The sequence below is a fragment of the Haemorhous mexicanus genome, chromosome 3, assembly GCF_027477595.1.
Source record: "Haemorhous mexicanus isolate bHaeMex1 chromosome 3, bHaeMex1.pri, whole genome shotgun sequence".
Taxonomy (NCBI): Eukaryota; Metazoa; Chordata; class Aves; order Passeriformes; family Fringillidae; genus Haemorhous; species Haemorhous mexicanus.
In genome coordinates this window covers 98,690,396-98,762,484 of record NC_082343.1, presented here as the reverse complement: position 1 = coordinate 98,762,484, position 72,089 = coordinate 98,690,396, and the positions used below count along the sequence as shown (strand labels likewise).

Genomic DNA, 72,089 nt, shown 5'->3' with positions numbered 1-72,089 from the left:
GTAAATATAAATCTTGCTGGTATCTACAGGTCACAAAGTGCCACAGAGTTGCATTCCATTAGCCTCCACTTGGTGGGTTTGCCTTTATTTATTTTATTGCCTTTAATATTGCCTTTAGGGTTAGAACATTATTTCTTCCAAGCAGAAGTGCCCAAATCTCTCTCAGTTGTTCATCAAATGATTTGAAAGTAAGATAAAGGATTATAAACTTCTGGAGATTACCTTATTCTATTTCTACTATAATTTCTAAACAAGTGTTTGGATACAATTTTGTTATGTACACAGAATTGAATTATGACCTTTTTTTATGCCTCCTGATATTCATGCAATATTTACTCTGTACCATGGAAAAAATAGAGAATAAAGTCAAAATATGAACTTATCTTTAATGCCCAAAACTGTGCCTAAGGAAATGAACGGAATGTTCATTTTAATAGCACACAATCTCTTTTTCTCAGTGTTGTATTGCACTAAATAGTTATTTAGTTGTTTGCACTGGGTGTTTTGGTAATTTGCACTGTTCACATGATTTGTATGTTATATCACATGGTTTGTTCTTCCAAACAGCCTGCCGAGACACGGTCTTACATCCAAGTACCTCTGAAAAAAATTCTGCATCTTGTACAGAAGTTAAAGACATAGAGAAATACCTTCACCTCAAAGCTGGAAAGAAAGAAAGAACTATCCAATTTTTTAGTTCTCCTGTAAAGGCCATAAAAATGGGACACACAGACAACATGACATTCTCCAGACAAAAAATTTTTAACTGAAGGAGGTCTTGTGACTCATGGCAAAAAAAGTTTTGTACTACTTCAGCATAAACTTGATAGGTCCAAATGGAGTTGAAAGGTGATGTTCCATTGAAGGTTGATATTCTATTGCAGCACTTAGTCATGTTAGGAGAGAAATATCCAACCCACAGAATGTGTAACAAGTCTGTAGGGACAGACATGTACTTATCTAGACAATTATCTCTCAGAACAAACCCACAATTAAGAGTGATATATAAAGACATGTCAGAGCTATAGAATTGGTTGCTTACAGTATTTCATGGCTAATTCTTTGCAGAGCATTCCATTAACATGTGAAGAACTTCATCTGTGCATAAACAGAAAGTGGTTCTCATTCCACACCTGAAATCAGAAGATTATATTAAAAATAAAACCTTATATATTTCTTTTTCTCTCAAACCAGCACTCAGTGATCAAAATCAGTGCCCAAGGACAAGAGTAAATTAGAAGCTACCTTGCTCACTACCTTGAGAATTTATGTCATAGCTGCTAGTCAAAAATTCCTTTCAAAAGTTTTGGGAATACAGTGATCATACTGCATCTCCATGGAACAGACTTTCAGTCTCAGTTCCTAATTTCCCCTTTCCTTCTTGAGCAAAAATGAGTGAGAATTATGAAAGGATTTTGTTGAACCATTTAAACCTATTGCTTCTTGAAAAAATTGATGACACTGACATAGTGTAAAAAAACCCCAAACACATTAGCAGAGGCTTTGATGGAGGATTGCTTACTTTTCTATTGCAAACTGTACTTTGTGAACTACAAAATTTTTTGTCCATCCATTTACAAGCAATGTTATCTTAGCTATGCCCAGGTGCACTTGCAATGACATAGATTTTTGCCAAGAGTTCCACCAGTTTGCTGGTCAAAGGTTACTACAATAAGGTTGAACTGTGTAAATCATGGACAGCCTTGATCATGGTCTTAGCCTCTCTTTTCCCTTTAATTGGTTAGTAAGGCAAAATACATCTCTTTCACCTTCAGACTGTGACATTGCACTACCATTCTCAAGCAATGACCTAAAACTTGCTTCTTTGACTTACTAAGCAGCACCTAATAGCCAAGAAGTACAGATAATTTAAATACAAAACAAAGCCTTAAGCCACTGGAACAACTGGAATGTCCATAATGCCCTCTGAATGACTGCCTGCTTTGTTCTGCACATTGACTGTGAAACAAAGGGAAAGAGATTTTAAAGAGAATAAGAATCTGAAGAAATATTCTGATGCATATTTCATACAACTAGGGAATCCAGGCTACCACACAAAATACCTACCAGCTTCAGAAATACAAGGAAAAGATATAGTGCTAGTGTGGGTACATCAACACTACTGTAGGTTAATTCTTTTAATTCAATATGCGTGGGTTAGGTATGAAGAGTCACATCATCTGTTGTGCTTAATTTGGACAACTTTTCAGTAATAGAGTGGGATTTGCCTGCTGGATTTGGTGTTTAAAACTAAAAGATCATTACTTGTAGTCTTGGAAATCTGGTAGTTTTATTGTTGAATTTTCTGTTTGCTGTTATTTAAACTCCATGTCATACTGATAAAATACGGGTTTAGACTGACCTTTGTCTCGTTTTGAATTTTGGAGGTAAATTTGCACCATGTTTCAATCAACTGGAACAAAACAACCACAGTAAAATGAAAATCTCACTTGACCAAAGTTCCTCTATAATCATGTTGTTTTTTCCCTGTTCCTACTCCCCCAGCTCTCAGCAGTGAGTTCTTCTGGAGCACCCAGACTCAATATTCCAAACACCATCAGCTTCCCCATTCTCTTCCATGTAAGCTATTTAGCTTCACATTCCACTACAATTTTTATCATGTATAAAAGGGAAAAATTGCTGACAAATGTATAGTTTGGGTTAGGGTGCTCTAAATAAAGACAGAACAGAATTATTCATAAATTTCTGAGACTGCAGTAATTTTTGGCAAACAAACCCTTTAATATCAGCGTACTAAAAGGGAGAAAATCAACTTCTCCATGAGTGTGGGACTTCCAGTGGCATAAAAATCACCAAAAATAACTACTTTGCCATCTCTCCAATCAGGACAGAAAAGTTGCCAGAAAGCCTGGCATGCCAGCTCTGTCTACACCATCTCCTGAGACAATTACAAGTGTTCAGGGAAGAGAGAGGGAAATACTATGTTATAAATCTAAATCTATTTCTTTTTTAAGAAATAGAAATACTGTGTGAGCTGTTTACTTTCATATGGAAGTTAAAGGATATTCCTGTTTAGTAAGAAAAAATGACGTAAAACCAGGCATAGACCTAGAAACTCAAATAGCCTTTTAGATATAAATTGATTGCTAGTATTATTAAGTGAAGAAAACACTCCTGTCATGAAAATGTTTTTTTGTTACTTCAGGAGAATTTACATGGAGCTGTTCACCTCGCATATATGGCTGGTTTTAAACCTGAATCATAGCTGACAGCGTTGGGAAGTGAGGTGGGGAAAGTGAGAGTATCTCAGCTATGCTTAAGCCTGGATTTTATTTCATCAGCCATTTACAGTGTCATAACTTGTATTGCTTGCACCACTGATGCCTGTGAAAATACTCAGAATCTACCCCAGAGTAAAAAGCCACAGAGGAGCTACAGATCATGTGGGAACATTAGCATATTTCAGGAGTCCACAAATTTAGTTTTCTCTTATGATTCCTATGAAAAACTGCCAAATGAGCTCCTATGACAGCTCCTAATTGCTGTGCAGCGCTGTAACTCTGGCAGTGGTATTGCCACAGCTAGTAACAGGATATAATATTTGTATGGAGTTTTCAAAGCCTCAGAACTGAGGTTGGTCGAGTCTGATTTGGGTGAACTTTGGTTTACACAGTTTAGCTGTGACTGGAATTTCCTTAGCTGGCCAGTTGTCTGTATGTAATGTGGTTTACTTTTGCTTATCTGCACGGAGTACAAACGTAGTTCTGAATGCACAGAAGCAACAAAGATTTATCCCATGTAGAAATAGATATTTATGACTAATATAACAGAATTACAGAAACACTTGGATTGGAAGTGATCATAATTTTCCAACCTTCCTGCCATGGTCAAGGACACATTGCAATGGATCAAGTTGCTCAAAGCCTCATCCAGCCTGGTCTTAAACACCTCCAGAGACAGGGCATCCCCAACTCCTCAGGGCAAGCTGTTGCCGTATCTCACCCTCTTCCATGGTCTCTTCTCCCTTGCAATGAAAAAATTTTTCTTTGTATCTATTCTAAACATATCCCTGTAAAAAAGTCTGTCTCATCTTTCTAATAAGCATCCTTCATATAGTGAAAGACCACAGTAAGGTCTCCCCAGAGCCTTCTCTTCTCCAGCTCTCTCAGCTTTTCCTCACATGAGAGATGTCACAGCCCTCTGACTATTTCTGGTACCCTCTTCTGGAACTGCTCTAATGGGCCCAAGTTTTTCTTGGGCTGGATGCAGCAGTCCAGGTGGGATCTCATGAGAACAGAATAGAGAATCACCCTGCTCAACCTGGTGGCCATGTTTCTTTTGAGAGTATGACAGTAAGGCAAGAACTAAAAGCCTGAAGTGACTGCACAGGCTTTTAGAAGTGAAGGCACCAGATATGGTACAGGGGAGTATGAGCATGGGGCAATAAAAGGTGGGGCACAGACCTGGCACTGGAGGGTCCACAGTCATGAACGACTCAACCATGGTCAGTTAAAGAAATGCAAACCTGAAGCCAGACAAAAATAGTTTTGTAGTAACAAAAAGAACAAAGTGTCTGATGTGTAAAATAGTCATACATAGTGAGTTCAGATGTAATGTGGAGCTGCAGATCAAGAAAGAAAGAAGGACATGCTAACTAACAACAAAATTACCCTGAATCTGATTTTTGGTGTAATGATTTAGCGTGACTTTGTAGTCATGAAAATGTGTAGAAATGTCTTAAATCCATATATAAAATCTATAGTTGTTGAGACTGAATTTAGCACAGGCACTGCACCCATGGAGAGATCATGGATGAGACTGTAGGACCTAGCATGTCACATTGCACAGGTCAGGTCAGAATCCTACTTTGGATCCAGATCTCCTCTCACACAGTCTGCAGGAAAAAAATAGGAAAATCCCTACATCTGCACAGCCATAGTCACTTCTTCCTCCCTCTAGTTGTACATAATATTTTTTTTAATCATTTCTATTTTATGCCTATCACTACCATGTAGCATTGTAGATCTATGCATTCATCTCTCCTTTCTTTGCTAGCCAACATTACACTGATTAGTAGAGAAATAGAGATGCTTACAGAAGAACAGAATTCTGTTGTTCAATTATTTTTTTTTAAGATTATAGAGCTGAACATTTTTTCAGCACAGCAAAGAAACCAACACCCTTCTAACACCATTCCAGAACTGATTAAACCACTGGGCATCAGTGACAGCAGGATGTGGTGGCAGGAGGAGGTTTTAACTAGACTATTTCAGCAATACCTTGTTATTCATCTCCTTTGCATCTCTCACTTAAGAGAGTCTTCACAGATCATTTAGTACCCTAATCTGCTAACCACTATCATTACTGTTTTTCTGACCTTCATCCTTCCTTTTCTTTACATCAGAATAATTGCAGCAACACAGATATGGGAGTCTAAAGTAAAGGTTTCAATTCATATTTCAGTAAAGATTTAGACTTGTTAGACAGCATGCATTTGGCTAGGAACTGAAGAAGTATAGTGGTATTTATTCGATGACAGGCAGCAAATGGAAAGTGTGCTAAGGCATTTTCTCATTCAGCTCTGGGAATAAGGAACTGCTCTGGGCACCCACGAATACAGAAGCTTCAGCCCCCGAGTGCTAATCCCTCCTTTTCCCAAATGAACACAGGATGTAAAGGAGTGTCTATCACAAAGATCCTGAGCATAAAAACAGTCATTTTGCATTATTCACATCATTAACATAATTAAAAGAGAGGTCTCTCTTCTGGATTAGAGTGTAGGACATGATGAACATAATCAAATAGCAGCTGGTCTAGAAAATGCAAACCCGAGTCAAGGTTAAGTAGGACAGGTGATGTATAATTTCCAGCCTCCCCAACCTTTTCAAGGCCTCATGAATCACTATGCAATGGAAAACAGAGTTTAGGGAAGTAGAAAATGTGAGACACAACAGAAGGCTTAATCACAACAGAGCAAAATATAGGGGGGATAATTTCCAAGTTCATAAACAGCAAATAAATGGAACTATCTCCAGTTGCATCCTTTTGTTACTAAAGAAACATAATTTGCATCTAGAAATTTCATGTACTTGTACCCCTAAAAGTTCCCAATTCTCCATCCATCCATTTCCTTGGAAGATATCCTCAAAATAAGGCATTGGTCAATAATGTTTGTTACTTCTTTCAAGATATTTTGTAAGGAAGGCATGGAAATAACCAAGGTAAAAGAACAAGCTGCTGGTTTGGTTAAAAGTAAAGAGGACATTACATTATTATCTTTAAAATTTTGCAGCAAGAAAAGCACATCATCAGTTAAGAAAAGGCAAACTAGAATTTTGCACAACCTCACTTCAAAAAATCAAAGGCAATCTTGGTGAATACAGGGACCTAAATCAAAGCAGAACTGTGATTCTACCTTTTAATAAATTGTGTTCCTTGCAGTCCCTAAGTGACTATTTTCTTCTTAAATTTTACATCAATTAGCTCACATTCTGCTTATAGCATCAAAGTACTTTCATGCTTTGATAAATCACAGCTGTCAGTGGGCACTGCTACTTGAATGAACCACACAGATGCAAAAAAGGTAATTTTACAGTGGATTAGAAATCAGGAAAAACATTACCTCAAAAAAGCTACTGAAAAAGAAGGCAGGATACACATCAATCATGTCTGCTTCAGGTATATCCCATTATTCTTTTCTGTGGTTCTATCAAGAGCCCAGGTCCATTCTCCATTTCTCTCAGAGCTCCCTATTGCTGCCAGCTACAAATGATATTTTGGGGTTCATTCATTTTAGGGCTTCTCTTTGTCCTTAGATAGAAAAAAATCAATTCTAGAAGAACAAAACAAAATCACAGAATCATAGTAGCATAGAATTGTTTAGGTTGGAAAAGACCTTTAAGTTCATTGAGTAAAACCATGCTCCTAAATGCCACATCTACACATCTTTTAAATACTACCAGAGATGGTGACTGCACCACTTCCCAGGGCAGCCTGGCAAGCCAGGGCTTGACAACTTTTTTGGTGAAGAATTTTCCCCTAATATCCAATATATTCCCCTCCTTGCACAACTTCAGAAGGTTTCTTCTTATTCTGTTCCTTGTAACTTGTTTCAGGTAGTTACAGGGAGCAATAAAGTTTTCCCTGAGCCTCTTTTTCTCCAGACTGAACAATCCCATCTCCATCAGCTGCTCCTCAGAGGACCTGTGCTCCAGACCCTGCACCAGCTCCATTGCCCTTGTCTGGACATTCTGCAGCCCCTCAATTTCTTCTAGTGTTAAGCCCAGAACTGAACACAGCACTTGAGGTACAGGCTCACCAGTGCTGAGTACAGGGGGACAATCCCTGCCCAGGTCCTGCTGGCCACACTATTGCTGATAAAAGCCAGGATTCCATTGGCCTTCTTGGCCACCTGGACACACATGTCCAGGCTTCAGCTGATGTTGACCAGCACCCTCAGGCCCTTTTTCACGGGGCAGCTTTCCAGACACTCTGCTCCCAGCCTGCAGCACTGCAGGGGCTCACTGCGATCCAAGGGCAGGACCTGCCACTTGGTATTGTTGAACCTCATACAACTGGCCTTGGCTCTTCAACTCAGCCAGATCCCTCCGCAGAGTGTGTCCAGATCCCTCTGCAGAGTCTTCCTACCCTCCAGGTGATCAACACTCCCACCCAGCTTGGTGTCATCTGAAAACTGACTGAGGCTGCACCCAGTCCTCTCACGCAGATGATTGATAAGGATGTGAAACAGGCCTGGCCCAAATCCTGAGAGCAGAGCACTTCTTGTGACCATCTGCCAGCTGAATGTAACTCCATTCACCAGCACTCTCTGGGCCCAGCCATCCAGCCAGCTTTTACCCACTGACACTTCACTTCTCCAAGCCATGAGCAGCCAGTTTCTCCAGGAGAATGCTGTGGGAGACAGTGCCAAAGGCTTTACTAAGGCTCAGGCAGACATCCACAGCCCTTCCCTCACCCGCTAAGTGGGTCCCCTCATCTTAGAAGGAGATGAGGCTGATCAAGCAGGATGGTTTGTAAACCCTTGCCAGCTGGGCCTAATGCCCTGGATGTCCCAGATGTGCTGCATGATGCCACTTAAGATGATCTCCTCCATGAAGAGCTCAGACTGACAGGCCTGTTGTTCCCTGGATCCCCATTCCAGCCTGCACTACAGAAGAATGGGTTGGGCTATTACTGTTTTATGTCAGCAGAAGGTTTCTGCACTGTGTTTTCTCCGAACAGGTGAGGAAGGGAAGTTGGGCAGGTAGATGCAAATGGCAGATTAAATGCAGGTAGATTAAATGTCTACTTGCCCAGCACCCTTTTTGTGGATGATGGATGCTTGTATAGTCTTTGTCTAATCAAAAGACTTTGCAACCTGAAAGCAACCAATGCTTCCTTCAGCATTTGTTTTTTTTTAATAATAGGCTTCTAACATCAAGACACGCTGCTTCCACTTTTTTCTCTGGGCTCTGTTAGAGCTCACATTAACATTTTTGTCAACCTGCTAATCTCTTAGTACCAACACAACAGGCCACATTAAACAAACAACAGATGGAAATGTGAGAGACATAATGGCTACATATGTGAAATACCTTGCAATCAGCGATGATTTGCATTGATTTTTAGTAACATTCCTCCAGAGTCATTCAAGTTTCCTCAAAGAGACACATTAAGTTCTCGAGAATGAATTTATATCCAGCTCAGTATTTTCAACAGTGAGATGTGGGGGTTTGATATACAACACAGTACATTTTACTTTCAGCAGTTTCTTCTACTGTAGACTAACTGATGAAATAATTCCCTTTGGTTCAGTCTTTGTTTACTGGTTTATCTGAAGGGCATTATTTATATTAGTTTCGCCTCTTCCAAAAAATCCACCTTTCTTTTAATTTAGTACCACTCCAATGAAGCTCAGAAGCCACCAAACAAAACTTGCTTTTGTACTTATTTGAATACTTGGGTGTTCTGAGAGAAACTGCAACTAGCAAAAAGGAAATGGACAGCTTGGATTGTTTGGTTTTCTGGAGTTTTTTTGTATCTGCCTACCCAAGCATTGTAAATTTTTAATATTACCTAATATATCTGGGAGATTTTGGATCAATGGTTTGCAGTGTCCCTGGCACAGCAACTGGGGAGACCAGCTGTACTGTGTGTACCAGGTGTCTTGCTTCAACCCAGTGGTGAAATGTTCTCTGTAGATGCTTCTTATTCACCCTGTCCTAAGACCACAGCCAGTCACCCACTGGTTACCAACACATCCTGTGAGAATATTCCTGCAAAGGAAAGCAAAGAAGAGAATGGCAGAGATTCAGCTGCAGACAGAGAAATAGCCAGGTGGAGCTCAGGGAAAATGTAATCTTCTGTTTGCATATTCTGGAAAACTCCTCAGCAGACAATTATTTGGCATTTGGAGCCATCAGCAGCCCTTGTTCAGCTGGGTAAAGTAGTACCTGAAATCCAGGTGTTATATTAGGATTATACTTTACCCAGACAAGGTGCACCCAATCAGTCACAGTTTTGGAAACTCCTGCAGTAAACATATAAGAGTTGGTTGTTAATTGTCATTTCAGCCACTGTCCATTTGCCACAGATCCACTGCTTAAGCACACACCAGTGCAAAAATGACAGTATTAGTTCATCAGTCTAGGTTTCTTCTTCATCTCAAAATTTTCTCTAAAGGCCTTGAAGAGAAGGTGGCAAGTGGCTAAAAGAAACTTATAATTTATAACACTAAATTAGAATTCAGCTAAATTCCAGGTGCTGGTCTATGTGCACAGGAATCCTCTAAAAACTGCCCCATGGATAGCAAAATAGCAGCCTTCTAAGAACTCCTAAGATTCTGAGATTCTTCTAGATGAATTAAAGGGGAAAAAATATATAAATCTGATGATTAAGCATTGATATCAAAAGCCTGCACGTAAAGCAAAATGACCTTCAAACTGAAAAATGTATCCAAGGTAGGGAACACCGCACAAGCATTGCATAGGCTTTGCTGGGATGGCAACAGTGATTGGCATACCTCCCAGTTATTCTGGACATGCCAGGACATTAAAACTGGGATCTAAGACCCACTGAAATTACTACCATGGCCACAGAAACATATCTGGAGTGTTTTCTGTCATGCCATGGTGAACCATGGAAATCACAAGTTTAATCACATGTCCACACAAATACAGTTAGCTCAAGATGTAGAGCCAGAAATCTCAGATTCAATTCTCTCTTCCTGTGACTGTGTCCCTTCCTATGAAAGTTCATTACACAGATTCTAGTGACATTTTTATTGATTCAGAGACAAAGGATTAGTGACAGGCTGCTACAAATTCTTCTGTCCCTGACATGTAATTATTCCTGAAACAAACTAATAGCTTTCATTTATCTAGAATAAAACTTGCAAGAAAAATAACTCAACCACTAAAAAAGTGACTGTTAGTCCACTTTCTTTTTTTCTGTTATAATTAAGAGATAATGTCAGTGGAGGAGACTTGTTGTGGGACCAACTACAAGATAAATAGGATAGTATTGATCACAAACTTCAAAGCAAAGTAGTTATTTTCAACATGAGTAGACAGTTTTGTACAACAGTTGGCTGTTAAATCTTTAACTGTCCTCCTGCCTTCTTTATTTCTTGTTCTCCTTGTTCTTCTAAAACAGACTCAAATCTAAAAAAGCTTGATAATGTAATACAATTAAATTAAAAATTAAAAAATAAATCTCAAAAAAAAAAAACCCTCAGACTCCTTTCTTTTCCTAGTAAAGGCTCCCCTCTCTTTTATAAGTTTGGGGATTTTTCACATTGAAAACTTGAGCAAAGAGATTACTCATAACACATATTTTTAGTAGAGTTTCACTGGAGTAGTAAACTAATTTGGAGTGCTTAATGAAACCAATTACACAAAACCAGATGCTTAAGTGACCATTATTTCATAAGCTCTCATTTTAGTTTCCCACAGAATGTATGTATCTAATATAGCTTTCAGACAGGAAAGACTATCTTTAATCTAGTACATAGAAAAAAATGCAAGTATGTAGCAGCTTTCTTCTGAAAACAAGTGATCAACAGGGAATAATATGGGTAGAATAGGCTATCCAATTATCCAGATTTTAGATGAGGTGGCTTTATTTAAAAAAAAAACAAACAAGGTAAAAAGCTTTTTTTTTTTCCATTTTCATATTATTTTTGCCCTAACACCTTGTATTTTTCAAACTGTTGTATGTTTTGATACTTGAATCTGCTTCTAGTAGAATCCTGTGAAGGGACATTCCATGTTATAACAGCACTATATGCACTCAACTAAACAAGCCAGCATGGTAATAAGAACAATACCAAGAAGTAGGCTAAATAATTGCAGAACACAAGAGAAGGAAGCTTTGTAACTTCTTCAGATATAAGTGCAGTGTTTGTCATCCAGGATGATAGAAAAAATCCTAAAAAATCTTTTCGTATGTGACATTCATAGAAATTGACCCTGAATATGAGGGCCAAAATAGTGATGGTGTCTATTTTCTAAACATATTAGCTGAACGTAGAATGCTATGTATTGCAACATATTTTTTACTATAACTGTAAAACATACACAAAATAAAATTTGTTAAAGGAAGTAGAGAAGGTTTCTGCAATGTGCACTCACAGAGCAAAGTAAAATTGCTTCTGTGGTAAAGTAGTCATCAGACTGAGCAAATACAAAGGAATCTAGTAACTTACATGCATACCACGTGGTGAGTTAATTTTCTGTTGTTTCCCTCATTACTATGTACAGACATAGGGAAAACATACATTTCCCACACACATAAATTGTAAAAATAGAAATATTTCTTGGTTGCTATATTTGTGTCAGATCTTGCTAAAATTCATTCTGGAAGGATTAGGCAAAAAAGGAACAAAAAAAAGAAAGCCATTGCATTTGTGAACAGACTCCAACCTAAAAGAAAAAAAAAACACAGCACAAATATGAACTCTGATAGAAAATATAAACTAAAACACTTCTACATTATCATAGAAAAGATGACTTTTCAAATACACTGTTTTCATGTCTATGAGTTTGATTTATATAAAGAGCTAAGCCATATTAGGAAAACACTGTACAAAGGATACATATACTTTTGAAATGTACAGCTTAAAAACATTAAAATAATTTAATGTAGAGATAGTCTTAAAATAACTTTTTCTGTACCAAAAGATGTTCCTCTAGTTTAGCTATTTGCTCTATATACCAGCTTCAAAATAGGAGAAATGCAATCCGGAAAAAAAACAAAAAAAAAAACCCAAAAAACAAAACAAAATCCCAAAAAAACAAACAAAAAACCCAAACAAACAATGGCCCCCACATTAACAAGCATCTTTGTATGTTTAGATTAGAAGAAACTTGATGAAACTGGTTACAACCTTGAATTTAATTTGGGTTTTGCTGAATAATGAATTCTTCTTTTGCTTCTCTAGTTGTCATTTTTTACACTAGAGCTTGTTACAGACTATAATATATTTGCCTTCCCAAAAGCATAGCAGATTTTGAACAAGTGATCACACATACTTGATTTTTCTGATTTTTTATAGCCTCAAAGGATACAGGTACTAGCTAGTCATATCACCTGGCAATACAGTACAATCAAGAGTGCTTGTTATGCAGCTGAATGCAATTGCAGTCCTTGAAAGGACTAAGACATTTTAATCATGGTAACCTTGCACTGGAATACAGTGACCATGAAATGCCACAGGGAATATATGCCTTGGACAATTTTCCCTGGGAGCAAATTAGTGCACCACATGGCATCTTCTGGTATAAGAGGTAGCTCATATCATTGCACTGTCACACTCATCTCTTAGCATGATAAATGAAGAGCACAGGAAGATTATGAAAGGTGACACCCTTCCCACTGACAATATGATCATGAAAGAGCTGCAACTTTCTTTTCATCAACAAGCTGCTGCCATTCAACAGTCAGTAGATGACAGATGTAATACTGAAACAGCTGACATTATATGATTTACTATCTCAGATAATGCCAACAGGAGGTAAAAACAGCAGCACCAACAAAACAACAAATGCTCTGGATTTATTCATGGCAGATGTTAACCTTCTTTGCTGGAGTAACAAATACAAAGCATCTTCCCACCTGTATCAGACATCAGACTGTGATTTTCAGGAAGCTGTGCCAAGTAAAGGAGACTGCAGATGTAACAGAAAGGCGCTCTCTGACTCCTTGTCAGCTGTACCTCAGATTGCACTTTGAGGAATGCTGAGGAACATGTTTGCAACATTGTGTTAGAGGACATTGCTTCTTGAATGTTCAGCCTGTCAACTAGAGCTGATTCAAGTGCACAATTTACCAGAAGACACAGTAAATATTTTTTCTGATTTCTTTACCCACGCAAGAGCAAACTTTATCTTTCCAGCTGCAAAAGAGGGAATTGCCTTAAACATATCTTTTTGTAGCCATCAGCCAATTATGCAGGCTTGGACGATTATAACTTCCTACATGTATTAAGACATGCAGGTCTTGCTTCACAATAAGATCATCAATACCTTTCCAAAGTAAGGTAAGGTTGATTCTCTTCAAAGGTTTATTGTGCACCCCTTACATTTACTCATAAAAATTTATAATGCATGCTAAGTCAGAGATAAAAACAAGACCCAAATGTAATACATTGCTCTGGAAGTCAGTGGCGGCTGAGAACTCCTTATTGAAATTACTTGGTTTTTCCAGATGAGTCTTTTGTCTTATTCTCTCTTCTCAACTGTGCATGATAAGCATGAGAGTGGGCAGCAGCATCCTATCATCTCATTTAAAGCAAAAATAGCAACACATATAAAAAAATGAGGTTATCGTGAAAAGCAACTTGGCCAGAGAAGCATTAGAAAATCATTTCTGAATTCATAAGTGTGACAAGGAACATGATTTCAACACAAGGGCTCATACCACTGCATCTATCATGCCATGCTGACTGACCACAATTAATGAGCTTAATGAGGAGCAGCAAGTCGTTCAGAAAAAAGGTTAAAAAATAATGTCTATATCATAGTAAAAGGCAACTGCTGGCACAATATCAATTTTCAGAAAATTTTCTAAGTGGCAACTCCCCAGTCGTTTTGCTACTGTAAGATACTGTATACATGTACAATGTTTAACAGCCTTCTGCTAGTATGCTGCCCTCTCTGTGTCATGGTAGCAATGGCTGGGAAAGAGGAACAGCAGAGCTAGACAAAAACCTCCAGTCCTGCAACCACTAAGCAGAAGGAATCTGAGTAGCTATTTAAAAATGAAACCTCTTTTGAGGTCTTGGCAATACAAAATACTACACTAATCTTTGTATGTTACAGGCACAAAAAGGTATATTCATTATGATTTCTTTTTGAAACTGCCATCAATATATGATGCATTCCATTCCTGGGGACTGTGTGCATCTATACTGCAGTCTCTAAGAACTCCCTAATGTCAATGTCATAGTCTGGACAATTACAACCCAGTGCCCATGGCTTACACTGCTGTTTATTAATAGAGACAGAATTCCTTCATTTAAGGTTATACATCTTTTTCATATCATTTCCTTAACTCCTGCCTGACCTACTTTTCTGTCAGAGGGTCTCTGGAACTCCAGGCGCTGCCCAAGTTCTTGAATTGTTCCGAATGCACTGAGATTGCACACATTTACTTCAGGAGTGCTAAATCAGCCTACTGGGATCAGGTTTCTAGTAATCCATTAATTAATATGGTGTGAAATTAAATATTTTACAAAAATATATTAAGAGTCTGATTTCTTTCATATCTAAGCTTCTTAGTTTCAAGCTGACAGATTCTCAACTTCACACAGTGTTTAGCATTACCTTCATTAAGTACTTTTAACATTGTGCATCACTTAGGACCTCATTTACCCCTGATCAATACAAGGGGCCAGAATCTCGGGTCCTCTTGTTCAATCTTTTAAAAAATATTGGCATTCCACTATTCTTAGATCTCTTGGATTTCCCAGCAGCTTCCAGATTTATTGGAAGAACCATTCAGTCTCCTGTATTAAAACTCCTGTAAGTAAAATACCTTGACCATATGGTTGTAAAATATTTCATTTTAGCATAGGTTCTTTCACATATTTCTCAGTTATTATTGGAGTAGGATGTGTTATCATTATAATCTAAATAAATCAGGCCACTATTTTTTCAACTATGAACTAGATATATCATTGAGCATTTTCACTTTCTCATCCATAAAACTGGCAATTCGTCAACCTGCATTTAGTAACAGTTAACACTAATTGGAGTGATATAATAGATATCAATATTATTAAAATAGATCATAAATAACAGAATATATGTCACTAGATGGATTCCTTGCTTGAATGTTTACCTCACATTTAAACTAAGCAGTCATCTTTATCTTGCTTGATTGATTATTTTTAAACACTCTCCTCACCCGTAACTCCAGACCAGAGTCATGTGACATCTTCCTGACACCCCTACCCAGTCTGTCCTTGCCACTTCATCTGCACAAATCCTTATGTCTCCTCATCTCTAACCTCAGTAATACTCAGAAGTAATAATATGAAGCATTTTGCTGGATACAGTTTGAAGGTATTTTAACCTGCGTCATGTTACACTACACCATGTGCCGTTTGCACCACAGAAACACCCTTTCCAGGTGAAACCAGTAATTTATTGGTATATAAATATAATAACATTCTAACCAAATAGTTACTATTATTCCAGATATAACCATTACAGAAAATGCAAGGAAGAACACAAAAGAAAATTCCATTGGTAAATTCTCAAAATTCTACAGTTAAAATTGCTAGACACATATATGCATACACACTTCTATTCCTGCTGTTACACTAACCAATTACTGCTCCAATCCTTCTCATGAAGAAGAGGAGGAGAACGAGAAGAGGAGAATACTGATATTTATGGTAGGGTTTCTTTTCTCCTCACTTCAGTGCGTGGTGAGTATTTGACTGTTAATTTTTTATGTTAACTTGTGCTACACTTTGCTATTTTTTCAGGGTCCATAATTCAAAATCTTTCCTAAAGATACTACATATATTGCATTTTATACTTGTTGAGTATTTGGGTTTCATTCTGTTCTCCTTAATGGTTTTACTGAGCTCCTAAGACTGCATTATTTTAACGAGCTATAACTGACCATTGGTGATTTGTTTATAGCCTCTGGTACTTTCCTGTTCTTGTACCATCAAGGCCTCTGCTACCATCCTTTGCTTAGTGTATTCCAGTTCACTACATTATTATTCCAGGGTCATAGACAGTTCACTGTACACAGAAGAACTGCTTCGTATTGCTATCTGTAATTTGCAGAAGGACATCAAAATTACTACACAAGTGTATAACACCAGCTAATGCTAAGCAGGTTACATAATAGTTACCTGCTTGTTAAACTATTGCTGGTTTAGCCAAACAAGATAAAATAAAACTTAATATAGGGTAGAAGAGTCTGGACAAATTAAACTTGGCAAGCCATAGTCCAGAAGCTTTCCGAAGTAAAGAAAAAGGCTGCAGTCTGTTACTAGCAATGGCAGCACTTTAATAGGCTATTCAACCGCACCCCATCTCCATTTACTGAATCACATGTTGTGAATGAGTGCTTTAGATGGCTCAATCATCAGCAAATGTATTGGCAAAAGCAGGTTTGTTATTTAAGTGAAAGCATGAAAAGGTTCCTTGGCAAGGTTTGCTCTACCACTTACAAGTTGGTTAAAGCACACAGAAAAATTCCACTAAAATCTAAAATCAATCAATCTAAACCTATAATCACCCAAAAAATATCTATGGATATCTGAGGATGGAAAAGGGTAAGGACAGGAAAAGGTAAGGATAAAAAGGATAAGGGAGACCTTCTCACCATGTGACAAGGTCCAGAATGGAGCCCCTTGCCAAACCGAGCCCTAGATTTCCCAGTTTAGGCCTAAAGGTTTTAACGCTTCAATTTAACAGCACTTAATTAATAGCCTAATTTAAACAGCTTAACAAAAGATTCAATAGAATTTACTATAGGCACAACAGTAACTTACCTGTAGGCAAAATCCATCTATCAATCTAAAGTACTTCACAATCAAGAAGAGCAACATTCACAGGACATTTGCTATAGGATATTCACACTTGCATGCACACAGACCCAAACGAGTGTGTACAAGGTATACTTATGAAAAATTCCTCTTTCAGTCAATGAACTACTCACACCAGATGCCTTCGCATCCTCCCCATCGAGGAATGGGGCATCAGCCCAGGCTCTGCTAGCAGTCTTTGGTGGCAGCCCTCCAAGTATAGCAAACTTGAAATTTCACTGGCTCTGAGAGGCCCCACTATGAGGGAGCTTTCTGGTCACAGCCCATTGCAGACTAGGAGAGATCAAAGGGTCTCACGTAGGATTGCTCTTTATAGGGTGACAAGAGAGATGACTTTAGTCACAGTAATTTTCCATCCTGGCTGCAATTCAGGTTGGTAACTTTCAAAGAAAGTTCAGTAACAAAACTACTGTTCAACTTGGTTTGTTATCCAGGCAAAAAATTAGTTTCTAAGGCTGTTTGTTAAAAAACCAAGAGCTCGTTAGACAGTATAGGTTCGGGGAAGCAGATAGCATTTCTGATCAGAAATGATCAGCTGAGTCCAGGTTCTGGTCTACATCTGAGCCCAGGTCCTGTTCATCAATGCTAACAAGCATTTCTGAGCAGCCTGAAGAGGTGGGGGGGGGGAATGTACCACCACATCACAGAATCACAGAATGGGTCAGGTTGGAAGGGACCACAGTGGGTCATCTGGTCCAACTTAGAGCATCCCAGAGAACACAGCACAGGATTGTGTCCAGATGGTTCTTGAATATATCCAGTGAGGGAGACTCCACAACCTCTCTGGGCAATCTGTTCCAGTTCTCAGTCACCCAGTGAGTAAAGTCCTTCCTTCAAGTGGAGCTTCCTCATCACCTCTTTTTGCCTACTGCCTCTTGTCCCATTACTTGGCACCACCAAGAAGAGCCAGGTTCCATCTTCTTGGCACCCTCCCTTCAAAGACTTGTAGACATTGATGAGGTCCCCTCTCTGTTGTTTCTTCTCAAGGCTGAATAGGCCCAGCTTGCTCAGCCTTTCCTCGTAAAAGGGATGCTCCAGTCCCCTCATCATCTTCGTCACCCTCTGCTGGAGTCTCTTCTCCTACATTATCCTGCAGTCTCTATTACTTTTGCATCTTCTCAATGCTATCTCAATTTTTAGCACCCTCAAGCACCTAATTAGAAATATTTCACAGACCAGTTATAGGATTTTTACAAAACCAAGCCTAGGAAAAAACAACCCATTTGACTTTTAAAGGTCTTACTCTAGTATGCTGCCAGGCAAGTAGAGGCATCTCAACTCCATTATCAAGATGCCAAGTGACCTCTGTCACCCACACAATGGAAAATGTACTGCTCCTCAGTTCTGGTGAGAGAGCAGACCAATGGAATGCACAATCAGTGATGAAATAACAGTGGCTGCTGTAGGTGGTAAGGAAAAAAACGATGTAAAAGGCAGTTCAGTATGGCTGAGCCTGTTGTGTATCTGGTCAATTCAGAGTATACAATTATGTCCTATATTGTAAGTTGATTGCTCCAGCCCTCTGCCACAAAGGTCAAACTATATTTGAGTGCAGAAGAAACAGCTTTCCACTGTACAGAACTGCAAATGGAACACACACTACACAGAGAAGCGGCAGGGAAGGTTATTGATAGCAATCAGTGAGCAGCGCAGGCAGTGAGCCCTTTCAAAGACCCTTCACAACACTCATCCAGCATCCCCTATCTCTGCACTGCACAGACACAGGAAAGTAGCAGGGCATAAGGAGAAAATACACTCTCAGAAGACTCTATCTGCCTGCAAGAACACCTTTGAAACCTACCCAACTATGAGTCAGCTTGAGGTCTATTGACTCATTTATCTCAAGCCAACTCTGAAACCCCAGAATTTTAATCACAGCCAGAGATGTCTTGCTATCTCAGGGAAAGATGCCTGGCAGTGATAACTACTGTCTTTTTTACTGTATTGAAGAAGTTTACTTGCTTCCCAGATGCACACAGGTGCAGGAGCATTAGGGGGAGATTTCTATACTGATATCTCCATTTACAGAGCACACAATGCCCAGCACAAGCATCACCTTCCTTGCCCCCCTCAGACTCCCACAAGCACACAACTGCACCCCCACCAAGGACTCTGCACTTGGCCATGGAGCAACACAGCCCACCCTGCTACAAATGCACAGAAAGCCTATTGTGGGCCAACTTGCCTTCACAGATCAGATAGGGAAACCTCTGCCAACATCCCACCACTCCAAAGAGTCACAGAGGATCACTCCATAGGCAAGAGACTTTCACTAGCAATCCAAAACTGGGAGCAAAGGAGTCACAGCCAGCTCCTGTACTCTCTCCAGCCTTCCAAAGGGGAAAAACAGCATGGGAACTTAAGGTGATTATTGGACAGACTGCACTTTACACCTGCTTTTAGAGCCTGTACAAGCATGGCACCATTTAGCCACTCTGTGTTCAAGTCTCACTATCAAGAGTCACAGAAGAGAGTGATACATTGGCATAGCAGCCTTATAAAGACGAGCTAACACTATTTCTAGAGGCATTGTAAATGGAAGAAGGAAAGAGGTGTTTCAAAGTGATTTTTTTTTCATTTTCTGCATTAAGTTCAGAGAGACAAATCAAGATATCTAACCTATAGGTGACTAGGCATTATCTTCAGTATCCCAGCAATATTTTTTACTTACTATGTGCACATTGCAGCAGAAATTACAAAAAGGGAAGGATGTTTGGGTCAAGAATAGGCTGAGGCCACTGTGATAAAAACTGTAAAAACAGACATTATTCATGGACAAGTGCAGATGTTGGTGCGAGTATGCAGGCTCAGATCACACACAGGATTCTTGGTTTTCCCTGCATAAGGATTTCTTTTCAGATATTCCACCATGGGGCACCAACAGAACCGGTTACAAGTGTCCCAGTGCAAAGGAGAGCTTGATATATTCCCTCCTTGCCAAATATCAGAATAGAATTCTATGTCTGATGGGAAAATGGCAGTGGGCCCTGGCAGCCAGAAGGACCAATCAAATCCTTAAGCACATCAGGCCCAGCATCACCAGCCAGGCAAGGGAGGGGATTGCTCTGCTCTGGTCTGCACTGGGGTGGCCTCATCTTGAATACTGTGTGCAGGTTTGGGCACTGCAATAGAAAAAAGACCCTAAGCTATTAGAATGTCAACAGGAGGCCATGAGGATGGTGAAGGGCCTTGAGGGGAAGCCGTACAAGGAGCAGCTGATGGCACTTGGTCTGTTCAGCCTGGAGGAGACGGAGGGGAGTCCTCGCTGCAGTTACAATTCCCTCACAAGTGCAAGCAGAAGGACAGACACAAATCTCTTCACTCTCATGACTACTGACAGGACCCAAGAGAATGGCCTCCGCTGTGTCAGGGGAAATTTAGGTTGGATATTAGAAAAAAGGCTCTTCACCCAGAGAGTGTTTGGACACTGGAACAGGCTCCTCAGGGGAACTGTCACAGCACCAAGCTTGACAGAGCTCAAGAAGCATTTGGACAACACTCTCAGGCACATGGTGTGTCATTGAGGTATCCTGCACAGAGCCAAGAGTTGGACTCAATGATCTTTATGGATCCCTATAAGTGCAGCATGTTCTTAGATTCTATGACCTCTCAAGAGTCTGGTGGGACTCTTGTATGGCCACATCATGTACTACGCAAGGTATATGCTAAATACAAAGAATAACAATGATGCGTACTGAAGCAGCAGCACACAGATATCTACAACCAAATTATCTAAGTATAAATTGTCTGAGACAGTACAAGACTAGTTGACATAAACAGCAAATTAAAATATTAATTCTAACTTAAACGAAAAGTATGATTATTAATAAAAGCAATCCAAAAGGAGAGCACTGTGTAGGAAGGGAAAAGACAGCATAGAGAAATCAGCACTTGTAAAAACACATTCATTGCAATCCCCGAAAAGATACAGAACTCAAATCCTTCTGTCCATGGAACATGTTTCTAAATGTCTCAATGGAACTGAAATGAAAACATAAATTTCTAATAAAAACACTGGATGTCACTGATCAGAAACTTTGACTTACAGCAGAGCAGCCACCTTGTGTTTAGGTTTCTGTGAGATTTACTATAACAGCAGCTACTCCTTTAGACTATGCACTAATGGCTGGTATCCTGCTGATTCACAATGCTGCCGAGGTGATAATGAAGCATTTACCAGCCAGAAAGTTACAAAAGCATCAACAATTAATAGAAATGAGAGTTATTACATATACATGGTATGTTAGAGGGGGGAAAAAAGAAGAAAGAACAAAATTCTGGGAGACTGCTGGGCAAAGTGGTATAACTTCTGGAATGGGGGAAATTTATTCCCAGCCACACTGCTTTCCCACCACCCCTGACAACCTGCTTGTCAGCATCTGCTTTTAAGCATGACAGCTTAATGAAACCACATTACCATAGAATGTGACTCGCCCCCCCTTAATTCAAATTTGATAATTGATACCGATAGATTTTATCTTTTCTAGAGAAAACAATTATGGTTCAGGTATAAGATTGTTCAGAACTCCCTAATAAGTTGAAATGTGTGATTTTTTCAGTGATTTGCATCTTGATTGAAGTAAAAAATCCCCTTTTTATTACTTGAAAAAAAAAAAAATCTTCCAACACGCAGCACTGAAACACCAAATCTGTTGGAAATAAAGCTTCTTAAGTTTCAGTTAGATCTGATGAATAAGGCAATAGCCTCAGGTGTGTTTCAAGACACAAAGTGAAAAATAGATGCTGGGAATTAAGGAATTCCACTTGGCAGATCTACACCTGTCACCAAACAAGCTATAGTTCTTTAAGAAGTCTATGCAGCACTGAGTGAAGATGCTGGAAAATTCTTTCAACTTTAGCACAATAGTGTATGATCCCTGTACTCATATTTAGTTTTGTTCCATACAGAGATTAGTACAAATACCAGAGGTTAATGTGGCCTTGTGTTAACTCCCTGCATCTCTGACTAATAAGACTAATAAGTCTTGTGCTAGCTAACGCTTCCTTATCTTTTTATATTAGTGATTAATATGTATCAGCAGATACCTTAGTTTGGAGAACAAGGATTGTATGTCAGAACACAGAATAGTAAGAGAAGTACATTATACTCTGATCACATACTTGACATACTCTTGAGGAGGTAAGGTTCATCAAAAGATCCAGAACCATATCCAAAATAATTAGCATATATGCACATGGTTCAGGAAATGTGATGAATATGTATTGCTTTGAGGAATATCACCTGGTCTGTTAGGTTAGTGGGCACACATGCTTTGAGCAGTATTCCCCATGCATCCAGCACTGGTAATAAAGTAATGGTGACTTTCTAACCTAGTAAATTGTTTGAAGAGTTTATTTCCTGTTTTTCAGTGACACACCTAGATACTGGCTCAAATGCACAAGTAAAGGACAATAAAGAAACTTGGCCAAATATTGAAACACTTTTTTTTTGCCTTTATTATCTCCTTCATTTAGGAAGATTCGTCTAACCAACAAGTGCCTGTGCCCTACATTCACATTAACTCCTCTTGTGTAATACCTCCTTGCCACCAGCAAGGAACTTCCATTCTTAGCAGTTTTTCAGTCTGCTATGCAAAGGAGAATGTCATACCAGGTTTACAGCTTTTCTTTATACCCTCAGTTTACCCAAACTACTTTGGTACAACTGAAGGGGCCTTACACCTGATAGAAACTGACAATAGTGTTACCAGACTGATTTTAGCAGGGATTGTGTGCTTCTTTGAGTTAAGAAAGGGTTTAGGAAGCCTGAGTCCAGCTTCCAATCTGTCAGGTGTTGTAGCAAATTGAAATAGCCAACAGGTGAGTCCTGAACACCATTAACTCAGAATTAATCTAAGATACTACCCTGCCACATCAGTATTCTTTCTTCCTGTCCTTCTAAGGAATTTCTTGCCCTCTATAAAAATTATTCTTTGCAAGAGACTAACATACCACTCCTGACTCTGGAAATGGACATTCTGAAAGAGCAATTTCCTGTGGAAAAAAAAAAAAATTAAAAAGAGGATGGGGGAGAACTGTTAAAGCACTAAACAAATCAAATTACCTCTCTTATAAGCCACAAAGTTCAGTGACCAAATCACTCAGTAGTTTGTGCCACTAATTGGAATTCTTTGTATCTTGTCACATCATTCTCCATTTCCTTACTCTTTTTCCTGAGAATTAAAGCAACTCCCAAAGGCTCTGAAACTGGAAAAGCCAGCAACACAGGAAATCCACACAGAAGATAAGGGATGGTACATATTGTTCCAGGTACCACAACGACTGAGTCTTCTCCAGTACTCTGAGTTATGCAGGTTCACAATCTGAAAGGATGTAAAATCCTTCATTTTCATAAACAATACTTCATGTTCATAAACATCATCAGATGATGTTCCTTCATCTGTGTGCTTTCATAACCTTCTCATATGTGGTCTCAGGGAGTACCCTGTAATTCACATCTGATCCAGACTGCAGAACTGGCAACTTTCTCCTGTGCAGGAGGCAGCAAGTGCTCATGTAAATATGAACATAAACCACAGGAAGCATCAAGAATATTCATCCTTTTAAGTGATAAGTCTCCCTGATCCAGCCTGATAAGAGCAATTTCTTGTTCCTGCTCTTATAGGCTTGCAAAGTGACAGATTTCTCTATAGGTGTTCCAAACCCTCAGGGTAATAGAAAGTTACAAATGTCTGACTGCTTTTGTACTTATATAGAAAACAAGATCTTGCCCTTGAAAAGTTGGGGTATTTTTTTACCAATTAGGGTTTTCAGGCTACTGGCTCGGATTACTGAATCTATCTAAAATTGTTATCTGCAACGTGAATTCATCTCTGGCATGATTATGTACACTCAACTCCATGCCAGGGTCACACTAAGCACATATATCTGCATTAAAGCAAACGGAAATCTTAAAAAAGGAGAAGTGTTTCCTTATTACTGGAGGCCTAGTACTTGTCAGTAATCCATCTGACAGGTGTCACCAGAAAAGGAGGAAGGAGCATAACTTGAAAGCAGGAGCAGACACAACTGTCATGCCTGGGAGGCTGATCTTTTCTATTGCTCAGATGCTCTCCTCCTGTCTGTGATAGAAAATTGAACCCTGCAGAGAAGACAAAAACATCCCTTTGGAAGCAGTTATTACAACTTGATTATGCTGGGTCTCCAGCATTATTAATACTTGCTGCCTGTGCTTGCCATTAGCTCCCATCAAGTTTTAATAATACTTTCTGAAGCAGAACTGAAAACATTTCTCACATCCAAATTAACACCTGATTATTTTCATTCTGGTGAGGGTAGAATGAATACATAAAGCTCTTTTCTTTTTCACTTTCATTTTTAGAACTAATAAATATAGTTTTATAAATCATGACTGAGTTTGTTATTTTTCAAGTTTTTGATATTTCCTAAAAATGTGCACAGCTTAATTTTACAAGTGTTTCGCAAGGGTAATGGCAAGTTGCTTGCCTTAAATTCCTATCAAGCTAATCCTAAATGACAGTTTAACCAGAGTTTTTCAGTGAATTAACTTAACTTGGAGTTAGGGAAGCTATTATGCAGTGGAGTCAGGGACAGTACACAGCTGCTCCAAACTAACCATAGGCCTCCCACATGGAATATTAAAGTGCTTTTGTGCCAAACACCTGCTGTAGATCATCAGTAAAATTTTTTTTGGTGATTCAAACTTCTTTTATAAAATCTCTCTCCATTTCATCCTAAGGCAGATTTATAAAAGCAAGTGAGATGAAGTACCTTTTGGAGAGGAAGAGTTCCATTTACATGAACAGTACATGAAAAGATGAAGGGTACTCACTAAGCTCAGACTACAGACTTTTAGACTTCTGGTGTTCAAATAAATGAAGGCAGTCCAGAAGAGCATAGTTGCTATACAATATATTTGTTGTCTAGCTCATCAACCTGAAGTGTACACGTGAAGATAAAATCCCAGAAGGCAAATAAAACAGTTGTTTTGTTCCCATTAAGAACACAAGAAATAGGATTAGTCATTGCAGTTGCATGGGTTGTATTAGATTCTCTGAAATTATTTATTGATTAAAAAAAAAAAAACCACAAAATATTGAATGCTGTCCTTACTGCTTCTTTGAAAAGTTATTAATTTAGTATTAGAGCACAGCTGCATCTCAAAAACAATCAGGACTGCAATCAAAAGCAAGTTGGTTGAAGCAGCTTTTAAAACAATCTGGCTCTTTGACAGTCCTTGTACACTTGCTTGTTCTTTTCTATGATGGGAATCCTTCACTTGGCCCATTGTTCTAACAGTGCTTATAAAGCCTCCGGCCTTCAGCTGGTCTAAAAAAACACATCAACACATTCTTCCACATGAAATATTGGCAAGAATCATCTAAGCTCCAGTTTCAGTCCATAGAAGTCAGTTGCACATCCTAGCATTCATCAAGGTCTTGCCTGGGTAGCAGTAGAATGAAAGCAGTGCAGTACTTGAAGGGTAGAGAGAAAATAAGAAAAACATTTACAAGTACAGAAAATCAACCCAAAATACTCTCCCATTACAAACAAACAGTTTACCTGGTTGTATCCCTAGTCCAGCTCTGTTATACATTGTCTCTCATTAATTGCTGACTTAAGCACTGACAAGGAATTGAGAGCTTATACTTACACTCGTTTAATATATAGAAAGGCTTGCTCCTGACACACAGCCTCTGCCCAGTATGGTCAGCCCAGCCAGACTGGTGACACCCTGGCCCCACCAGTATCAGGCACACTGACACATTGCCAACACCCTGCTCTGGGCAGCACAGGCAGGATACACACACATTATTCATCTAAGGCAGGATTCTCTCACATCACAGTGCCACCAGCGGAGCCAAGGGACAGCATGATTCCTACTCACCTGCAAAAGTCATTTGCACGACTGGCAGCTGTGGCCAGACGACTCCAACACCAAGTGTCCCTAAAGTCCAGCACCATGGCATCACTAAGGATGTTGTGCTTGCTGTTGGGGATTGGGAGAGTTTCCATGTAGCTGCACCACTGCTCATCTTTTCCACCACTTCAATAAAACTTTGGCTTATAACATGTCGTCAAGCTCCATTATTGTTCAATTCAAAAAATTATAGAAAACCTAGTTCCTAACAAGGTGTATAAAAACTCCCACAAATCATTGTAGATGTAAAAGAGATGATCATACGTGTATCTTCCAGAAAAAAAAAACAAAAACAAAACACCCCATTTTTATAAAACATTTGAATTCATACGCCATATTGACATTATAGCACTGACATCTCAATGCTAACAACATCTTGGATCACTGAAAGCAGAAGGTTTCAGAATTTTTACATTTTTTATTTAATACATATATGCTTCAGTTCTTTGAAGAGCAGATCTTTGAAAATTGTGGACCATTGAGGACAGCCCATTTCACCGGAAGCAATCTGGTTGCGTCTTATTCAGTTTTTCGAATGGTGCACAGGAGCTGATGCACTGTAAAAGGGACTTTGTAAAACAAAATACTCAGAGATTGTGTACTTTCAAGTTATAACCAATAACTCTGCTGTTCAGCAGCAGTGCTATATATTGCTTAGTTGCAGGTTCTTACTCCGGTGAAAGATGGAAATAGTATCACATTTTTAGTTTGAAATACCACATGAGTCACATTAACAGAGCAGCACAGAACGAGTGCACATCCAGTTTTTTCTGCTGGGGCAGATTACGCACAAAATGGCCATGAAAGAAACAGGAAAACATTTATGTACAGTTTTATAAAATTGCAGCAACAGGGAAAAGCTAGGCTTTCTTCCTGCAGGGATTAAAAACAACTCAAGGAACAAAGAACAGTTTGTAGCACTTCAGAAACAAGTTGTCATATCATCACTTATCCATCCATGTAGTGCTGTTGCACTTAATGTCATTATACAGTAGTGCCCTCATGGACAGATCATGAGGCTAAAGTGCCTTTCAACATCCTTCAGAATTATACATATGCTTCTGACAGCTCATTCTCCCTCTTGCAATAGTATGCTCGGCCTTCTTTTATCTTCTGGTCAGTCGAAGCAGGCGGCACAAAAACAGTCAGCCACCTTTTTCAAGCTGCAACTGAAGAAAAAACCCTCAAACCTAGATTTCAAAGATTTCTGTCTGCCTAAGTAGTCAAGTACAGTGTTCTATGAGCTCTCTTCATAGCCATCCCCTGCAAGTTTGAAAATGCCAGACAACCCCCAATCCTTCTACACCTCACCTCCTTCCTGCACCCTTCTGAGAGGCAAGAAAGAGTTCCTGTGGCTGACAATACTAAAAAGCCCAAGACATCCATTCTGCTTGCCAGGACAACATCCAAGGACACAGTAACAGTGGAAAGTCTCTTGGGACCCAGAAGAAATTGCATGGGGCACAACTCTGCAGTTGAAAAAAGGAATTAAGTGCCATCTAAAGCACTCCAACGGTGTCTACATCAGCAGCTTGGTGATCAGCATAGACTCTTTTTAGGCATGACTTCCATACATGTCCACAGCTGGAGTTATAGGCATTGCAATAGCAGGCAATATTGGTGTTACACTCCAGAACGTAAACCCATGAGTTAAACCAAATGTTCCTTTACTCTAATTTGTTGTAAGGAGAAATCCCAAGTAGATATTCTCAAAAGGTGATAAATACACAAAAGTTTACTGGTAAAAATATAGAAAATTAAGGAACTTTAGCAGAGGAGTAAATGCAACACCAAATTCAACATAAAACACTTATAATAGCAGTAGTTAGTATTAATTTAATATTAAATTAGCATAAACTCAGTTCATTCAGCCTAGAAATTTTTAAACCTATAAGAAGTAAAGTTACCCAAAAATGTTCCACGTAAAGAGAATGAGGAGAAGAGGGAGAAAGACAGAAAAGGTACAGAAAACCACACATACAATAGCCACCAACTCCTGAGTTCCCATGGGGAACCTCAGAGAAGGAAGGATCCAGACAAATGGCCACCTCACCGTCAGCACCTTTTAAACCTCCACAGGCCTGCCCCTCAGGCGGGACTGCTGGGGGCTCAGCCAATCAGAAACTGGACTGGCACGGCCTGTGCGTGAGTGATGGAAAGCTCTGCCAATTAGAAGCTGGGTTTGCACCATCCCAGTGGACAGCTCAGACAAGCTGGGGGTCTGGGGGCGGGACAGGGCACTGCCTCACTCATGTAAACCTGGCCCGCCTCTCCAGCCAGGTGCAGGCACGGACACGGACACGGACACGGACACGGACACGGACACGGACACGGACACGGACACCGGCATTGCACTCCAAGATGTCTTGAGATGTTGATCTAGTCCAGTCTCTGACAATTGGCTCTCATAAGAGAAGTTGCTCCTCCTGTTGGAAGGAACCTGCACACTGGAGCCCACATGCAGTGCCCCTTCTGTAGTGAGGACAGAGGACACCGTGTTGCAGGGGGTAGGGGACTGGCTTGTGTTCTCCTAGCAATGACTCGTAGAAATACAATATCAGGAATAGCTGCAAATCATACACCTCTCTCTCACGTCAAGAAAGCTTAAAAAGGTGATGAAGATCATTGAAAGGCAGCCACTGTTTCCTAAGTTTTCCATGGACACATCTTAGCAGACTTGGGGTTATATAACCAAACATCCAAGACACTGATTTGTAGGCTTTTCCATCAATCCCATGGCTCAATTCTAAACTGATTTTCTTATCTGACCACTAGCAATTTTAAACAACCCACAAGCCAAGCAGGCAAAAGGTTCGAGAGGAACAACCCAGAGACTTTGCAGACAATTGGTTCAAACCTTTTCCAGGTGTCATACTACCCAGCAGAAACACAGATTAATGGACTATTGTTGGTAGCTTGCAGCATAAGGTGATGAGATTCATGTGGTTCAACCTGCATAACAAATATACCCATTTTTCTGAAACACACCAGGGCAGAACCTGACAAGTTAGACAAACCCCAATTGGTAACAGCCTTCACCTGGGTGACCTCAGTGATGAAGGTAGTTCGAGAGCTGGCCTGAGGCTACGAGATTAGCAAAGCCATTAGAAATCAATAAACAATTATGGCACTATCTTCTTGGAAGGAAGTCATATCACACAGATGTCTAACATCTACATAAGCAAAAACTCAAGGACAGGAACCACCATGTGCAAGAGCTGAGCTGTCCACTGTGGCTGCAGCACAGAACCAGTCAGACCAAGTACCTTTCTCCCTCACTGGTACTTAGCTGGTCTACACCAGGCTGGCAGGGCTGAAGCTCTGATTCCCATGTACACGTCCATGTACACTGGTGGGAGGGAGGAGGGTCAGTCAGAGAGCAGGTATTGCTGCCCACCTGCTACACCTGTCCTACCAAGTAGGACAATTTATTTATCACTAAATTATATAGCTCTCTTCTAGCAGCCCCACAACCCTGTATATCCAAATGAAATTATAAAGGTATTTGGAGCATTTATACTGAAAAAGCATCTCATATTAAATCTTGAGCAGCAGACTCCAGTTTACCACAGCCATTCATGTACCAATGATGAGTTTATCTTTTTTAGAACATGAGCGCTGTACTAGAATATTCCTGTTCTAGAGAAGGGAATTGCCCTCCATCACCCTCACTGCTAAGACAGGAGAGTTATTTACATTGTGAATTGCTGTTTCAGGGAGACATTTCTTAAATTTATACTTTATCTTTGGCCAACAAAGAAAGGAGAATATTCTGGTCAGGGTAGCTTTATCCTCTAAGAAGATATAAATGCATACATCATTGATACGAAAAGCTACGTAGAGGTGAGAATACTCAGAGTGCTGTCACACACATTTTTCCTGAAATTAAGGGGTTGAGAAAATCACCTTTAGCAGACATTTGGTTATTCAAGCAGCTGGGATTAGTTTCAGTAAGAATTATCTTTTGCTCCTGTTTCATTAAAATTATTTCCCTTTTTCCCTGCTGCTAAATATTAGACTGCTAGAAGAAAAAAAGTAAAAGGAAGAGGCAGATATAAACACTTTATCTCAGCAGCTACATGTAAGATCTCCTCTTCCAACACCTTCCAGCTTTCTAAAAGCAGAGCAGTGGTTTGCCTTCACCTCACCACTCACTGTCCAAGCTTTCTGAAAACAGTCACCACTCAAAGAAATCCCCTCACCTCCCCTGCTCCCTTCCCTCACATAGGTTACAATTCTGCTTCTCTGAACTGGAAGCAGTTTCTTTCAGCAGCATCTACTCTTCTTCATTAAGATTTCTTATGTTTACAATGATGATTTGGGGAGTTGTTTTTTTTTTTGGGGGGGGAGCTCAGGTGTTGACAATATGTGTTTTCATGAAAGCTCCCCTTAACTGTAATTTTCTAATTATCGGTTCTATTTTGGCTGGCAATCATCTAAAGTGCTGCATGGCTTTTCCTCCTCCTCTGGAACAATGTGTTCCAGCATTGCACTGGTTGTCAACTGCTGTGTTATATTCGCACAGTTTTTTCACCCTTTACATTTTTTCAGCTGTGTACCAGAATGTTCTCTCTGCTGATGTCCCACACTCCTCTTTCTGCTCCTGTTTCTGCTCCTCTTTTTAACCTTGAAATGCAAACTTTTTGTGTACCAATGTCACTTCTGCTTTTAAAAGGAGAGTTGTCTTTCCCTAATACCCACTGTGGTATTAGGGGAAGACAGGTCCACTCCTCTGGACCTCCTGTTTAAATGACTCATGTATTTCTTCTTGCATCCACACCATGTGACCTCACTTTTGGACAAGTTCTCCATTCTTTCCCACAGCTGCTGCTGAAGATATGGGTTCTTTAGATTTATGTGTACGTCCTTACAATCTGCCAAGACACACTGATGAAAAAGTATGTCACAAGTTCACATACACAGCTGAGGTGTAGGTCTCTGTGTCAGACTGTTGCTCCAGTACCTGGATGCTCATGGCATCTTACTAAGTTGCTATTCTCTTCCACTAAGCCAAATATCTTTCTCCACAGTCACAAATTTTCAAGTTTTTTTTTTTTTTTACTTTCTAAGCTTTTTTTTAGTTTTCAAATTGATTTATTTTCTCTAAAGTATCTTGATAATTGATAATTTCTTTGTTATAATTTTATCATTATGAAGGTCATCCAAAGCAAACTCAATCATTGCTATTTTCTTCCGAGCAGTATCAGATTTTTGGGCAAACACCCCTTAGAATAGTTTGTTTGGGGCCATTCCATTCACTCACTCATATTACTGTAGTATCAGCTGTTGTTACTCAAGCCATTCTATCCAGAAGATGCCATGCAGATTTCCATACACACTGTTAGCCCTAGAAATCTTTCCTCTCACTGTCCTACAGAGGTATATATTATTCCCAGCAAAGGTTATGCAGTGTCAGCTGTCACGTGTATAGTTTTGTTATGAGATTACATCCATAAATTATCCTTTAGAAAAGATTACAGCAATTGTGAAAAAGGCATCTATATCCTCCTAAAATAGGGAACTTCTTAATTTATACATATAACAGTGCCAGTCCTTGCATTGGTTCTGACTTATCAAAGGCCAGAAGAGAAGACAGAAAGCAGCTGAATTAGAAAGCAAATATCACAATAATGCCTGTGAAAACCATAATGGATTTACAAGACAAGTAATTTTTTTTTCCTAAAATGGCACATCATTAACAATCACTTAATAGAATTTTTTCAAGTGATGGTAAGAGTTATCACCACTGTTACTAAAAAGGCTCAAAATAGCATTTCAGATTCTGAGCTCCTCCTGTGCATTACATGTGCTACAAGTAGTTCCTGTAGGCTGGGAGGACAATTGTTGCAGAAACTCTTGTAGACACAGTAACATCTTTCTTCTGCATCTTCACATTGGTAATGAAAAGCAAATCAGGCTCCAGTTATTCACAAAGTGTTCAAAACATTGGCACTTACAAATTTCACAGCCATCTCTGCCTGCAGAAAGACTACCAAAGGAATGCTCCATCATGCTGTGCCACGACGAAAAGTGCATGCCTGAATTGGCAATGTGATCTTTCACTGTCTAGGTAAGGTTGTATTACCCAGTGAGAGAGGGGCTTTGCCCTATCAACCACATGCAGATAAGTACTATGACTCCATCAATTACGTTTGTCCCCATTTGGAAAAAAATAACAATACTGCTGTATTTGTCAGATCTAGGCTGTAGGGAAGACTATAGACACTGATATTTTTCTAACAGGCATGGCTCTGCATGTAATGACAACATACATACCCCTCTCTGTCTCCTACATTTTTTGAAAAAAGTGGCTAGAGGTGTCATGATGCTTGCACTGGGCTTCCACAGCAAGGTGCTGGACTGTTGTATTGTGTTTTTATTACCTTTGTTTCATTCTGCAGTGGTTTCATCTATGTACCCCCATTCTTTCCCAAAAAATGGTTTACCCCGAGTTGCTTCCCTCCACCTCCGTGTCAATGCTCCCTACTCTCCACCTACCACCCCCAATTTTCTGCTGATTCATTCCCCAATCTCCTCCCTAGGCCTGAGGTCAGGACCCTCCCTCAAGGTGCTTCCCAATTTGTGTCTCCTCCTGTCTATCTTTCCACTTTTCATATCCCCTGTTCTTCCCATTGGTTGTTGTATGAATCCCTCCCTTGTTTCCACATACCACCCCCCCCCCCCCCCCCCCCCCTTTAAAAGTTGTTGCAAGAGCTCAGTCTGGCCTTTTTCCATCTGATCACCCTGAGGTACAGAGCTGTGTCTGAACTCCCAATAAACCTTGGATTAAACCCTCTGAAGAGTTGACTCCTTCCTCTTCCACCACGGTCTGCCAGCGCCTCCTCTGTACTGCTCACGACCCTAGCTGCACTCCTGTACCCCCTGGGCACAGCAGAGTGTCCCCGCAGTCCCTCGTGTCAGGGCTGGTCAGGAGTGACCGGACGGTCACAGAGAGGATACAGTGACACTGCACAGTGGGGGATGCAGAAGAACCACTGTGAGCAGATGACAGGGCTAACCTGTGTGGGACACATCAAGTTCAGATGGTTCCAAACAATTCACCATAGGGCACACCTGAGTCCCACAGCCCCAATGGCAGCACCTCTAGCAGAATACATTTAAGGAAGGGCAGAAACCACTGTGCAGTAGAATGGTAGGGAAAACGTGTGAGAAACAGCCCTGCAGACACCAAGGTAAGAGAAGAAGCAGGCAGGAATGGTGCTCCATGCACTGGAGCAGAGATTCCTCTGCAGTCCATGCAGAAGACCATGGGAAAACAGGTTGCCACCCTGTAGCATCCAGATGATCATGTCAGAGCAGATATCCACACTGCAGCCATGGCAGACACTGTGCCAGAGCAGGTGGATGTGCTCTGAATGAACTGCAGACTGGAGAGGCCATGCAGGAGTGGGTTTATCCCAAAGGACTGCAGCCCATTAAAGATCCTATGCTGGAGCAAGGGAGATGTGGAGGAAGGAAGCACAGAGATGAAGTGATACGAACTGATTACAGTCCTTACTCCCCATCTTTCTGTACTGTTCAGTGTGTGGAAAGAAGGACATAGAGGAGACAGGAAAGAAGGAGTGAAATTGAGCTTGGGAAGAAGGGGATGGAAGGGAAGTGTTTTAATTTTTGTCTTTTTTTCTCCCCATCCAACTCTAATGGACAACAAATTAATTTTCCTGAAGGTGAGTCTGTTTTGCCCTTGATGATAATTGCTAAATAATCCATCTCCTTGTCTGTATCTTGACTCTTGAGGTTTTCTGTGCTATTTTCTCCCCTTGTCTTGTTGAGGACTGGGAATGACAGTGGCTGGGTGGGTGCCTGGCAGCCGGCCACAGTGCTTGACCATGGAAAAGTGAATGATGATGCAAAATGAAGGTTTCCAAAAGTGTCAGTTTCATTGACAAAGGAAAAATCTTGCAACATGGGTGATCCTGGTTGAGGCCATAGTCCTCCCTACCCAGCTTCTTTCTGTTTAAATAATTTCTTCTCTTTGGTACTTGGCAGCTCTGGAGGGCTGCATATATTTGAAAATCACCCATGGGATAGCTAGTTTTAATCCATTGACGTTTCAGTCTTACTTGGTTTTAGTTTCGGTTTTGTTTCTAAGCCCTTTTTCGTAGTCCCTAAAGAATGCTTTCTCTTCTTCCTCCTCTTCACCTCCTATGTGCCACATTCTGGCTTTTGCCACCTCCTCTTCATCTTGCCCCAAATGTGTTAGCGCCTCTTATGTTTCTGAACTCCTTTAGCAATGAAACATTCCTGTCTAGCACCAGAGTGTGTAAAAACTTCAATGCTAACATTAATCCATGTCCCCTCTGCAAGAATGAAGAGCTGGCAACACTACACTACATTTCATTTGATAAGCTGTTACTTTAAATCAGAACAGCACCCCATCCTCAGTATCCTATTAAAATTATCATAGAAAAAACTCATCACTTTTTAATGCTTTACAACTTCATCTCACTCACAATGATGCCACCACTGAAACTGGGGTGCTATGAATACCAGACACAGTAGACAATTGGGTAGCTGCCAGCTCTTCACATTGTGCTAATCTCTGCAGTGTTTCTTCATAGCTTTCTATTTTACATTTTACAGCACTGAGCTTGCTTTAGGCAAGCTAGCAGAAATAAATAACTCTTGGTTCTCCCCACCAAGAAAATTCAGAACAACCCTCTCTTACAAGGAAAGAAGAGAATGCGTGGGTTTATTCAGGATGAAGCATTAGTAATTACAATCTGTGATTGTCTCAGTGTATGTTTGGGTTGTACTTTTAGCCTTTGGGTGACACTGGGTAACATTACAAATTACACAGTAATTTGTAACTTTTTCTGAACTGACAGTGATACCGACTTCATCTTGATGACATAAAATTGCCAGAACAGTTTTTATAGAGTTAGCTTTTGAATTGTTTTTTCTGCTTTAACATTGCAATTTTTTCTATAAATTATTTTCAATTCCCATAACAGCCTTTAAAATGTAATTCTTAAGTGTAATCCTAAACAGCCTTTGCTATTATTTTTATGAGTGGCAACATTTGACTTCTATAAAAGTGGTGCTTAAGAACTGCCAAAGTAATTTCCTAGTTAATGTGTTATCTATTTTAAAAGCCTCCCAGTTTCTAAAATGATGCCAAGAATACTCAGCATAGGCTCTGAAGGACTGGGAATGCCTTGACCTGGGTCTAGGCTCTATTCAAACTCTGAGTCTGCCAGTATTATGAGGAACTGATACACACTGGACTCTCACTGCCAACACTCATGTGTCTGATCAATTGCTGAAGTGGGCCAGTGGATAAAACTATCACAACACATTTCAACAGGATTATCAGGAACTGCAATTTCTCAAAGCTGAGCACACACACCTGTTTAAAGGCTCTTTGGTGAGGCTGAAGAAGCTGTCTCACAGCTGTCACCATGCCAGCTCCTCCTCCTCTGGTATTTGATCTTGGAAGGGCCTCAAGCTGCATGGTGTCCTCACCAAAGTCTTTGTTCCCACCCCTTCTCAGACACTAACTCCTAAATGGCTTCTTTGAGAACAGTCCCTTGGTATGAAATTTGTGGTATTGCCAAATGTATCACAAAAAAAAAAAAAAAATTAACCCTCTCTCAGCATAAGAAAAGTGTCCTCTAATATATATATATAAAAGTGGAAAGTTATTAGGATATGCATGGAAAGCAAATGGAATATTTCCTGACTAGCAAAGGCAGATTGATGGGTATTGACTTGGCTGTAAAAGTCTTTCCTTTAAAAAAAAATCTTTTTCAAGAAACACTAATCATCATCAAGGTGAAGGAAAATATATAACTCTGCAGAAAGGACTCTTCTCATTCAAAAAAATCAATGAGAAAAAATCTTAAAAGTATTTGTTTATGAAAAAGAATGTTATATATGTTTTATGCCAAGAGTTTATGTCAGAATACAACTCAGTTATCTTGTCCTTTATAAAAGAGGCATTTTAATAGCTGAAACTGAATCTTTACAATAATAGAAAAATTTACAAAAGCAGGGACCATAGAGGCCATCAAATCAAACCTCCTGTTCTCAGCAGGGCCAGCTTCAGAGCTAGATCAAGTCGCTCAGAGCCTTGTCCACTCAAGTTTTGAAAATATCCAGAAATGGAGATGTCACATTGATAGCATTCAACTGAAATTTAAAAAAAATTGTATGAGAAAACAGCGCAATTTTCAAAATCCTTAATTACAGTCATCATTTCTCTAGTGAAATTACTCAGTGATTTTCCAGTATTTAGAAATACATGTTGAAGATGTGTGACTAAATAAAGTAAAACCAGTTTTTCACTTTCAAATACATAGAAAACTCTGTAAAACTGAAAATCCCTAATACCCTGACTGGGTAGGAACCTCAGCTGGACATGCTGCTTATTCATCTGTCTGGAAAAGGTGCATTAAGTGCTTACATAGTAAATGCCCTACATTGGAATCTTCCTCCTTAGGTTTATTCCCAAACAAATCTTCTTAAAGAGAGCAGTTGGAGAGAAAAAGTAAAATCAGAGAGCTGACTAGGTCTTGCACACAGTTCCCATAAAAGTGAATTGCCTGCAAAGCTTTTGCTAGTCCTGCTCCCTTCAGCTACTATAGTCAAACCTCTTATTAGAACAGCCTAAATTAACAGTTCTTATTTCCAGCAAACATTTGTAAGAAAAAAGTGTTTTCTGTAATTAACATTTTTCTTTCAAACTTTCTTGTTAGCAGAAAACCCCAAGTGCATGAACTTTCATGTACACACATATTTTTAAAAGAATCAATACAGAAAGTCAATAGTTCTTATTTTCTGACATTGCAATTCAAGTTCCCATGCCTAAAACTTTCCTTTCATACGAGTTTTCCTTTAATATTATACCTATCAGATATTATTTCATTGTCACTGTCATACATGTGGCAGATATCTTAACTCTATCTGGTTTAAAACATTTTAATTAGTAACATTGTTTCAGCCTTGCATCTCCCATTAATTGTTAACACTGAGAATCACACTAATTACAATATACAAGTTATCACTAAGACTGGTTACAGTTCTTGTCAATACAATGGAACTGCATTCTATCTTAGGGGTTTTTTTTCAATTTACTATGGTTTTTCTTTGTACACCACTGGAAAACTATTCATAGTTTCCCAAGAAAACATGAAGACCTGAAAACTCCATTGTCCTTTCATTGCCTGCTTATTTAACCAGTAACATTCAGGTATGTTCCATAAAATGTTTTTTGTTCATTTATTTTTTTCCACAGAAGCATTAATTAGAAGTCCAAAGAAGTCCATTTTTAATATCTATAACCAGGAACTTTCTTTATGCCTTTGCTTGCAACTAACACAGATTTTCACTGTTCATAGTAGAAGACTATCAAAACCAGGAGTCATTAACAGCAGTCTCTTTTCCAGGAGACCAATAATGGGAAATCAAAAACACTTCTTCAATTTACAAAACAAGCATTTAGCTATCACAGAAAAAACAAATAAACAAAGAGAACTTCATGTAATACAAGTTTCAGGTCCCATTTTTCAGGTGCACTTAAGTTCTAGGCTTTTTTTTTTTTCCATGACTCTATATTGCCTACATTTGGGCACATACTCAGACTGAACTTTTTTTCCTACCAGAACATTCCCCAAACAGGGAAATGGGCATCCAGTAAGGTCAGGCTGCACTTCAGCACTAATCCCACTGACAATTATACAAGAATTCAACAAGACTGGTTTCATACAGGATTTTCCATAATATTCAAATGCATCTCAATAAGCCAGAGAAGCACATGTCCATCCCCAAAGTAAACCCTAATTCTTATTCCACTGTGCACAGTATGCTAACTCATTCTCTACCAAAACTTTCCTTTTCCAAAGATATTAATTACTCCATTCATTTTAGGGCAGTTTCTTCCTACACCACGATCATAAGTGTTTAGAGAGTACAAGGAACTTCAATTCTTGTGAATGCAGCCCAGCAGCACCTCTCAGTAGTAATTTGCTTTCAGCTAACAGATGGCAATGGCTGAAACCTGGTTTAGCCAAACACTTGAGCATTATATATTCAAAATCAGGAAACTAAAGGAGGATTAACTGCTTACCTAAAAATGCAACCATTCTTCTTGGAAAGAAAGTCAGGTCTTCCCTCCTTTGTGAAAATAAATTTTATGCAAGGATGCTACTGTCCATCACATCATCACATGGAGATTATCCATGTTCTGTGCAGCTAATTGAGGTTCCAGAGCCAGCCTCAACAAAGAAACCAAGAGCCACTGGGGTCTATATTTTAAGTTGCACCAGGGAGCATGGCAAAATCCACAAGCATTCAGAACTCTGATCAGAACGTTTTTGTCCCCGTAAATCTCAAATTATTCTTAGGTTAATAAATGTGCTTAGAAGGCAGCAGTGATCAAGTACACTACAAAGAAATTCTGCTTAGTAAAAGCATGTGATAAGGCACTAACAGATAAGCAGTGAGTGATTAGCTTTGTATGCATGACATGGCTAGAAAGCTCAGAGTCACTTGGCGACTGCCCTCCTATTCACCAGCCCTCCCATGTTCCAAATACAGACTTCCTTTACATGCTGGTAGCAGGAACAGCTGTAGGACACAGCACAAATGAACCGAAGCAGATGCTTTTTCTCTGCACAGCACAGCAGACTGTGCATGGGACAGACACACTTGCAGGAGGTATTGGCTCATAGCAGACACCACAGAGATGCCCAACACAGTTTTTAAGTCTTAGTGCTGACATTTTTTTTTGCTTTCCTAACCTTTAAGGTGAAAGACCCTGCCTGTATTTTTCCCTAACAAGTCCTACAGAAGTCTGCAGCGTCTTTGTATCCCCAAAAAAGATTTAGCAGTAGGGACTGAAAGAGCAATTACTATTGCCTTTGGGAAGCATAGGCGTTGTTCCATACACTAAAGGGGTGCGCTGGGCTTTTTATAACGATGAGGATCTGTAGAACAAAACTTCGTTCGCCTGAATGTTTAGTGAATATCCAACTGCTCCAGTGCTCCTCAAACAGCGACGTCCTGAGGAAAAGCAAAGCCAGAGCGCCACCTGCCGCTGCTTTTTAACAGGAAAACGGCGCTGGATGCCAGTTTATCCTCCTCATCTCCCACTGCGCGCTCAAGTACCCTTGGACTCACAGCCAGCTGGGCGATATCCGGTTTACTGCACGTGTTTTTGGACACCAGCAGTCTTTTAACCCGTTTCCAGTGTTCACCAGGAATTGGTTAAGATTTTTGCACTGAGCCTTTAGCAACTTCAGTTCAAATCTCAATCACAGAGAATTTCTTCCAGCTCTCAATATACCAAAGCAAAGAGCTGGAAGATTCAGATGGGCAAGTATCATTTTCTGATTGTCCTGGTCTTATATTCTTCCCTAGGAATCTGCTACTGGACACTGACAAACAAAAATGTTGTACCAGTTAGTGCATAAAGTCCACTGTCCATAAAAGGACAGCACTAAATAAAACTCACCAAAACTACAGGCAAGCCTTTAAAAATGCTCTGATACCTGAAAAAACCCCACCAGCAGATTAGTAGTTAACAATTAATAGATCTACTACTTGGATTTTTCCTTTATATGTTAAATAGATCAAATAAAACAAACTATCACGTAGGCGATTATTTCATTCCCTCAATTTAAACAGAAACAAGCTAAATAAAATAGCTCTCTGAATGTTTCCACAGAAAGAAAGTCCCACAGATAATTTCAACCTTCTGCCTTAGGCCTCCTTCCTCAGACCACCTAGAAATCTTTTTTCTCCAGTGAGGATGAACTTCTGAATTAATTAACTAAGGATAACATACTTAACTTGAACAGTTAAGGTGAATCTACATTAGCGGTTTACTGAGCAGCATCACTCCCCTCGGTATGAATGTGCTGAGTGTCCGTGCCTGGAGTTACAAGGAGCACACTTTGGGCACGCAGCCTGTGCACACACTGTGGTTTCTCTCCTGAACTAAGCAGAAAGCTTCACACTGAGATGCAATCCAGAGTATCAGGGTTACTGGGGACACAAAGTACAGCCTTTAAAGCAAGAATTCAGATACTCTGAAATCCTGCTATTTGCAAGCAACAGATCTAGAAATATTTTCATACCTTGTCCTTCCTCTATACTTGAAGGAAATCCAAAATGAGCAGGAAAGTAATAGGAGACCAGTCACAAGCTAACAGACCTTCCAAAAAACCCCAAAAAAACCGGCCTTTCTACTTCCAAAGAGGACAACTCTAAGACAGTATTTAACCCATCAATGTAACTGCTCTTATGCACAATTATATCTTCAGTTCAGGAGAACAAAAAGAAGGGGAGCTATTGGAGGGTCACCACCCTAATTCTAATGAGTTCTGTCATGGAAAGGACCAAAAATTTCATTGTAAGGTTGAATGATCTGATAGCAGTCTGCAAAGGTCACAAGGCCATCCCTGCAGAGTCCAACCCTACCAAATCAATGTTGCATGAAGTTAAAATTAAAATGAAAGCAATATTTGAAAAAAAAAGGGATAAAAGCTAAGCCTGCTAAACCCAGGAAAATCCATCTCTATTACAGTGAACTGAAAAATTTTGTCTGTGAGAAGAAAAAAAGTCTCTGAAGCTTGGAAGAGATCAGAGGACCCTCTTGAGAGATGTTCAGAGATGTTGGAAAAGGGAGATAAACCACTCTTCCCAGTGAAAACATCCCAATACCCTGGAGTTTCCATATAAGCATTTTTTGAAGAGATTTGATAATGCTAGAGCCCTGACTTTGACTCAGTATTGTACTGGTGAGAGACAGTTAATTCCAGTGGTTCACAACATCTGGAAGATTGCCTATCTACTGGTAGTGGTGAAAGCCTAGACTTTAAGGAAAAGATCTGTGCCTGCATCTTTTTCCTAGCAACAGCTAATGACACCATGAAGCCGTGCAGTAGTTTGACTCTGTCAGGGATAAGGGGCCAGGAAGGCAGAACAGCTACTTCCATGTGACCACACATTTATTTGTTTTCATCAGAACAACAGTGAAACAGTTTCTCTCCCTGTCCCTCTGTAAATGTGTGTTACCCATACTCATGTAAATGCAGCATCTGGCAACATATAGGAGAGCCTGTTTTTAAGCAAGGTAAATTTAATTGGAAACCAGAGAAAACAGCAGTAACAAGGAAAGGGTGCTGCAAGGTACACTGCAAAAAGGTGAATGTTGCCATTCCACATATTGCTATGTGTGGGGTCAAGCATGCAGAGAAGCACTGTCATTTAATTGATAATGTAGACTCTAGAACAGATTTTTAGTGGTGCCCCAGGTGTTACCATATTTTGTCATTGTCTTGCCTCTGCTGTAATTATTCTTTCTCGTTTTGTATTTTCCAGTATGCCACCAAAAGACACTGCAGGGGATAATTTTTTCTTTTTTCTTTTTTAAACAAATTACTATTACCTTACTTTCTGGCTGTACTGCTTATTGTACAAGCAGGGCATGGAAAGACTAGACACAACATAAAAATGGGAGGATGGAGCTGGATGAGAGGATGTCCAGTTGTAGAATACTTTTCCAGGAAGAAAGTACAGGATACGGTTACTGGACAGATACATATTTCTTGCTTAATTCCTTTATTTCACCAGAACAGAACAGAACAGAACACGGGCTTTTCCAATGTTAGCCCCACAACTCTCATTTGAAACTGGTTACCTTTTGCACTGTAAAGGTCTTCAACATGCTCTATGTACAACTACTCCCATGACAGTGCTTCTTGGCCAATGGCAATTTTAAAAACAGATCCAGTTTTATGTGTTTCACTGTCCAAACATACATAATCCTCAAACTGCAAACAACAGGCATGCAACTAAGAATTCAAGAGTTAGGTCTGCAATTCTTCTGTCTGTATGTCTAAAAATTAGTCTTTGCCCAAAATATTCTGTGATGTCTCCTTCTGGCATTCATCATTGTCCTGGAATTTGTGTAACTGGACTTTTCTCTCAGGCTTTTCAGACATGCTGTGTGTTAGCCTTCTGATTTGCTGATTTATCTCTCATACATTTCCTTTTTTCAGTGCCTCAAAACATCCATCTACATCCTTGTACAAGGATGACATCTCAGCTCATAGGGGAGCTGCAAATCTATGTCCCTACCAAAAACACCTACAAAACTGAGAAATACCCATAAATCGAAATCTCTGATGATTTAGATATTTTGAATCTCTGACAAAGAAGGGTCATATAAAATCCAGGTACAGAATAGTACCTAAAACCTCTGTCATAATCTTCCCAACAGTGGACTTGTCAGCACTGCTGTGCGATTATGGGAGATAACCTTGAATTAAAATACTTGTATCACACGTTGAACAGCAGTGTGTGAACAACTCAAAACATCATCACTACAGCAACACCCCCATCTAGTCAGGAATACAGACATTTCCCACTAGTTATAAGGGAACAGCATTGTGAAATAACCTCTGAATCTGTAAAACCTCAAACTGTGAAAAAGCTGGAGGAGGATTAACTGCCTGCTTCTCAACTCTTCTGATGCACGATGTTGCAGTGGAGCTCCCACACCTGTGCCAAAAAAATTTCTAAATGGGAATATTCTCAGGTCATATGCTTTTAGCTCACAGATATTAAGGAACTGATAGGAGCTGTGACAATATTGTCACATTTTAAATGGACAAATGTTTATACCTTCGCAATTATTGTTGTATTTGAAAGTATATAATTTGTGTGTGTCAATTTCTATATCCAAAAAGTCAAATCTTAACTGAAGTGCTCAGATGGTCTGAGCCATTTGGACAAATTATACCAACAGAACTATGAACTGCTGAGGATATGAAATAGACAAAACACCAGAAAGCACAAACATGGACAGCTCCAGGATCAATAGATGGATGTGCTGGCTTTCTAGCTGTTGGCTGTCTCTTGCCAAATTACCACCCTTTTTCCACACTTCATTCTTCTTTCATTAGAGAATGATGATAAGAAGCAGCAGGAGCCTCAAAGTACAAGATTTGTATCAAGTGTTCAGTCTCAGAGATGAAAAGGCTGAACAATGACATGTTCACAAAAATGTCTCTTCTGCTGATCCTGCTGCTACCTGCAGCTTGTACTTCCCCTACATGTTAAGAATGACAGGCAGGAGTGGCTGGGATGTGTCTTAACAGCATGCCCTGAAGGAGAAAATACAATGCTGTCATAAAATTCTGCAATCAGATCAGATACAATCCTGGAAGTTACTCTGCACATCCCAGATACTTCTATTCCTTCTTGCCCTTTTATTACAATAGCTGTATTGCAACTTAAATGCACTGCATTGTGTCAGGTGCAATGCAGTCACACATAAAAGAAATGCAGAGGTGCTTTATTTCCATACCATCCCATGGAATGACACGAGGTGGTATTTCTGAAATGAAAAACAATCAATTCTGTGACAAGAACACTTCAGAATGAGTCAAAGAGATAATAAAGTGTATAATTAAGAACAGGACTTGAGACAGTCAGGACTGATTTTTGCTTGCAACTACACTTGGCCTCTTCCACCCTGAATGGACAAAGATCACAACAGAAATAAAAATCTGGTTTCTTTGGAAGAATAGAGTAAGGCTTTGAAAGGATTCTGAGACCTTTGTTGGGATTAGTGGAATAATTTAACAGGAGGTCATGCTATTAGGTAGAGAAAAAAAAGACATTTGTATTTCAGACTGCATGTACTGTCTGAGAATAAAGGAGGAAAAAAAAATAAGCATGAAGATGCCTGAAGCTACTTTGCAATGAGGAAAAAAAGCCCTGACAGAAAGTGGATGAAAGAGAAGGAATACGGGAATAAGATTCTGGAAAAAACACACAAAAGCATTTATTTCACTTCCAGGCTAAAGCAATATTGTTTAGTGAATACTACTAAAAAGTTGGTTTTTCTCATTTTAAGTTGTGGAATCACTTAATCAGAATAATTCAGGTTGGAAGGGACCTTAAGAAGTCATTTCCGCCTTCTGCTCAAAGTTAGATTCATTATGAGGAAAGACCACATTTGTGGGAGGAGACCATAGGGACAATGAGGTGGAGATGCCTTGGGAGGGCACTCCCCCATAGGTGTCAGTCAACTATGGCTCCCTCCCAAAGATCCAGAAAGTTCTGTAGTTCCCCCTTCCCCATTGGCCTGTGTGTTAGTGCCACCCTCTTCCCCTCATTTCATTTGTACATCCCCAATCACTCCAATCCTGCTCCTCCCCTGGTCCCTTATCCCATTGGTTCCTCGTGCCCTAGCCCCTCCTACCCGCTACAATGTTATAAACCCTGTTCCCGCCCAGCTCTTTGCTCTTTGCCACCTGCTTCCCTTCTGCTCGGTTGAGTCCCTGCTTCTCTCCTGCCTACCCTACCTGCGATCCTTCCCTGCTCCTGCAATAAACCCAGTTGGACCATCAGCAGAGTGTGCAGAGTCCTCCTTCCTCTACTGGTTGGACCTCTTTAGACCATCTGGGATTGTGTACGCGTGAGGACAATCGAGGAGACAGCTCTCCTGGGAGTTGGACAACCTGCCCAGGATCCCCTTCAGCGGGAGAAGCTGCTGTGGAGGGTCTTCCCTCTCTCCTCTTCCCCTCCACGAGCGAAGAGAGCACCATCCCGCACACATTGCTTAGGGTTTTTTCGAAGTCCTAAAAATCCCCAAAAAAAGAGGCATCCCACCTTTTCGGACACCTTTTCCACTGTTTGACTGCCCTCATGAGGAAAATTCTTTTCTTTTTATCCAGCCCAAATTTCTAGCTTCACTTTAGGTGCATTGCCCCTCATTCTCACACCACACCACCAGGAGAGCCTGGCTCCATCATTTTTACAAGCTCCTCAGAACCACTGTCAGGCTGCTACTAGGTTTCCCCTGGAGATGCCTCTTGCCAGGCAAAAAAGCCCAGCTCCCTCAGCCCCTGCCCCAGGACAAGTTCTTCAACTCCCTGAGTATTTTGACAGCTCTCTGCTGAATTTTCTCCGTTTAGCTCTACTGTCCTTACATCTGAAGTATCCAAAGATAGATACAGATGTGCTCTGATGAATACTGAATCCCTTAATCTCCAGGGTGTGCTGTTAATACAGCCCAATAAACTGCTGACAGTATTTGCTGCCAGGTCACACTGCTGGTTTATGTTCAGCTTTTTGCCCCCCCAGGCTGTGCTCAGCAGTGCTGCTTCCCAGCCAGCTGGTCCCAGTCCATATCCTTGGGAAATTCAAAGTATAGAGACATATAGGTCACACCACTGGAGGTCATCCAGTCAAACTCATTCTCAAAAGCAGGGATAACCTCAGGCTTGGGTGAAGTGGCATCCATCATCTAAACCGGAAACTCACAAATCATATGCATAAAGCCATCCAGTCAGTTCTAAATTCTATTTCTAAAGAAGTCTTTACAACAGTATGATTACTATTCTTATTTTCCAAGCACATCATGACCAATAAAAGCGGGTACTATAAAAAGATAAAGAGACAGCAGCTGCAAAATATAATGGAACCACTCAAAAATAATTATTTTATAATGCCAAGGACAGGGAAAGTGAAGGATTTTAGTGAAACATGTATTAGAGTGAGTAACAAGACTCAGGCTCACTTCTGTTGCACTGGGAAGCAAATGCAAATTGAAGGCAGCTTTTGAGCACAACCATAAATAGAAGGAAAATCTTCAGAGCAGATAAAAATGATGCCCTGGAAGTGACCACAGCAACAATGATTCTCCAGATTCCTCTCCCAAGCTCAGCATGTTTTCATAGTGAAGCTGCTCATGCCTCTCAAAGCTCTGGAAAGACTATTGAAGACAGTACAACACAGGACTCCACAGGAGCAGGCAGGCAGGAGATGGAGAGATGAGCAGTTCCTGTCCCCAGCAGCAGAACTCTGTAGTGGGATTTCACAAAGCACACAAACTGGGCTGTCAATACCTGTCACTAACCCCCACATGTGGTCACCTTGTACCTTTGCCTTGACTGATGAGGTGAGGGGCTGCCTCATTCACTCACACACACACACCTTGTGTGTGTGATCAGAGCTGCATTTCCCTCAGCAGGAAGTATAACAGGCACTTCTATGTGGTTTCTAGTACTGCAAAATATGATCTGCCAGCAAACGTGTGTAAGGGCTATGACTAGGAACATAACTTAGCACTTAAATTTGGAACATCCTATTGTATATAGACTTTTACCAGCCAGCTTGTTTTTTAAGCAACATAAACTTAAGATAAGTGTCTGATTTTAGATCCTTTCCTCTGTAAAGTAAATTAAATTTTTCTGTTCTTAAAAGGAAAAAAAATTCTTTTTACTGACCAGGTTTTTTTAATCTTTTATCCAAACTGCTTGGATAATACTGTAGTGCAGAAGAAAATGACAGAGGTATATGAATCTTGCAACAGGAAACTGAGAGTGAATTCTACAAACTACTTAAGATACTTATAATAAAGAGAACATTATTATTATTTCTACATTATTATTATTATTACTACTATAGGCTTATGGTTAGTGTTCTAAAAATTAGGCTCTAATTGTAGCATACTGGTTCTGCAAAGGAGCTATAAAAGGACAAATACACAAGTTTTTCCCTATAAAAGAGTAATGTATCTGTTGACTGCCTTTTAAGTATCTTCTGTTCACTTTCATTCTCCACTAAAAATAAATTAAAGAGAACATGTACCACACAAAAGATTTTGCAATACTCATGTATCTACTACCATCTGCTGACAAACAGCATAATTGGCTTCATCTTAGTCAGTCTTTTAAAGAAACAACTCCTATTTCCCCATAGGAAAGTTTCTGCTAATGCTACAGTGGCTGACAGTAACAGCTACATGAATTTTTAATTCAACATGTTGTAGCCATGGTAAGCCAATAATGTCTTATCCACCCATTTTGTCTGCATCACAGATTCACCACTGACCAGCATATTCCACTCGTATAGTTAGTGACTGCATCCTGCATTAATTGAAGCCCTTCAGCTATTGCAGACAGTTTCTGAAGTCAATTGCACTACTGAGCAATTACACAAAACTCATTCCTCATTTACAAAACACAAAAATTTATTATTAGCCATAGGACTGTTCAAACAAGTCACAGAATGGGTCAGGTTGGAAGAGACTGCAGTGGGTTACCTGGTCCAACCACCCTGCTCAAGCAGGGTCACCCAACAGCACACTGCACAGGATTGTGTCCAGATGGCTCTTGAATATCCCCAGGGACAGAGACTCCACAGCCTCTCTGGGCAGTCTGTTCCAGGGCTTGGTTATGCACACAGTAAAGAAGTTCTTCCTCATGTTCAGGTAGAACTTCCTGTGCATCAGTTTCTGCCTCTTGTCCTGTTGCTGGGCACCACTGACCAGAGCCTGGAAACATCCTCTGACACCCTCCCTTCAGATACTGACAGACATTGATGAGGTCCCCTCTCAGCCATCTCTTTTGGAGGCTGAACAGGCCCAGCTGCCTCAGCAGTTCCTCATAAAAGATTTGTTCCAGTCCCTAAATCATCTTTGTAGCCCTCCACTGGACCCACTCTGGGTGCTCCACGTCTCTCTTGTACCGAGGAGCCCAGAACTGGACACAGCACTCCAGATGTGCCTCACTAGCACTGAGTAGAAGGACAGGATCACCTCCTGTGACCTCCTGGCAATGTTCTTCCCAATGCACCCCAGGATACCTTTGGCCTTCTTGGCCACAAGGACACACTGCTGCTTCGTGAGCAGCTTGTTGGCCACCAGGACCCCCAGGTCCTTCCCCACAGAGCTGCTTCCCAGCAGATCAGACCCCAGCCCATGCAGGTCCATGTTATTCCAGTCTTGTTTTCCAATCTACAGTGTGGGATAAAAATATCTTTTTTTCCCCTAGTCTTGATTTTAAAACAATAATGGTAGTAAAAATTACCACCTTTCTATCACCTTACTTAATTTTACAACACTTCAAGTGAAAGCCTTGATTTGCCTCCAGGTACTATTTTTTTGAGAAAAAGACTAACAAAAACCTAAAGCAAAAAAACTAAAAATAAAAAAAAATCCTCAGTTTCAGGTATCTCATCTCTCTTAAATAGCAGAAGTGTGACAGTGAAGAGAGACCAGGTCACACTGATGACCCATATCTGGCTATATGGTAAACTAAATTAAAAGAGTATCTGAAATACTTACTTATACATGCATTTCAAAACATTTGGGGGAAAAAAAGCCAAAGCTTCACGTCTGATAAGCTAAAATGTCAGGAAAAAATCAATGAAAGCAGAATATGGAGATATAGACTAAAACAGTGTTTGTTCAAGAGATCCAATTCTTTAGATTAGATTTGGCTTTGTTAGGAATCTAAGTTTGAAATGCTCTTTAAGTGGTAAGCCTTAAGAATAGCTGGTTCTTACAAACCTAGATGCATTTAGCAAATAAAATTATAGAGGTTTAACCTCTCTCTTGTTCCCTTTCCATTAGAATATTTTTTTTTTTTTTCAACTTCCGAAGTTAAGAAATGTGTCCTTGAGCTCTGCTGTAGTGGCGATAACAGGAGGGAGCTCAGCTCTCCCTCGAGGTGGGCGAGGGGGTCACGGTGGCCTTGGCTTGGAGGGAAGTGTTTTTCATTTGACTTAAGTTCCTGCCTGGAGAGCTCAAAGAACTCCCAGCTGGGCTTAAAGCTCTTTTTTTCTGGTACTTCCATCGCTAAAGGCAATCCTGGGTGTTGCTGACAGGAGACCAAAAGCTAACACCGACCAGCGCTGGGCCACTGACCCACAGCGCCGAGCCCAGCGGGACCCCACAGCGCGGACGGGGACACTGGCGGCCTCCCGACGTCAAAGGCTCAACACGCGACCAGAGCTCCTTCCCCGCTCCGGAGAGCCCGGGCTGCTCCTGTCGGCCACCCTCAGAAGAAGCCACCGACGAGCGCGGAGCCACCTCAGCCCCTGCTCCGATCCGCGGGACCATGGGCGGTCCCCTCGCCTCGAGGAAGGAGGAGCCGCCCCGGGCCCCACCGCCCCGCTTCCCGCCATCGCCCGCAGGGGAAGCGGCAGCCGCCCGAGTCTCGCGAGAGCCGGCGCTGCCGCCGCCGCCATGGAGCCGCCGGTGCGCGGCCCGCCCGGGCTGTCGGCCGTGCTGGCGGTGAGGCGGAGCGGGGCCGCCCGGGGCAGCGGGGCTGTCCGGCGGGGAGGGGGGAGGCCTTTGCTGGGGGCGTGCTCCTTGCCGAGCCTGGTACGGGAGGCTGTGGGCCGCGGTCCGTGACCGACACCGGCCGTGTTCGGTCGCTGTGGCCGCCCCTTCTCCCGCCGCTGCCTGACCCGCTTTCCCTCTGCCCGCAGAGCACGGACTGGTCCGAGCCCTGGCTGCTGGGGCTGGCGGCCTTCCACCTGCTCTGCTTCCTCCTGACGTGCGCGTCCCTGCAGCACCGCCGGGTGCAGGTCGGGCACTTCCTCTGCATGGGTGAGTCCTCGGGCACACCGTGCGCTGCCGGGCTCCAGAGCAGTGCCTGCAAGCTCGTATTTCTCCGCTAGCAGGGCATCTGCCTGTCGATGATAATCTGCTATAGAACCTGCTATGACTTAAAAATATATATTTTTGTTATTTCCAAGAAAATGTATGAAGTATTGACTTAAGCTCTGGCCTTGGTGAGGAAGTGGGATGAGTAAGGTTACTGCATGATCATTTCCGTGTGTACCGCAGCTTCCCAATGAAGTGTTCTGTGCTGGAGAAGCAGAAAAGAAATCCACTGAAAACCAGCAGTTGCTTTGTACTTTGCCTTGTTCTAATGGTGCAGTTCGGTGAATACGGTCATCTCTAGTTTCTGAAGCAAGTTCACTATATGCCCTGCTGACAGCCGTGATAATGTCATGAGGAAGAGCAAGACTGGCTTGCACACTGCGGTAACAACTTGTGTTATCCCAGGGTTTATCAGCCTGAGAGTCCACGGTGCCCTTGCCAAGCAGTCATGGCTCACTGGCAGAACACATACTAGCTTTGGTTTAAGACTACATGGATTTGGATTAGATGATGTATTATGAGCAGTTTATTTTTAAGGAAATATCAAGTCTAATGTTTCTTTTTTATTTATAGTGGGCTTAGTGTACTGTGCGGAATATATCAATGAATTAGCAGCTATGAATTGGAGGTAAATGTTTTCTCTTTCATTTTTTGAATAAAACTATACCGTACAACATAGTTATCACATACTTATAAGAAATAATAATGATAGCATGCATTTATTGTACTGCTTAAAATCTGTTTATGTGAGTGCTTGTAAACTAACTTGTCAAAGAACTGAGAAAAGCAGAGTGCTGTGGTTAAGAGGAAAGAATGTAAACTGTGGTGATTTTTTTTTGTGGGTTCTGTTTGTTTGTGGATTTGTGGGTTTTTTGGGTTTTGGTGGGTTTTTTTTGTATTTATGTTTAGTAGCTGAAGTTAAGGACCACTTCTCAAAAATACCACTGCTGTTTTATATACTTACTTATATGTATAACAAGCATTAACATTTGCCTGTTTTCCTTAATGTGTATACCAGAATTAAACCAATGGTTTATTTTGATATTTTGAGCATTGTTTTAGTCTTTCCCTAATACCACTGAAAGTTGTGTGTTTGACACCACTTTATGCTGGCATCTAATTGTAGTTGTTATGTTTCACTTCAGGCATACGTGACCTAATTACAGCTTTGCTACATTTATTATTTTTGTTTCATTTTCTAATATGAGTAAGCAAAATACCTAGAAGCATTTCAAGTGCTTCAGAATAAGCATGATTTGTGATGCACTCTTGTAGTCAGTCATGTTAGTTAGCTTTTACACAGTAAAACTGTAAAGACAAGAAAGACTGATATTAATATTCATAAATGAAGAAGTATCAACTGCCTCTTTTTTTCTGACTTAATACCACAGAATGCTGGCCTGTGCTTGGTGATCTCAAGATGTGGGATGATGATGTGTACAAGTGTCCATGTAGAATAATTGCTGGGCAAGTTGAATCTGTGAACTGCACTAAATAAAGCTTTGTCTTTCATTTTCTTTTTCTTTCTTCCAGGCTCTTTTCTAAATACCAATACTTTGATTCCAGAGGAATGTTTATTTCACTTGTATTTTCAGCACCACTGCTGGTGAATACTATTATAATTGTGGTATGTATGTGTTCATTCATATAGGTGCTTTCATTAAATGAGTAAGTAAAGTATATGGATTAGTTGAATTCAATAATTTACTTTCTTTTCAGGTCACCTGGGTTTACAGAACTTTGAATGTAATGACTGAACTAAAGATGCTACAGCAGAGAAGGAAAGTAGAAAAAGAGAAAAAGAAGTGAAAATGCCAAACTTTTTCTTTCTTCAGTTGTAATAAAGCCTGTCTGGGTAATCAGTCCTTCTGTATGGGTATGCAGGAACAGAAGTATTTTTGTGTCTGGTGTCAAGAGGACTTTGTAATTGTGGCTGTGGGCATTGAGATGAAAGCAGGTTTCTACAGTATATTTGAATTGGCTGTGAAATTATGAAACTAGTCTTAACAAATCTTTGTGCCCTTCAATGTATGATTGTTATCTTCCATGACCAAGGCTGGTAGTATTGATGAGACACAATCTTCCAGTTTCCATTTGCCTGTGTATTTTTTTACTATGTCTTTATTCTGTGCTTATCAAGTATCAGTTATTCTGCTGCTTAAGCCAGTTGGGTCTGTGTTGTGAATTACAGTAAATGAGAGATTTTATTCAGAATAACTCAGGAATCCATGCTTCTGTGAAGCACTTCACTTCTTTGTAAATCAAGTTTCATACTTCCTATGTTTACTGTGTGCCAGTGGCATTTTATAAATAAAACTATCCACTCACTGTATCTTAAATTGAGTTAATTTGTATTCATTTTTAATCAGACTTTTTCCCTCTTTTTTCCTATTAAAATTCTCAGTTTGGCAAATTCCCCAGTTTAATTTGTGTAAATAATTAAAAATTATCTCTGCATTTCTTTCAATTTATACTTCATGTTTTTAAGGCTTCTAGATAAACACATTTTTTAAAAGTGGATGAAAATTGTATTGTTTTATGCTTTGTAGAACAGAAAGGAGGGGAAGAAACTTAGTAATGTTATGTGCAATTTTGTTCCCTTTTTAATGCTTTTTTAAAATAAATAACTGAAAATGAAAAATAGTTAAAAATTAAGAAGGCTTTATTTTTGCTTCAAGTAGCCTGTTTTTATTGAATTAAGGTAATTTGAGAAGGGGTGTGGACACAGTGGAGACCATCTGTATTTAGTAAAAGTTGTATCTTTGTGTGGAGATGTACAGTTCTGTCTAAAATACTTGTCATTTAAGACAGGAAAGGTGATCTACAAAACTGATCTTACACAAATGTGAAAAGCATTTGGGTACAGAATTGCAGAACACTAGTAAGTTTATAAGTTCAGGAAGTATTTGTGAAACTTAATTTTAATTACTTGAATTAAAGTAATTCACAAGAGTGGAGATAGGGACTTGAGGAAGAGAGCAGATGCAAGTCATACACATTTTGCAAGTCTCCTAAACAGGGACAAAGTGAAACTACTGAAAGAGCAGGGAAGTGGTAGTGTTGGATCCATTTCTTTATGTTCCCATGCCGCTTTAGCATTCCTTTATCCACTCATTGCTCCATCCACAGCTACTGGCAGCTGGGCTATTTTATATTAGCAAACTTAATAGGTGCAAGTTTGTTTGTTGTCCCATTCTGAAAGTTCTCCTGTGACTCTTGGTGTAGTGTTAGGTGGTGTCAACTGTATGGAGAACTCTCAAGTGGTCTGGTAGAAATTGTGTGCTTTTTGGGAAGGAGTGAAGGGAGTGTGCCCAAATGCCTGCTAGGTGGGCTATGGCAGCTGTCACCACGAGCAAGGAACAGACCTTTTTGACTTCATATGCACAGGATGTTATCCTCCCAGGCTGGTTTATAAAAGTTCAGCCTTGCTCCTATAATTTGATGGGGAGAGTTGCGATTTTCACATATGGCCCTAAGCATGACCACTCAAATGTTGTGCTCCTGACTTTCCTGTTGATAACTGTTCTGACACAAATCAGCACACAATTGTTTCACTACCACACACTTGAAGCTCTAATGCTTCATATGGAGATACCACCTGTTACCAAGTAACCTTTTTTTCACAGTGTGCAGTATATGAATTTAATTCACAGTAAGTGAGGAGGTTCAGAGCAGCTGGGCAACAAGTCTTGCAGTGGAAGACAGTGTGCCTTATTTAGTACATCCAAGGCAAATTTTCTCCAAATAGTTTGCTATTTTGCCTATCTTCTGTGTGATGTTGGTAAAAAGATGGATAATACTTGGTTTCAAAAGCATGAAGACTTTTTATTTTGTGTTCTAGAAGTATTGCTTTATGAAAGCATAAACAGCTCCAAATTCAAAAATTGTATCAGTATTTTTTTGAAGGGTGAGTGTCTCAAAATTGTGAGTTTAAAACCTTCCCTGACTCCTGGAACTACAATAAAGTAAATCTAACAGGTGAGATAAATTTTCACAAACACAAAAATGTAGTTTCCATGAATCACAAAAACACGTTGGTTGAAGGGGAGCTTGAAGATCATCTAGTTCTGACCCACCGCCCATGGTCAGGGATTCCACCCACTAGACTGGATGGCCAAAGACCAAAACTTACATAGCCTTGAACACTGCCAAGATGTGGCAGCCACAGCTTCTCTTAGCAACCAGGGTCTCGCCATTTTGTGAGGAAGACTTTCCTCCTAACAGCTAATCTAAACATGCCCTCTTTTAGTTGAAAGCTGATCTCCTTTGTTCTATCACTTATGTCCCCATAGAAAGCTGCTCCCCCTCTTTTGTAAGCACCCTTTAAATACTGAAAAGCTGCAACCAGGTCTCCTTGGAGTTTTCCTTCTCCAGGCTGAAGTGTCATCTCTAGATGACACTCCTTCCTTTGTGTCACCTGCACCACTCAGCTTTGTGTCATCTGCAAACTTGCTGAGGTTGCACTGGATCTCACTGTGTTAAAGCACTAAAGGGCACCAATGCCAAGACTAGGGCTCTGAGGGACACCACTTGTCACTGGCTTCCACCTGGATGTCAGCAATTGACTACAATCCTCTGCTTGTGTCCATCCAGCCAGTTTCTTATCCACAGAATAGTCCACACTTCATGTCTCTCTAGTTCAGTGCTAACAATGTGTGGGACTGGTCACAGGCCTTACACAAGTCTATGTACATGACGTCTGTTGGTCTTCCCCTGTTGATTGTTGCAGTCACTCCATCATAAAAGGCCACTGGGTGGGTCAGACAGGATTTGCCCTTAGTGAAGTCTTTTTGGTTGTCTTGGATGACTTTGTCTTGCATGGGCCTGTGTGTTTGTCAGAAAAATATTCCCATTTTCTACATTTCAGAAAGACTAAAATTTATCTGTGATCTCCTCTACCTAAACTTGCCTAAGAAACACTAAGTTTAAGAGCAAAGTTGTTTGTTGGTTTGCTTTGTTTTTGGTTTTGGTTGTTTTCTTTTTTAAGTAGGTATCATAAGCCATAAGAGAAACCATCAGTAAGTGAAGCATGATTTCTTTTTGTCCTGAGTCTGGATTTATGATGCGATAGTACAGTTACATTAAGTATAGGCCCACTTGCTGACAAACCAAAATAATTAGATCACGAATTTAGAGGCTGTTCCACCTGCTTAGAATTTGTATGTGTAGGTGAAGGAGAGAATGTTTAAGACTGGTGGACTACCTTTGCTTTTAATTGGGAAACCTGAATTTAGGTTGCCTGTGAAAGAGCCAGTTTATTTCCTTTCCAAACATACATACAGAAAACTGGTAGCTGCTCAACTGGATCCTTTGGAGAGTGAGACAAGACAGAGGTGATTTGTTACTGGTCTGTGTATCTCAAAAGCAGTGACTCAGATTTTCAGCCTACCATAATGTGTCTTTCCATGAGAGCAAGTGGTGTCAGCTTCAAGGAAAAACATTACAAGGGAGAAAGTAATATTAACCTGTCAACTTTGTCATAGTAGAAGGTAATTTTGTTGCACTGTGAAATAATGATAATCTGTGAAAAGACAGATTATCAGAAATTAATTGGCAAATATACTGGAGTTTGAGGTTGGCCTTGTTTCCTAGGAAAAAGTAGTAACTGAGATGGTTTCCAAAAATGAAAATTTAGAATGCTCTCTTTTTCCATATCCACTGGAATATCATATTCTTAATGTAGATGTGTTTTAGCCTCGTTTTGGTCCAACAAATCTCATGATAGCAGGTAAAAAGGAACAGATTCAATAAGTGTCTTTCTCAGCAGTATTTCCTAGCTTTGTAGATACATTGACCTCCATCTCCAATAAAAAACTCACCTGTCTCCAAAAGGCACAGAAGGACACTGAATTGAGGTCTTCTAAATCCTTGGGTGTATAAACAAAGAATTTTGAAGTAGATCCCTCCTTTCAAGACCCAGCTTTTCAACAACTGGGTCTTGAAAGGAGGGATCTACTCTAGAAAAGTTGTGTTTGTGATCTACTGGGGCTGTGAATCCCAAATGGATTAAGGGTTTACAAAGAATTGCTTTGAGGGTATTGAGAATCATAAACTCCATCTTTATAGCAACTGAGATTTTCAGGAAAAAGAGGAGTAGTGATTCTTTGTCTGAACAAGATAGAATACAGCTGTGTAGTGTAGGAAAAGTTCTATTTCTTCAAATACAGCTAAACATTTTTGCATACTTTTATTGTAAGCTTGATTAAAAGTTCTGGATGCAATCCTGTAGATTGTGCTCTAGGGTGACCCTGCTTGAGCAAGGAGGTTGGCCAAGGTGACTCTCTAGGGTCCCTCCCAATGTGACCCATTCTGTGATTCCATAATTTTTCACTTCAGGTGAACACAGCATTTTTATAATTATTATATCTAAGTATGATTTTTCTGTTTAGGGAACACAAAAACTGTGTATATTTCTCTACTGAAATATTTTTAAATATTTTAAAATAGGTTTGAAATATTTTAATGTATTTCAACTAAATAAAAGTATATTAGTGTTTTTCTGTCCATCGGGGAAGAGATCACTGCAGGCAACCAAACTCACCGCTGGATGTCACTGTCTCACAGGCAAAAGCCGATTTAAAGCTTTCCTTTTGAGAGGGTTAGGTAGCACTTTCCACCATAGCTTCATAAGTACTGCAGCATTTTGGAATGACCAGAAAGCCTTGGACTGTAGCCTCTGAAAATATAAACAGTTACCTGAACTCTAAGATACATCTTGAGCCACTTTCAAGTGTTTCTTGAAACTCTTACTTTTTATATTTAAAAGGAGCAGTGATGAGGTACATACACCTTTCCAGAGGCAGAAAGTATATATGTGTTTTAAAATTTCTTAATGCATCAAGAGAATAAATAACCTATTCACTCATACTTAAATTTCATGAGAAGGATTCTGCCTTCAACCAATTAAAAAGTAATATAATAATGAAAAATAATTACATTATTGTGTGGCCAATATGCAGGAAAGTTTCCTGAAGCAGTGTAGTTTACAAACCGATGGAGCTGCTACATGTCCTCTATTTCTTTGTGATTTACCATTGCATAATGCAGTGTTACCGTGTCTGTCCTTGTTGTGTGACAGCTGGCAGTCAATTACAGTCATGACTGAGGTTCTCAGAAGTCACTTCAGACTTTCTCCACCACCTGGCAAACAGTGCTTTGGAGTGTTCAGAGGTTTTGTGACTTCATTTTAGAAGGTCTGTGTGCAGTGTTTTCCACTTGATGTACTCCTTTGTGTACCAGGCTTTGAGCCTGGTGGTTTTTATCTTTGCTATTCATCCAAGTTCTATTTTCCACACATCACCTGTTGAAGAATATAGACTTACAATTTGAATGGACTTTGTCCCACTTCCTCACAGCACTCACATTCACATAACAACAATTAGGCAATTACAATCCAACATGCTTGAGAAATACCAGCCTCATAAGTCAAACCTGATGTGATTTTTGGACCTCTGTTTTATAATCTATCTTCTTCTAACTAGTTCCTCTGAATTGTGGTCATACTTACACCACTGTTTTGCTGTAATACCAGGACAGTATTGTACTGAATGGAAAATATCTCAGGGGACTCCAAATGAAGGCCTCTATATTTCCTATATTTGTGTTTATTTTTCATATAAATATGAATTGTAGGAACCTTTCTCATATAGTTTTGGAGGCATTAATGAAGCTAGAAAAGGAGCTGTAACTGGTAATATGCTACACTGCTGCAAGCTGATTTAAGTGGTCCCACTAAAATCATGGTCCTGTTTTCTTTGGCACTGTCTAAAGTTAGAACTGATTGAAACTAACAGGACAGGATCAAATGTATTGCCTCTTTCATCTCAAAACGTTGTCATAATTAACAAGGCATTCAGCAGAACTGATTGAAACAAGGCACATGCCTTAAAATGGACCAGTTCCAAGTGTCATTTGCAATACACTTCTTAATCCAGCCCTGGATCAAAGAAATACAATCTTGTGTACCTTTCTTCCCTTCTGTTCCATCAAGAAGAGTTTGCATAGTGACCCGGGGGGAGGCAGAGTGACATTCAGCTGGACAAAGAGGTGTCTAGGGTAGGACCTGTTGCTGAAATCACACTCACCTTTCAGTATTAGATCTGTGTAATAAACACACCTGAGGAGTTTCAATCAGTGGAGGAGGATGTGATGTTTTTCATATAATCAGAACCAATATACCTTGATCTTAAAGAACACTAAGCTTGGGAGATTTTTAATAAGACATGAACCATTTAGATCCATAACTGTAAGAGTAATGTCTTTGATAAAATACTCGTCACCTTGATTTAGGGATTAGTGAGAGTAATCAGCTTTCTATAGCTGTCCTGGAGAGAATGGGATTTGTAACATCTGTCCCCAAGCAAAAGCAACACAAAAATCAGGAAGCTGATTTACTAAACAAATAACATGGAAGCTTTTGGCTCTTTATTGCAAAGTATTTTCTAGCAGAATACAAGGAACTGTAAGATTTTAGTTGTTTAAATACATTCAATCCACAGCAGTGTTGAAAAATGTGCTTAGAGACAGATTTAATGGTTTTACTTAAGGGTGTTGGATTTGTATGTTAATTGATAGTGAGAGTTTTGTAAGTAATCACAGGCTGGTTTTTTAAGTCCCAGAATCAACACAAATAAAACAGTTCAGTTTTATCGTTTTTGTTTTTTCAATGTTCCTAAGTGCTATATTCAACAAATAATTCTACAGTAATTACCAAAAAGTGAGGCACAACATCCATCTGATTAAAAAGAGCTAACTTATAAAAAAGGCTTATGAGACTGATTTCTTTCTAGCAAATTGCTGAATAGATTTTTGCCATCAAAAATTCAAATAGATTAGTAAATAGTGTATGTTATACAAGTTTTCTGCTTCCACCATGTTGTAGGAAGAACAAATGTAAAATGCAAAATTAGCTGACTGGGTGTGAGCAGACAATGGCAATTATAATGGTATGTGATGCCATGTAATTCTCTCTGAAGTAGAAGTAAAAATATTTCCAAATATTATTAAATAGTTGTCCTTCAGAAGCTGATTTGTCAGTACTTTGATACTTACAAAAAATAACTTGTAAATGTACAGAAAACAGTTTATACATGAGCTATGGTTCCCTAAACCATTAACTTGCATGAAGTTTATATAAAGTTTTAATTCGAATTAAATATACTGAAGATACTAATTTATACATTTATGTCAGAAGAAAAATTAAGTTCTTCTCCAAGCTCTGAAGAAACTCACAGAATGACAGATTATTCTCAGTTGGAAGAGACCCACAAGCATCATCAAGTCCATTGGAATTTTGTAGAATTATAGAATGCTTCAATTGAAGGAGTCTTTGAGCCTAATTACAACCCCACTGTCATAGGCAGGAATGCTACTCACTAGACTGGGTTACTCAGAGCACTGTCCAACCTGGCCTTGGAAACTTCCAGGGGTGGGACATCCACAGCTTCTCTGGAAAACCTTTTCGAGTGTCTTACCATCCTCAAAGTGGAGAATTCTTCCTAATGTCTAATGTAAACCTACTCTCTTACAGTTAAAAGTCATTCTGCCCTGTCCGCCTGTCACTACACGCCCTTGTCAAAAGTCTCTCTCCAGTTCTCTTGAAGGTCCCCTCTAGGTACTGGAAGGTGCTCCGAGGTCTCACCAGAATCTCCTCTTCTCCAGGCTGAACAACCAGAAGTCTCTCAGCCTTTTTCAATTCATGACTTCAAGACTTCAATGTTAATAGAAATCATCCAAAAAGACACACGGTCTTAAGTGGAGTGAAATACATTGGAGTCTTTCAGATTGTTTTTTGTGGTACAAATTTCAAATCATATGAAAGTATTTATAACATTAAATTAAGTAAAATTAATGCATCTAAAGACAACTTGTCATGGTTCTATCTTGATCAGGAAATATAAATGCCAAGTAAGATAAAAATACGAGGGGGGGGGGGGGAAGGATGTTATTATCATCACCTTTTTTGTCTGACTGCTTCTTTAATTCTCGTGTATGTTAATATATATCAATATGGACAAATTCCAGCCTGCTATAGCTCAGAAATGTTACCAAAAATCCTTTCAATTGAAAAATTGAGACCTTGTCCTCTCTAATAAAAGCAACCTCCTTTTAAAAGTGGAATCTTCACACAAAATATTGAATGAAAAAGCTGAAAGTATGCTAATTGCATTAAATTTATGTATTATTATTATTATTACTAATATTTATTTTACCTAGCAAATGATAGGTTAAAATATCAAAATGCCATACTCAATTAAGCAACACCAAAGCCTTCGGACTTCAGTGTATGTATGCTCATGAGGTAGGGACAAATTAATTTAATTCCAATTTGCAACAATCATTGTCATTCAATACCATTAACTTTGATCATTACTACAGAAGATACCCTTTTAGATTGGTCATCTTATTTGAACTTAACCCTGTAGTGTGAGGTACTATAGCTGTATTAAATCATCAAAAAGAAAAGATCAAGTGGCATAATTGTTTCCATTAAATACATATCTGGCCATACTCTGTCTTGGCTAGGAAGTGATCAGTTTGCTCTGTAACCCTTAGAGGGCTCCATTGCTATGTAGGACTGGAAAACAGACCAATTTTCTCATCTTAACATATTCTGACATCTACTGTAATTTAATTTAGGCCTTATATTAACTTTGTTTACACGGGTTTAACTGTGCGCAGGATCTTCCAATCTAGTTAAAAGATCTGATGACGTAGATTTAGGATTGTGAGATGAAGGAGGACGCCTACAATGCTGTTATGTGTTGTTTTACTGGAATTAGTATCAAATATGTGAGAAGATTCTCAGTTCTCAAATTTCAAAAATATGAAGACTCCTCTAATGGCAAACAACTAAAACATGACTTTATAATTTCTCATTATTTTCTGAATGCTTCACTGTCTATTCAGAATGTCTGTGTGTTAATTACAGCATTACAGTAATTTTCTCTTTAACAGCTTGAAGCAGGATTTTGCCTCCGAACAACTTCTTTGCCCTCTTATGGGCAAAGAAGCCTAAGGTTCTTCCTTTTCTCCTTCCAGGGGATTCAGGTGTGAATCAGCTCCTTTCTAGAGGCACAAAACTGGCTAAAACTAACGACAGCTCTAGCAAAGGGCTAGCACCACAAATAAGAAGTGTTTGATGTGAAAGAGAAGAAAGAGCATGGATGTGGTAACAGTGAACTTTCATCCATGTTTCAGCTGTTTAGAAGATGCTCTTTTAAAGGCCAAAGTGGAGGCTTCCACAGTAACTGAGACATAAGAGACCTCAAAGGACAATTGCAGCTTCACAGACTGCTCCTGTAGGATGACGTGCTCAGGAAAAGGGAAGAGGTTTGAAATGGAGCTCCTGTACAGAAACAAACCTGGCATGTATCTGGGGGAAATGAGGCATTGAAGTTAAATGTGCTTTTGTTTGTTTAAAGTAATTTTTTTTTAAAAAATCTAATGTTTGGAAGGAATTGTTAAGACAAACCAAACCATAAGCAGAGGAAAAAATACATGGAAGAAAAAAACACAAGGTGAAAGTTTTTGTGGTAGTGGTAGTGGTGGATATAGGAGAGCAGCCATCTGGTACAAGGAAATGAGAAAACATCTATGTGAAGAAAAATAGAAATGGACAGTGAAGTGAAAAGAATTGTTTCTTACAGCCTGCAAGCTTTCTCAGGGAAAAGATCGCATATTTCTTGCTTAAAAATCCTCCACAAGAGCTCATGTGAGAGGGACCCAAATTATGTTGTGCATGTAACCTGGAAACTCATCTAAATCTATCAAATCATGGCTATGGAAACTCTTTGTCAGATATAGCAAGCAAAAACTTAACAAATTGGTCGGTGCAGAGAGTTAAAAGCCACTAAACCTCATGCACTGCCTCTAGCACCCTGCTGAAGAGGGAGATTGACCACAGGATATTACTCCTTGTTCCTTTATTCTCTGGATTAGTGTGTGCTTTACAAGTCAAAAGGCTTCCCTCATGTCAGTTCATCTAGAGCATGAAGAGAATAGCCGTGACCATTTCAACACACAAATCGGGCACCTTTGTCTTAGCCAGGATCAATATAGTGCTGTGCATTTTCATATTCACCTGATCTGAGCCCACCAAAGCAAAACATCTGCCAACACAGGCCCTTCCTCAATTGCCTTTCCCTTACCATAGGAATGGGAAGTTCTGTCTTGTCTCACCCAGAAAGCCCTAATGGGTTTCTTTCAACAGGCCATGCTCTAATCTTCAGATTCGGCATCAGGAGACTACTTCAGAAGGCCTCTGGTTGACCCTGTATCCTGGAGAATCTGAATGATCTCCCAATAGAAAAGGAAAAATTGCCCACCTTACTAATATTCTCTCATAGTCTTGGTGATAATGGAGTCTATAAACAAAAAAGTATCTTTATGAATACTAATTTTTATTATTGAAGGTGTTCATGTTCCAAGAGAAGAGAAAAATAAAATAGGTATCTTGGCAAGAATTGATGTTAAGGGTACAAAACCAAAATTGAATGCCATCTTAATTGAAAGTATTTGTCTAATACTTATAAAATTCCTATCTAAAATACAAAAAAAAAAGGTTTTAAAAGTTAAATGAATGAATTACTTTTGTGGTAGTAGGGATAGAATAGTTTAAGGTAAAAATATGTACGGGATGTATTAAAGTTCCAGCAAATTTAAAAGAAATAGGCAGGAAGGAAGGAAAATTATTGCATGAATCATACTCCCTTGGGTAACAGTGTCAGCAGACTTGAAATCATCATGTTGCATAGGACAAACAGATGAGCAAATTGATGAGTAACTGACAAAAACTTTTTTTTTTTTTTCCTGAACACTGAACTGGCAAACAGCTCTTTTTATATAATAAAGATGTGAGGCAATCACTACCATCTCTCTGAAAGTCAGAGCTATAAAGAAGGATATAAAGGAGCAGATGCTGTGTTATGATAATGCCCTAACAAATGGCTGCAGCAGCAGCCATGCTACTGCAAAATGCTTCCTCGCAGACCTATTCAATCAGAGGGGATAGACTTTGCTTTTACTGCTTTAAAGCAGGTATTTATGGCATGGTTTAGCCCATCAGGCTTGTTTCAGTTCTATATACCCTGTGGCTCACATTTTTTAACCAGAAGGGTTTGAATTCAAGCTGACCTCTTGGAGTGCCCAGGCTTGTTCCTCAGCTGGGCAGTTTGAGAGCCAGCACATAAGCACTTTGGATAACCGAGGAGTATAGAAAGGCCTTAGGCTGACAGCATAGACGAGTATTTTTTAAAACACTCTGAAAATTCCTTTTTTTAGTGTCTGTCTCAGTGTGATCTCTCAAGTTTAGTTTTTTTAGTTCTGTCTGGGTTAGGCAGAGGTAATGGATCCAATGAATTTCACTCTGCAAGTTTGTATTGATTGCCCCTACATTAAAGTGATGCCAGCAATTCCCTTCCTCAAGCAGCACTTCAGTTAACCCTGGAAAGTCTCTGCACAGAACTAGCAGTAAGTTATTAGAGCAAAATTATAATACTAATATGAAAAAAAAAAACATATAGAGAAATAATTTGCCAAAGCATTAGGAGAGAAATTCCTAAAAGGAACAGGATGGACACCGAGAAGAAGCAGAAAACAGTGGACACCAGAGGGGAGCCAGGGGGAATACTCCCTTTTTTCCTCTTACTTTTCTGAAAACTTAGTGTTTTCCTCTCAAATGAGATTTACATCTTGAAAATACTGATAAGCGCTGCACTACAGCAAGGTTTCACTCCATCTCATGTCTCCTAAACATTGCACATTATGCAGTGTGTAAACTTCAGTTATGATTTCCCAAACTGTAGTTTAGGAATCAAAGATAAAAGGTTCCCAAAAAGTGTGTGAGAGCAGTTGTAGCCTCTCTGCAATGTGATAGTATGCTCTTAGTGGTTGGGGACAAATGCAATCTATGTAGCTAATGCAAATGTAATCTATGTAGCTAATATTCTGAAAAAAAAAAACAAAACAATAAAAAGAAAGTCAAAATGATAATTGGTAACAAAATTAGACCTTTTGGCTACAAGGGAGGGCCTCAAAAATGATCAGAGGGTTGGAGCACCTCTGTAATGCCCCTCCCCACTCAGTGGTTTTAGGGGAAGATCATTTGATACACTCTGGGCAGGGCACAGGAGTACCAACAAAAATTCTCAGGAGCTCCTATAACAAATCAGTCATTAACCCACAGAGGATTAATATCTTTTCCCCCATTAACCCTTTCTGAGAGCCTCCTTGACTTTCTTACAGAGGAAACCTTTCAACATGTCTGGGTTACACCAGAAAACCTTTCAGCAGGTCTGATGGGCTCAGGCCATTTGAGAGGAGGAAGATTTTAGCAGTGGGGAGCAGTAGAGATCAGGCGTATCCCAGGTTACCATCCTCTTCTGCCAGAGATTTTGGATTCAACCAAAAATCAGTTACCCTTTTTCTGACATTCTGGCTGTCATCCCCATGGAAAAACCTCCTCACCAGTTCTCACAGAGTAGAGAGAAGTGTGTGGAGAAACACAATTTATCATAAAAATTTACTCTGCACTGCACGAAGGAGAAACAAAAATTCTCAGGAGGTTTAACAGCAGTGGGGAGTGTGATTGTGAGGAATTTGGATGATAAAGAACTCATCTTTGTTCATACAGATTCCTATGCAGTTCTTAAGGGATGTACTGAGTGGCTGCCTGTCCTGGCGTCCCACAACACATCACCTGGTGAGTTTTGCTGTGGGACATCCTGATAGGAACACAGCTGTTAAACAGCCTTTGATGCACTTTCTTTCTTCATACAAATGCCATCATTTTGATGAATGCTTCAGGGTAATTCAATGATGTGCTCTTCTTGGGGCTATAAGGATATTCACTGACTTCTGTGAGAGGCAGAAAAGCCAAAGTCCACATTTTCTTTGGAAGATGGACAGAACCCAATGGGTATTTATATGCCCATTTACAACCTGCTGGAAGGCATGGGATCAAGTCCAAACTTAATGAATTGGGTTTTTTAACTCATTAAAAATTTTTGTAACAATAGTGCTAATTTGGTTGAAATTCTTCAGCATTTTCCAAGCTTTTAATCATTCCAGGTCAACTTTGAAAGCAAAGTACATAAATAATGTGATTTTGATACCATGTTCCAAATAACTGGACTATCTTGTCCTTGTTTAAAATGGTAGGTGGATGTTAATCTGATTTGCTGTCTTTAAGCTTGACAAACTCCATGGGAATGAATAATGTGTTTACTCTCTTGTCCTCCTAAGTGGGAGGCAAATGGGATTTTTTGGGGTTTTTTTTGAGGAATTATATATTGATAATTTTGGAACTGATATTTTTGGGATTTTTTGGTTAGTTGAGTTGGAGTGTTTTTTAGGAATAAGCTCTTTTGATTAACATTTTTGTTGGTAAAGTTTTCTCAAGTCTAAGCGGAAACTGCTGACCATGATGATCAGACAGAAAGAGATGGAGAGAATCTCCTGGTAAATCACAGCTTTAGGAATGGGACCTTCATTTAGAAAGTGATTTAACTAGACTCAATCACAGTTCTGGCCTGGATAAGACACGGGCTTGAGGCTTACCACAGTGGAGTGTATTTACCAGCAGCCTCTTGGATCTTCTTGGGCAGCCTGTTCCTTCTATCTCCTGTCACAGGCCCAAGAGAGAGAGCTCAGTTATTAGACAGGGAAAAGCCTGGTTCTGGTCCAACCTGCTGGGACGAGGTGCACCTGCAGCCATGCCTCTTGCATCTCTCCAACCTTGCTGAACAGTCTGGACACCAAAGTACTCTGGAATGAGGCTCTCTATTCTATTTTGTCTTGCCTGTAAATGTTAATAAAAGAGATATATTTTGGAAATGCTCTAAGGAACACTTGGCTTAATCTGTACTCATTCTTTAAGCGTCACACTGGAAATAGATGGACAGTTTTTTATTTGGATTACTAAAATAACAGAAAGAGAAATCACTGAGAAATGTGCTTAAAAATAAGTGACATTAGTCTATATGTTCATAATATTTGGGCTAAAACCAAGAAATCTTTGAAACAAGGTGCCAAAAGATACAGTAGCAACAATTTAAAGTTACGTTATTTTTTCAAAAGATTGCTGTACAATTTTAAGGGAAAAAAAACTGTACTGCAAAATGATTGGGTATTTGCATAATTTTTTAAAAATAATCTTCTTTCCTGATTATAATTATTCATGTACATGGGAAATTATAAGATAATGAATGTTATTATGTACAGTAAAAATAACTACATGCATATGGTAAGGAAGGACTATTGCTAATCTTTTTGTAACAGCTTACGTGATCATTATTCTTGCATTTGTTGATAGGTTTTTCCTTCTTAACTGTTGAAAACATTTTAGTAGTGTATGGTGGCTTTTCTCCAGGTCTACATAATATTGTTTTCTTGTTGCAAGAGGGAAAATTTACATTAAACTTCATATATAGTACTTGACATTTATAGTGCATGTGGGATAGATTACTTTAACACATGAGAAAGCTGGAGCCTTAAAATATACAGAATATCATCATTGTCCTACACATTATTTACTCTGTGCTATTAAATGCTCCACTGTTGGTCAGTTTCAATATTTTTAATGTTTGAATTTTTTGATATGAGAATAGCAAAAACTTTACATATAAAGTCTCAATGCACAGGTGTTTCTGAATGTTGGTCAATGTTGTATGTATTGCCGTGTAATTGTTTCAACTTGTGTCAGTCCCACTGTGAAATTTTGCCTGAAGCTCTGGCAAAGACATTGGCAGTAAAGGTATTATAAAAAACTGATGAATTTTTAAGGCTCATAATTTTGGTCTGAATAGGTATATTACAGTTGTTACAAATTCTGAGCCACTTTTCCCAAACAGAATTATGTCTGAAATTAGCCAGATCATTTTTCTGGAAAAAAAGAAAAAGAAAGTTGTATTGGGATTTTGTGCACTATTTCGACTCTTAGAATTGCACAAACTTTGCTGTTTTTTCCAAAAACATGAAAGCAAAATTGTATAGTATACATGAAATTTGTAAAATTAAGACAAGAATTTTTTTTTCAATGTGAAAACTTCTACTAACATTACCTTAAAAGTTCTCATTTCCTTTAACTATAAAAAGTGGAGCAGTTCAGCTCACAGCTTTTAGGTCAAAGTTATGCTTAAAATTGTCTTACAGTTTGAGGGCAAAACCTGAGAGAGACTTTAGCTGTATTCCTCAGGAGGGGCATTGCTTAAGCACTGAAGGGAGCACCAACCTCAGTAAAGAATTAGACTTCCCCCATTTGTTCTCTGACTATTTATGCATTTCATGTGTGTGTGTTTGTGTGTGTCCCAGTCTCATTCCATCCTCAGAATTCTGACTGTGAAAGTCAGGTAGCCTTATCTTGGAAATTGAAAGGAATCAGATAACAAAATTATAGACAAGTAGTTAACTAAAGTTTCACATTGTCATGTTGGAAACACAAATGTTTGAAATGTGATGACAGAGAAGGTCATTAAATACAGCACCATTGAAGGCAGGGTGAGAAAGACACTTTCTCAGTGTCCTCTAAGTGGGTGCAGCATTGAAGGAGTTGTCTTCAGGTCCTATCAGACACGGTTCTCGCTCTTCCTGCTAGCTGGGAAGAGAAGTTGCACACCCACAGTGTATGAATTCCTGGTGGGCAGCAAGTACTGGAGGACTACAAGTAGAAAAGGGGTGCTGTATCTCACCGCAGCCAAAATAATGTTCAGCCTTGCTTAAGGGAGATGTGAAAATGACTGGTGGGCTGCCTGAATAATATTTCTGTACAATTGCTGGTGCTTTATTTGCCACAATTTTTTTTACATCCTAAAGCTTTGCTCTTGCACATGACTCTGCTTTTACTGACCTTAAAACATTAGAGAAAGATTAGTAAACATTGCTACTTTTTATACAGAAAGAAAACACATACAAAATTTAGGGATGTGTCTGGCAGGGGAAGAGAGAGGTGAGAAGATCCTTTTCTCAGTCAGCAGACAGCTGTTGTTCAGCACCTGCAGGTGATCATTAGTATGGGAAGCAAAGGGTCACTTACTCTTTTCCTGAAAATATGAATTAACATTAAATCTATCTTGGAGCAAGAAAAAACACTTCACTGTGTAGTTAGATGAATTCTAAGTTACTGAAAAAATACATTACAAAGATGTTTGACGTGGCTGCAAAAAAAGCTTCATCTGAATTATTTTTCTGGTTAGTCATTGGTGGTAGGTTATTTACAACTGTAAATTTGAACACCCATGTTTAATTAAATATATATCTCTTGCATTTGAAATTTTTATATTCAGTATTTAAATGTTAAAGTTTAATAAGCAATTAAAATATGCAGTTTAGATCTTGACTTCTAACTGTTTATTCTTTAGGAATAGAAAGTGTTAACAATGTTTAATGGTATTTCATTGAATTTAATTCTATTTGCACACTTATTGGGGAGCCACTTTGCCATACTAAATTTCATTTCATAGAGAAATCTTCATTACAATGGTGTCATAAATACCTCATTCATATTCAGCATTTACAATTTTGCCTTCCTGCCAAAAGCAGCTTTAACTGTAAAATAAAACTAGGCTCTTTGTACAAGACACTTATTACAAGGTTACCACTGTTAGACAGTTTAAATACTGTTTTCCATCTAATACCATGAAAGTCTTTACAAAATATTGTTTCCTTGTCATGCAACATTTTGGCTGTAAGGTCTCAAAATTTTCTAGGATATTTTAAAATTAATCATGTAACAACTTAAAACACACTTCAGCCAGTGCAACTATTTGGGAACAATTTTGATGCAGAAAAAGACAACCACAATTTTTTGTATTTCTACTCTCTCCTTTTGTTATTGTTTTTGTTGTTGGGTTTTTTTAATAAAAAACCCCATGATTCCTCTGGGACTCTGAAGTATATCTTCTATTTTATTACAAGCAGAGGTGAAAAATTAGGTAAACATTAAAATACGAATTTCAGAAAACAAAAATGAGCATTTCCCCCACTTCTGTTTTCTTCTAATGAAGTCTCTCTTTTTGAAATTTATTGGTAATGTTTCTTTCTAATTATAGCATGTCCTTGTTTTCATTTACAGAGGCTAACTTCTTTTGCAATTTATTTGTGTAATCTCACCTGTTAGCTCCTGATAGTATGAAATAAAAAGTTCTAATTTTCTCACCATTTCACAATCAAACTCTTTCTGCTCTTTTAGAAATCTTATACTCCTGATATCTTATGCTGTACTGTTATTGCACTGAGCACACTATTATTTCTTGCACAGAGGAGTATTACTGGGAGGAATACAATGATGCTAGAATCTGAAATTCATGACGATCCTGTAAGGAAGCAAAAATTCACTGCTAACCTCACTGAAGAGAGTGGAGGAAGAAAATCTTGTTATTCTGCCAGTTGGTTCTGCTTTTTACTAAATTAATCCATGTCTCTTCTTGATCAGTTCTATTTTATTTTTTGAGGATGAATTGCCATGTCATATCTTGCTGATTTGAACATCTGGACTTCTGCTTACTGCATTTACTAGAGCTCCAAAATGTGCAACGAGATTTCAACAATTCTCACAATATAGTAGGAATCAGCTGAAGGTTTATAAATTACACAGATAGTCTAAGTGAAAGCAAAACATGCCAAGTGGGAAGAATGTGAACTGTACAGGCAAACTAGACTAATTTTAGCTGATTTAATTCACAGCATTATCAGCAATGCCACAGGGCAAACAGGACCTTATACAGGTGATCTCTCTTTTCATGTGGAGAATTAGAGCATGTAAGAATACAGGCAAGTTGCAAACACATTCTGCTTGCACCTCGGACAATAGTCCAAGAGAGAGGTGGTGTTTTGGAGGAATGAGCATTTTAAAAAAGTGTTTTCAGACATGACCAGTGCAGTAAGTGAATGAACCATTAATTCTCTTGCAATCTGTGCCTAAAAAAAACATTTCCTCTAGAAACTGGAGTCACTAGAGGGTAATCAAATCATTCTTGCAGGTGCTAAATCTGTGGAAGTGTCACCTCCACTGAGGTGCAGGGGGTAACACACCTTAGTCACTTCTGGTTAACAAGCCTGGAAAAGCAGACAGGCCACAGTGCATGCTGAGAGACAGCCCCTATCAGGAGACACTGACACACTTCCTTTCCAAAAAAATGTGAGTGTGAAAAGCTGGTGGATTACTGAGTGCCTGAATAGCTGTAAACTCCAGCTTATAGTTTATGTGTTGATCTCATTTTTTCTTCACAAATTTTAGCTGAAGCATTTTTCTGCTTCAGAAGATCTGGCTGATCATTAGTTAACCATGGCACTGTCCCTGAGAAAAAGTAAAGCTGTTCAGTGAACTCAAGCTCAGATTCATTGTGAAGTACATTACGAAGAGATTTTGGAGATTAGAAGCAGGTTGTTCCACACACACTCCTTCACACAGTAATTGTTAAAAGTGAATGTTCTAAGGTTTTTCCCATAGGTTGTTGTTCATCTCTCGGGATGACTGGTTGCAGAAAGAATGTGGAAGATAAAAAATTTTAAACTACTTTCTATTAGGAAAGATATATTAGAAAATTTTCACCTGCTTCTAGCAAACTCCAGGGACACTGATTTGGGTGAGCCATCCCATGTGCAATTCAGCATGTATTTCCAAGAACATAGTGTCAATCCCCTGCTGGACACAGCCAGGTGAGCGAACAGTGAAGTTATTAAAAAAAGGAAAGAGCCTTACATAATAATAATAATAATAAAAAGGCAAGTTCAACAGAATTGTGCCCTTCATTGGTGTAGATTTTCCTGCCCTGGTACACAAAGACTTAGTAGGATGAGTCATGCCTTGTGAAGGCTGACCTAGAACAGAGACTAGAGGGAGTTAAATAAAGTAGATATTTATTAAAAGGCCTCACTGGATACACCTTGGGCAAGAGCCCAGCCAGGGCTACACCCAAGATGGTCACAAAATACAAAACCAATCACGAGGTATCACACTTTAATGAGTTCTGGTCCATTTGCATACTGGAGTTAATTGTCCAATTACAGCTTTAGATATGAAGTCCCATTCTTCTTGTTTTTCTCTCTTCATTCTGCCATTGTTTATGCTCTTGGACCTGAGATTTGGATCATTTGCCCTTGGTCCCCAGCTAAAGAGGGAATTGTTTTGTCTACCTACTCTGTGAAGAGAGCTTCCTATCCTCTAATACAAAGCTTAGAACTACATTCTAAAGCAGTACAGAATCTGAAAAATATAAAAGCTAAAACCTGAGGCATCATGAGCAGTTGAAGTGCCTTAGTGGCTACATCTCTCAAAATGTGTGAGCTGAGGAGGGCAGCTCCTGAAGCCAATAAGAAATAGCAGCAATCCAGGACACAATGCTATGACAAGACCGTGAAATTTCATTGACAGCATGAGAGCATGGTCACAACCAGGACATCTCTGACGGCCCACGAAGTGGCACCTGTACCCTGACCTCAGGTCATACATGTCAGCTGCGTGTCCCTCTACCCTCCCTTCCAGGAACCAGACCGTGTGTACGGGTCATTCGCGTGCGCTGTCTCCGGTGCAAGGCCTAGCAGAGCATTCCTCCTCACTGTGTGCAGGGCCAGCAGGAGAGCCTTGGTCCCAGACCCAGGAGCAGAGGCTGAGGCAGGTGCACATGGCTCAGGGCTGGCAGTGCTGGCTGCTGCAGAGGCAGCTCTGGCTCCCTCCCGCTGGGCTCCGTGCCCTCCGTGGGCTGGCGTGCGCTCACTGGGGTGGGTTCCGCTGGCCGCGGGCGAACGGCGGCAGGGCCCTCACAGCCGCTGTGTGCTGCCTTCACATGGGGATGCTGAAGCTTTGTGATCTGACCTGATGGGTTCATTGTTATGCCACATGAGACCCAGGTGTGCTGGGTCTAGGGGAAGGGCACAGCCAGCCCTGACACTCCCTGCTGCCACCCCCATGGCTTCCCCTTCCCTGCCCACAGTCCAGGGCTCCATGTCCGGCCCACGGGACAGCAGCCCCTGTCCAGGAGCTCCTGTCCTTGCAATTACATGAGATGTTCAAGGACTGTGCCCATCCTGCCCCCAGCTAATAAACACATCTATTTGTACGCTTAACAAGCGCACCAGGCACAGAAGTACTAGCTTACGAATTTTGGAACAATGGATACTGACATTTATTGAGCAGGCAAATTATTGCTTTTTGCCATCCTAATGTACATGTCCTTCCTTAAATTTACATAGAATTAAAGGAAAATATAGACTGGAAGGCAACCCTGTGTGATACAATTCAACCTGCTACTCAAAGCAGGGTTAGTTGAAAATTAGATTCATCTGTGCTGGACTTTGTCTGGTTGAGTTTTGAAAGTCTCTATGATTGAAGATTTCACAACCTTCCTAGTGATCTTATTTCAGTGTTTAACCCTTTCATTGTAGGGTTTCTTTTTAAAAGTAGTGTAGTAACTGTCACTGGTTTCAGAAAGTAATGAAAATGAAAACAAAATAGGAAAAAAATTATTAATTAAAACAAGTATTTCAATTATACATTTTCTCACTGTTTATTTTTGAATAATTGGAAAACCCAAGAATAATAAACAAGCCGAATTCCCTAATTAATGTTCTGGATCAGTCTAGCAAGCATTTTATTTGACTGGAAAAAAAAGTTTGTTTTTTTTTTTTCTATAAGAAAAAACATTTAGTCAATATCAAAAATCAGCTATTCATGCAAACATTTAGACTATTTTGATGCTACTTATGTACTACTCAAAGGAAAATTACATTGC

The 72,089-nt window shown here is 39.6% G+C and overlaps 1 protein-coding gene across 1 annotated transcript; it reads left to right on the top strand.

Annotated features, from left to right (window-relative positions):
- Positions 1 to 38,905: 38,905 nt before the first annotated feature.
- TMEM18 (transmembrane protein 18) lies at positions 38,906 to 51,701 on the top strand. The gene is made up of 7 exons (XM_059843308.1): positions 38,906 to 39,055; positions 47,943 to 48,001; positions 48,525 to 48,987; positions 49,185 to 49,305; positions 49,936 to 49,990; positions 50,896 to 50,989; positions 51,082 to 51,701. The coding sequence occupies exons 1-7, from the start codon at positions 38,906 to 38,908 to the stop codon at positions 51,169 to 51,171; spliced, it is 1,032 nt and encodes a 343-aa protein (XP_059699291.1). The 3' UTR covers positions 51,172 to 51,701.
- Positions 51,702 to 72,089: the final 20,388 nt, after the last annotated feature.

Excerpts from the sequence above, each read along its gene's own strand:
- TMEM18 (XM_059843308.1), top strand. The coding sequence starts at position 38,906 with ATGTTTAGTGAATATCCAACTGCTCCAGTGCTCCTCAAACAGCGACGT. Across the intron at positions 48,002-48,524 it reads GACCCATATCTGGCTATATG|CTCTTTTTTTCTGGTACTTC; the intron begins GTAAACTAAATT and ends CTGGGCTTAAAG. Across the intron at positions 50,990-51,081 it reads TGAATACTATTATAATTGTG|GTCACCTGGGTTTACAGAAC; the intron begins GTATGTATGTGT and ends CTTTCTTTTCAG.